The sequence below is a fragment of the Adiantum capillus-veneris genome, chromosome 8, assembly GCF_014529385.1.
Source record: "Adiantum capillus-veneris isolate H3 chromosome 8, ASM1452938v2, whole genome shotgun sequence".
Taxonomy (NCBI): domain Eukaryota; kingdom Viridiplantae; phylum Streptophyta; class Polypodiopsida; order Polypodiales; family Pteridaceae; genus Adiantum; species Adiantum capillus-veneris.
The window spans coordinates 95956398-96028486 of record NC_140938.1 but is presented as its reverse complement, the minus strand read 5'-3'; the positions used below and the strand labels follow the sequence as shown (position 1 = coordinate 96028486).

Sequence of the window (72089 nt, the reverse complement as noted above, 5' to 3'; positions counted from 1 at the left end):
CATAGGTACTTGACACTAGATGAGCAAGATCATTGAAAGAATCATGGAAGAGGGCTTATACTTTACTTAGCACATATAATCCTAGACCTAAGTACCAGAGGGGGTCTTAAAATGATTTGAGTCTCTGCCTACTGTCCAAAGCGATTTGAGCCTAGCACAAAAATGTAAGGAAAACTTGGGGGGGTCACTATATATATACTATGTATATTGCGTGCGTTCAAGGACTATTCAACTAAAACTCCTTATCTGTGAATTTTGTACAAATATAATACACCATGTTTCTATTCAATATGTAATTTTTTTCCCAATTCCATTCTAGATACCTTTTTATATGTGAAAATGTGAGAAAAAAATAAAATTTCATAACTCCTTCTTTTACTCTCATGTGATAGTCACATAATTATTAAGTGACCTCCACCCCGCCCCCCCCCCCCTCCCCCAAGAAGGAAAAGAAGAGGGAGCCCCACCATACACACACTCATCAAATCTTCGAAACAAGCACACATAATCTTGGAGATGAAGTTGTTGGCATGCATGGCAAGTGCCACAAGTGGAGTATGCATTGTATCATTCATATACAATTAATCTATTTCAAGAAACATGGCTGGAACAAGAGAGTCTCATATATACACACATTTTTTCATGTTAAAAAATGAGTGAACAAAGCATTATGAATTATATTCTAAGGCTTGGATAGTTGTGCAAGACCCACATAAGGATGTTGTACATATTGGCTGATTAGTCTCTTGAAGATTGATATCAAAACATGGACTCCCTTCCATGTTTCAGACTCCATTTCTTGGATGAGGGGTGGCTAGTATTGGCACAAATAGAGAGAGAAGCACATTATCTTTTTATGTCTTCCCCCATGCCATGGTGGGATGATGTAGCCAACAGCCACTACTATCCATGTACTACCTGATGCTTGTTTTGTGTGATATGGGTTGATGCCACCACTATTCGGTCAAAATGAGAGGACAAGGGTGTAAGAGCCTCAATTTTTTAGGTCTCTTTTGGAAATAAAATATATATCCAATGTCCATTTCTTGTATTTTTGGTTCTGATAGTGTTATGAGGTTTTAAAGTGAAAAGCAAGGTTGTTTTCATGTTGCAATAGGTGGGACAGACATTTGGTTCATATTTGAAAAGAATTGATATATTTAGCTTTTTCATATTTTGTGTGTGTTTTTTGGTGCTTTTTTGCAAAAAGCATGGTTGGATCCTTAATTCTATGAGTTTCAAAGAAGCTATGGTTGAATTTTATAAAAAAGATTGTTTTTTAAAGACTTTTTATGTTATTTATTGCTTTTCATGATTTTTGGTGCTTTTAGTGAAAAGCAAATCGGCTTTCTTATTCGAGTGGACAATGAAAACCCGTGGTTCAATTCTATGAATTTTTTTATTACTTTTTATGCTATTTTTAGTTTTTCATACTTTGAAATTTTTGAAGAGCAATGTGCTTTTTTAGGGTGATCCAGATCTAATAATATTATTTTTAATTACCATCGGTTATTAAAAAAACCATTCGGTGAAAAAATAAAATTAAACAATTTTTTTAGGGAAATTAGTTTTATAAAAAATGGCACTAAAAATATACCGAGGCCGTATGGAAAAGTCATATTATGTCGAGAAACCTCGATGGTTTAGCATAGTTCAATTACAGTCTCATTAGTTGTGGGGATGTGTACCTATCTGGATGTTTGACTATGTGACAAGCAGATTCATGCTAGAATGTTATAGAATATTGTTAGTGTAGTATCACCTCAATGTGTTAAGGGGTTTTGTAAAAGATAAACTAATAAAAGAAGAGAACTTACTGTGTTTTTCTTGCTGAATCTAGTCACAAATTATCTCACTTATTAGTAAAAGCAAGAATGAGCTTGTAAGATATATATACTTAGAATGATCAATAAACTAGCAAATATACATTTTTTTTGTTGATATACCTTGTTGTGTCTAGCTCTTTTATAGTATGCATTGTTTGAGCAGGAAAACAAGTTTTGATGATGATTGTGAGTTATTACTTTAACTCATGTGCTTAGGTATATATGGCAGTAAGCATCTCAATCTCCTTACAGTCTACACTCCATATATCTACATGGCATCCATATAAATTGTCTCATGTTATGAGTTTTGGTGCCATTCAAAAAATAGAATCTTTAATGGATTTGCAAGCATGAGTTATTGTGGCCTCATGAAATGCTTTGGACGCTCTGAAGTAAGCCAATTTCACAACTTCATCATCAAAATTAAAAGGCACGTTTCTAGCTTTGATGTCTCTGGCAACAATTCTATTCGTATGAAGATACTTGAAAGCACGAAGTAAAATTGTTGTTTAGACACGAACAAGAGGGTCACTAAATGGGCCAAGTCAAGTTCTAGTATGCTTTAAATAGATTCACCAAATATATACTGCAAAAAAAGTAAAGATATCCTATCTCTTCATCTTTTTCCATATTTATGTAACCAACAATATGTATGTTTGTGTCTTATATCTATTTTTGTAACGATATTTCTCTCTACATACAAGTCATGTAAAAAAAATATTCTTCAACATGTTTTATTGGCATAAGCTCTCCAATGGATTGTTTGAGGCCACAAAATAACAATCTCCAATTGTTGTAAGAACTTCAAGTATCAAGGAGGTCTTTGAATATCAATCCCATCATCACAAACATGAAAGCCACATTTGAGGATTTGATGTGCGCTTTGCACTTCTTGTGACACAATGGTCTCTTTTGATAGGCAACTGCCAATTGTTGGTGGTGGCAATTGAGGAGAGCCGCTTGAAGTTCCTAATGCATCAGTCATGTATCTCCTTTATGGAGTTCTTATTGCCGCTCTCAACAAATTATGCATGCTCAATATTGTTAATTTAAACATGCTCAGAGTCAAGAAGATGTTTATTTTATTTTATTTCGGCTCTAATCTTGGGGTTTCTTCCTGCTATGGATCCTAAACTATGTCGGCTTCTCCTTTAGCAAAAGATTTTGAGTTGATTTCTCTTGCTTTAGCTTGTTGTAGCTTCTCTGGATCATTCGTGTCATCATGTACGGGCTGAAGCATGTATAGGTGGTACCACTTTTTTGCACCTTCTAGTGGTACCACCAATAGCCCCTAGAAGGAGGGAGCTTTCATGTTGCATGCAAAGGTATTTTTTGAAAAGCATGCAAAATCTAGGTGTATCTGCATGCGGGTTATTATGACATGGCATGGGGTCCTCTTTTTTCAAAAACCTCATTAAGAATTGATGTACGCTCACCTAACACCTACGCATGAAGCTAGCATGCTCTCCTCTTCTCCACCCTTCTCACAAAAGCTATTCTGCTCTCCACCCTTCTCAACAAAAGCTTCTCTCCCTCTTCTCCACCCTACTCACAGAAGCTTCCCTGCTCTCCTCTTCTCCACCTTTCTCACAGAACCTACCCTGCTTTTCCATTGCTCAAAAAGAGATGAGCACTCCCACCCCCAAGAAGGGCAAGGACCTATTTCAAGATTCAGAGTCTGTTCAACAGACCCCATCACATGCACCTGAACCGGAGCATGCTGAAGCTTCTCGATCTAAATCAGGCTCCCTAGCTGCAAAGTCTCCTAAAAAATATGCTATGGTAGTCTTTTCTTATCCGATTAATGCATGCATCTCAGTATTGGCAACAAAACTAACTTATTAGCAGCATCGTCGGAGTATCCAAAACCGTTCCGATTTTGCTACTTAGCACAGCTTCTACACCAATGTTGGACATCCACATGCATACTTGGCCAAACATACCCAGCCAGCAAGATTTTTTTAATTGTTAGCTCGATCATGTGAAAAATTACCCCCACAAGCTTCTTCATGCAACCCTCCCAAGATTTCAAGAATTTCACTAGTGCATGGCACTCGATCGTCTACAAACAAGATCCTTAAGATTCCTCTAGCCATAGAAATAAGCTTGCCTTCTTGATGAGCCTCCTTCTTTGTGCTGTTGTGAAATCTTTAGGAAATTCTCCCTCCAAGATGTAGTTAACCATAGGTGCTAAGGACTCCATGATTTCATATTGTGGTCCCTTTATTGTTGCAGTTGCAATGATGACTTGCAGTTCATTTTGACCTGAGATTGCTTGTTGAGCTAGTAAGTTGTTGTATTTTTTTGGCTAAGCACATATTCAACCCACTGAGTAGAACATCGTACTCCGCTCCATTTTTGCTTGTCGATCCTTCTAGAACCACTTGCTCTTAATTGTTGGCTCTACCAAGGGTCTTCAAACTTTCATTACTAAGGTCTAACAAAGTGGTTGTGTGAACCACCTTCATTAACCAAAATTCCCAAAAGCATCCCCTAGGATCAAAGATCTTGAAAGTTCTTCTCCAAGGACACACATGCGATAAGGTATATCTTCCCAAATTTGGTTGAAAAAACCTGCAAGTTTTTATATTGTCCACCATCATTGCAACTTTGAAGATGATGTAAAAAAATGATTGCTCTTCCTCCTATTCAAGGTTGATGTATCCGATGCAATCTTCAAGAGCTTGTATGAGCTCATAAAACGCATTGAACCTGGGAACCTTCATCAAGTCAAAATCTCCACGATCTTCAAAATTTACGAGAGTTTGATCAATGGCTCTAGCTTACTAAAAGGTGTTGCAAAAAGCTCACCACATATGAACACAATAGACCAAGTTTCTCGTTGCTTCCAACACATAGTAAGTAAAGAGATTTTGGTAAGGACTTACACAAGATCCACATGTAGCAATACACAAGTTTTCTGTCTATGAAGAAGAAAAAAAGTATCATCGTGTAAGACCTCCATACAACAAAAAAAACAAATGTGGGAAGTTTGGGAACATCCGCCAATCACCAAGTGTTCATATTCTTCAAAACTTAAAGGAGTATGGTGCGCAAGATGAAAGAACATGTGAAGAGAAGAGAGATTTAACTTGAAGAAGTGAAACCCAATGTTAAGCTGATTAGAGCTTCAAAGGATTGGATTTTTCTACTAAGAGAGAGTCCCATGAATGAAACCCCACCCACCAATACACCAATGGAGAGAATGAAATTTTTTTTCTCTATGATCCTATTTATCCCATGTCTACCATCCACTTCTAAACACCCCCTTTGACAAGGTTGAAGATCCTCACATTTTCCCACCTCCAATGTTGGTTGGTTACTTTCTAAAACTATGAAATGTGTTGCTTCTCCTACACTAGGTTCTTTTGTGCTTTGCATACATGGGCCTTTCCAATTGTTTTAACAACCTCACAAAAGTTTTGAAGATCATCCTCACATGGATCTACTTCACACTCTTCTACTTTGTTTTGAATTAGACAATCCATGTCCACAATCATCTCTCTATGATCAATGTAGTCTATGAACTCCTCACCTATGATTTTGTTTTCCTCTGTTACCATATACATGTGGTAGTGATGTGTGTGAACACACTAGGACCACTGGGGCATTTTCTCCCTCTTTAGGAGGTTTTTTCCCCCGTGTATTGTATATACGCCCATCACTCTAGGGCTATCTATCTTTCCATTGCACACTAAGTAACACACTCTCTACTGTGTGCCTTGAGCTTCCTTCGTCTTCTCCAAGCTGTGTGTGTTTCTCTGCAGCCCTAATTCCAACAATTGGTATCAGAGCAGGTCACGTCCTCCCAGGCTTAGTCGCCAGCTGCTCTAGCACACGCCTGCTCACTTTCTTCGATTTCAGTGAGCTTTGGCAAGTGTTCGTAGGTCGACAAAAATTTTGGAAAGCTCGAGGAGCTGGGTCTGCTCAGAATTTTGACTTGGGCTCATTTCGGCCTCCGTTTCCACTACAGGCAGTACTGCACAGGCTATTTTGTCATTTTGTGCAAAATTTATGTTTCCTTTTTCAATGCAGTCACCAGTCAGAGCATGGTGATGGTAACCCCCCCAGTAGCCTGCACCCCCTCATCAGTTGGCTCCCTCAAAGCAGCCACACCCACCAGAGCAGGGACCGGAACCTCTTGTTCCTACACCCTCTCTTGTAGACATACACACTTTGGCAGCGGAGTTGTTTCGTGGGGTAGAGCACCTTCGCAGTCTTTCAGCCTGATGTGCCCAGAGTCCAGGTTAGCGACAGAGTCCTCAGAGTCTACCACGGTAGTGTTCGGTATAATGCACGACCCTAGTGTCTTCCAGGAGTGGGCACTCACACACCGTGTTAGGAGAGCAAGGTTGTCGTGGCATCAGGTGGAGGCCCTTCCTTCGATACGCTCACTCACTTTGCAACAGTTACGTCCATGGCCAGGAGACATAGTGGCACGAGCACCCTTTCCCATAGAGCACTGTCTACACCCTAGCATGAGAGAGAATGCCCTTCTACGTTACGTGACATACTACGGTGCCTTACCTCATCACTTGGAGGTGCCTACCTAATTTTCTTTCTAGCTCTGCACAGAGTTTGTCCTCGGGCTCGACGTGGACTACTTCGACAAACTCCGGGAGGGGGTCCCGGTTTTGGTAGACTAGGCCAGCAGCAGAGGCTCCCCGGGATGACCGAGTTCACAGGTCATCCAGCTCGATGACCTTGAGTAGAGCCGATGGTTCCTTGGAGCGTAGTCCAGGGCCTCAACACATTGCTTGGATGGGAGGTCTGTTCCATGGGTGACACACTCAACCACCTCATCAAGCGGTTTGCACAGCTAGGAGGCCCTTCTCAGGTACATTTTTGTAGTCTTCACCAACCAATATTTTTGTAAAAATTTAATAATAATCGTAATATTTTAAAATAATAAAATGTATAAAAATTAAAAGTAATTTTCTTTAAGTTGTCTTTTAATAATTATGATATATAATTTATTCATTAAAAAATTTATTAAAGATATAAATAAATGATGTGGCTATGAGGTGGCCATGCATGGATAACATGGCCAGTCTATGTGGCGATCAAATCCTCCTCAACTGCCATGTCATTATGTGACATGGCAAAATGGTGACATGGAATGTTTAGGTGGCAAAAAGGAGGATGGTGAGTTGGAGAGTTGATGATGTGTCATGCTTAGTGGATTGTGAGGTGGCGGGTGATGTGGCAAGCCATGTAAGCACCACAAACAAGTGTCACGTGAGGTGGTGGATGACATGGCATCTAATGTGAGGTGGCATGCAAGGTGGAAGTTGAGGTTGGTGGATGAGGTGGCATTTAGGATGATGTGGCACACCAAGTGTGAAGTCAAACTTTTGACTATGGTGATGTAGAAGGTGGCATGGGGTGATTACATGGACTTTTGGTGATGTGGCAGCCTCCTTGTATGGCATGGAACAGACAAGTAGGATTAGGAGAAAGAGACCAAACCATGAAATATGGACAAGTGTCAAAATTTCTAGGCTTGACACTTTACCAAACCTAAGGAGCCACACCTTAAGTTAATTGTGGAATTGAAAAAATTAAAATAGTAGAAAAGTACCTTTCTCTAACTCAAATTGACTCAATTTTTTTCTCGTGAGTACTTTATGATGAAAGTTATAAGATACATTGAAATCAAATTGAGTTGCAATATATATTATCTATTATACTTTTAGAAAAAAACTCCCTTAAGATCCTCTAAGCAGTCTTCACTATTTTTCGAGCTAGATCCAAACAAAATGAACCGTTAAAGATTCTCACTACAAGAGGTTGTCTGCTCTTGTGACGTTGTTAGCGACGGAAATACATTGGGTTTTTATAACCCCCGGTGTCGCTAAGACCGACACTAACAACGTCGATACGGGAACGCCGCTATAACAGTCGCTATATGCGTCGCTATAAACGTCGCTATATAGCAACGCCTATAGCGACGATTATAGCGACGTTTGTAGGCCATCTATAGCAACATTTATTGCGACACTGCAGAGCCTTATAATCGACGTTCATAGCGATGCCCGAGAGGAAAAAAATTTGGTGGCAGGGCATTGAATGCCCTACCACCCATCAACCATATTGAATGTTTCATTGATTGATTCACCTTTGAAAAAAAGTGCAAAGGTAGATATAGACCCAAAATAGTCACCCACAAGACAATATAGCCATTAACTCCATCATCCATAGTACGTATTGTTTGCAAAATAAAGATACACAACTGAAAAGCATGAATTGATGAAAGTAAATCAATGTCAATTGTACACATCATAGGCAAAATCACTTGATTGTTAAACTTTGCAAATGTAAACAACAAATAGAAAAGAGTAAACCCTAATACTAACCATGCCGCCGTGAGAACTCAGAATGTCTATCAGGGCGTTTAAGCCCTTCCTGCCTCCGTACTCACGCTCGCACGGTGTGGGATCACGTCCTGTCATCGACCACTGTCAAAACATACAAATAATCCATTATGTTAGAATTTAAAAACCCATAAACCTTAAAGTATCAAACATAAAGAGCAATAGGAAAACACTTACAAAATCAGCCTCAAATGATGCCCACTCGCCGCTCCCCAAGTGGTGCGAGCTCCTTGCCTCTACTCACGCTCTGGCTGCCTCCTTTTGTTGCTTCCACTTGTCGAGATTCTCGCGTGCTGCTTTCTTCACATTCTTCCAATCTGGTCTGTTCCACCTATGCTTGATTTCTTTTTGCACTTCGAAACGCTTGTGCTTGCAGTATTCGCGCATTCGAACCTTCATCAGGTCTTCATTGAAGCGCTCATCCCGTGTTGGAACGGGAAACTTGTCATGAAGCATGTTGATGACTCTGTCTTTTAAATCATTCGGTACTTCACCCCAGGTGTTTAGCATGTAGTGTCTAAACACCTAAGAGCAAAGACTGCGCATGCGCGAAATCACCTTCTTGCCTTCATCATCCAAGATGATGTCGCGTTGAAGTCGATGGAGTAAGCCAAGCCCTCTCACCGCTGACGCGTGAACCTGGGTGTCTCAACAGGGGTCTCTAGCAGCGTGTCGATGGGGGTACGGACGTCAGGTGTCTCCATTGGAGTCTGAGCCCCGAAGCAAGGAGTGTCCACTGGAGTGACTCCTGGAGGAGTAGCTAGTGGTGTGTAGCCGCTAGGAACGGCATTCAGTCGTGCAAAACCTGGTGTCGATGGCGATGTCGTGGCTAGTGTCGGGGCGGGCAAAGAAGGGGATGGTAAAGAGCCTCGTCGAACACGAGGCGGTGTCGAAGCATCGGCGACGGCATCCCCACAACAACCGCCACGCCACCACTAGAGCGCCGGTGCCTAGACGAGTGTGAATATTGTCTCGTCGACACGGAAGCTTTGGAGCGTGCTAAATGCTCTGAAACAGAGGGAGATGCGGCTGGAGTAGGAATGTGCGATGGTGCGCCAGAGCGATGACGCTCCACATACCACTATCTCTGCTGGGGTGACAAAGAAGAAAGAAACTCCTCATCATCCATACCTGCATTAAACACACGAACATTTAAACTTAATATTGAATGAATGGAGTAGAAAACATGGACAAGTAAATAGAGAGAGAGAGAGAGAGAGAGAGAGAGAGAGAGAGAGAGGAGGAGGAGGGATTCTTGTGTATAGAGTTTTCGTTGAATGAGGGTGAATTTATAAAAGCAGTGCGCTCCGGGTGCGATGGAGACTGAAGCTGCAATCGCGAAGGAAGTCCGTATCTGCTCATAGATGTTGCTTGCCCCACCACTAAATCTAGTTGATCGGGAGAAAGTGACGCTAAGAAGCAGTAGTAGTGCTTCTTAGCGTCTCTTTCACCACTAAATCTAGTTGATCGGTTGAAAGAGACACTAAGTAAGCAGTAGTAGTGCTTCTTAGCGTCTCTTTCACCCGATCAATTAGATCTAGCGGTGAGACAAGCTGCATCTATGAGCAGAGACAGATCACTCCCTTCGTGATTGCATCTTCAGTCTCCATCGCACCCGAAGCGCAGTGCTCGTTGTCCCTGCTTGTGAGAACATACCTAGAGCATACGTACCTGGAGTGGATGCAAAGACCATTAAATACAATGACGCAATGACACATATAAATAGAAATGGACAAAAAGCCACGTGAACACAATATATATTATAAAACGGAGAAAAATTGTTCAAAACGGAGAATCGTACAAGAATCCCAACTATCTCTTTCTTTTTTGACGTAGAACTTGAAGGTGCTTGTAGCTTTGGAATGTTCAAAGGCTAGCAGACAGAATGCGTTCTTCTTCTATTCAACTTGAGTGATGGAAGAGGCAAGTCGATAACTCAGAATTTTCAATCGAAAGAGAGAGAAAGAGAGAGAGAGAGAGAGAGAGAGAGAGAGAGAGAGAGAACGCGCACACAATCAAATCTTGCAGTCAAAAAACCAGGTGGTGGAGCTGCATGTGGCCATGGATTGCCCAGGATGTGAGAGAAAAATCAAAAGAGCGTTATACAACATGGAAGGTACTTAGAGAGCCAGAGTTTTTACGAAACGGAGCAAATTCAAATACAATATTTATGGCTTTAAGAGATCTCTCTCTCATCCTCGCATAGCTCAGCATAAATTCCTATCTCTATATAGAGCTCTCCGTTTAAACAGATGTCCTCGGTTTCATTTTGTAGATCCTCTGCATGCACCCCATAGACAGTAGCAGCTTGATGTTAGTCCGGGATAGTCATGCATAGTCCACATTAGAATGCCTCCGATCAAAGAATTCCGTCGACTTGTGTGTTGGCTCATATCCACCACTTCTATGCCAATCCACAATTGTTGTAGCTCTTCCAATAGTGGACGAAGATACACATCCATATTCTTCACTTTATATCGCCCCGGCACAATCAAGCTTAGCCATAGGTGCCCCTTCTTCGTAGTCAACCACAGGGGAATATTGTAGTTGACGATGACAACGGGCCATACACTGTAAGATATTGATCTTTGACCAAATGGATTTACGCCATCCATAGCCAGGCCTAAGTGCAAATTTCGAGCTTCCCTGGCAAAATCCGACCATGCTCCATCTATATGTTTCCAGGCTGCGCAATTTGCAGTCATCAAAGAAGAGGTGGTTTTTAGCTCCACGTCTTCATGGTTTTTCTTTGTCTTCTATTTACTAAACATCATAGAATCTACACGTGTAAGTGTTTCAAGTGTACTATTATTTTGTCGGTTGTTTGATTGATGTTTTGTGTGTGTATCCCTTGCCTCGAGTAAGGCATTGTAAGAGTGTTGAAAGGTGGAGAGATCTCTCTTGGCCTTAAGAAAATGCATGGGGTGGCTAGGTTTTGAGTGTGTATATTGTGTTGATGGGACCTACGATTTCTAACCGTTGTGGTGTCAATTTTTATTTAGCCTGTGTGTTGTGGTTTTCTTTAGTTGAGGTGCTCATATCACTCTTCCGTTTTTTGGAAGAATAGAGTATGCATGCTTGAATCTTCTCATGGGTGTTGGCTAAGAAACATGGTATCTCTCTCTCTCTCTCTCTCTCTCTCTCTCTCTCTCTCTCTCTCTCTCTCTCTCTCTCTCTGTGTGTGTGTGTGTGTGTGTGTGTGTGTGTGTGTGTGTGTGTGTGTGTGTGTGTGTGTGTGCTCACGTCCTAGTTTGTGATACAGAAGAACTAGATGGTGGTTTAGATTTTGTGTGTAATATTGAGATATGTTGTTGTGTTTGGGGATCTTTGTGTTGTTTTTGTGTTAGACCCTCAAATCCTATCATCAGCACGAGAGCCTTGACAGGTGTCTAGAGGCCTTTTCTTGTGCCGCTTGCCCGTACCACCTCATTTTTTGTTGCCCTCATTGAGTAGGGATTTCATGTAAATATGTTGCATGTTTTAAAGTTCAAGATTGTGTTATATTAATGCTAAAGGTTCATGTGGTTTGAGTGCTTAATTTCTAGCATGATTAAGTTGCTTGCATGAAGCACGAATTATTGTATGAGCGTGCCATTCTACTTGCAGAAGCACAAATTATTGTATGAGCGTGCCATTCTACTTGCAAACAAACCATCCATGTCATTGTGAGCACAAAATTGCAGTTCCAACATGTCATTCATGGAGTTTTTTGGTCCTCCTAGATTAGTCAAATGCATCAATAAATCCTTTCATTTTCCCTCTCATTAGATATGACCTTAACTTGTATGTATATATATTTATTTTATTTCATGCATTAGATTATGTGGTGCATCTGTGTACTATGGATGGCAAGTTAGGAATAGATTTTTATCCATTTCACTTTGCATCTCATATAAGGATCAACGTCACTATTAGTAGAAATATCCATTTTCAGCAGCACATGGTATTCTTATTTGGTGAATAAAAGGTTACAAAATTTAGTATCTCCTCAACTTTTTATTTTCCCTCTTAATGACTACCACACTTCATTTGATGTGCAAGTTTTCATCCTACTCTAAAACAAATTTTAGCTTGCAATATAGTTTGTGTGTGTGTGTGTGTGTGTGTGTGTGTGTGTGTGTGTGTGTGTGTGTGTGTGTGTGTGTGTGTGGTTTTGTTCAAAAGAGCTATAATTGATCTAGGATTTGGTTTGAATTATCATAACACAATCTTAAATATTTTCACCCAAAGAAGCTCACTAGAACCAAACATTGCCTTGTGAATAAGGGGACTAGCTTGGTGTCACTAATTTTATGTCATGAGAAAGAGTGATTGTTTGAAACTAGACCTCATGTGATTTCAATTCATTGGTAAACTATGATGCGCCATACCTTTGAAGATATCCCAATCTTATTTGGGGCTTTAGATGAGGATGTTGACAACTTTCTTGCAGATTTTAGAATGATATGCCATATTCTTGGCAAGAGAGATGATGTTGAGAAAGGAGAATTGTTAATGATATGTCTTAGAGGTGATGCAAAGAAATGGTTTTGGTATATGTCTTCTCAAATTGGAGAACTCTATGCCGAAATATCAAGAGCTTGGAGGATTGAATTCTCCAAAGTGCCAACAAAGGAGCAATCATGGGCTTCACTTAAGAAACTTCAACAAAATGGTGAATACTACTATGCACATGAGGAAGAGTTTGCTCGTCAATGGGGAAGACGTGGATTCCTTCAACTTTTCTAGATTATGTGAAGATGGATCAATTTATTGATGGTTTGTCTCCTTTTCTAAAGACAAATGTTACTTGTAGTGGACCCTCTACCTTTGAAGAAGCCACCTCTATTGCCCGGAGAAAGTTTCGTAAATACGTCTACAGCCAAAATGGAATTGCACATGATGCCAAGAAGACTTACCAATAGGAAGATGTTTCAATCAAAGATTTGTATCCTTTGCAATGGTTCTTTCCTTGTAGCCCAAAAACTAATGAAGACAAACTTTTTGACAAGCACAATGAATATATGCTAACTTATGATCCAAATATCCATGTGTGTGGTGAAGATTCTATATCATTCATGTATCCCAGCTTGACCACAACAAACCAACATTCAAAGGAGGATGCTACAAATGACATTGAGGATCATCCAATAGAGGAAAAGAAATTTGATCTTTTGGAGGACCAATCTCTAGTCAAAGCAAAGGAAGTTCTTGTGCAATGGAACTCTATAGAGAATCAAGACCTTAAAGGTAAATTTGACCCGGTGGAAAGTTTTAAGAGTGCTTCTTATTTGGAAGAAGAGAGTGAAGAAGAAAAGGAAATCGTAGGTGAGGAGTTCATAGACTACATTGATCATAGAGAGATGATTGTGGACATGGATTGTATAGTTCAAAACAAAGTAGAAGAGTGTGAAGTAGTTCCATGTGAGGATGATCTTCAAAACTTGTGTGAGGTTGTTCAAACAATTGGCACGGCCCATGTATGCAAAGCACAAAAGAACCTAGGGTAGGAGAAGCAATAGATTGTATAGTTTTAGAGAGTAACCAATCAACATTGGAGGTGGGAAAATGTGAGGAGTTTCAACCTTGTCAAAGGAGGTGTTTAGAAGTGGATGGTAGACATGGGATAAATAGGATCATAGAGAGAAAGAATTTCATTCTCTCCATTGGTGTATTGGTGGGTGGGGTTTCATTCATGGGACTCTTTCTTGGTAGGAAAATCCAAGCCTTTGAAGCTCTAATCAGCTTAACATTGGGTTTCACTTCTTCAAGTTCAATCTCTCTTCTCTTCACATATTCCTTTGATCTTGAGCAGCATACTCCTTTAAGTTTTGAAGAATATGAACACTTGGTGATTGGTGGATGTTCCCAAACTTCCCACTTTTTTTTTTTGGCGTATGGAGTTCTTACACTGTGATACCTTTTTTCTTCTTCATAGACGGGAAACTTGTGTATTGCTACATGTGGATCTTGTCTAAGTCCTTACCAAAATCTCTTTACTACTATGTGTTGGAAGGAACGAGAAACTTGGTCTATTGTGTTCATATGTGGTGATCTTTTTGCAACACCTTTTAGTAAGCTAGAGACATGGATCAAACTCTCATAAATTTTGAAGATCGTGGAGATTTTGACTTGATGAAGGTTCCCAGGTTCAATGAGTTTTATGAGCTAGAACTTAGAGATCTACTCATACAAGCTCTTGAAAATTGCATCGGATACATCAACCTTGAACAGGAGGAAGAGCAATCATTTTTTTACATCATGTTCAGAGTTGCAGTGATGGTGGACAATATAAAAAGTTGCAGGTTTTTTCAACTAGATTTGGTAAGATATACCTTATCGCATGTGCGTCCTTGGAGAAGAAATTTCAAGATCTTTGATCCTAGGGGATGCTTTTGGGATTTTTGGCTAATGAAGGTGTTTCACACAACCACTTTGTTAGACCTTAGCAATGAAAGTTTAAAGACCCTTGGTAGAGCCAACAATTTTTCAATTATAGGAGCCACAGGTAAAGCGGGGGGGGGGGGGCTTGTTTTAGTAAGCCCAGAAGGAGAAGTGGTGGTGAAAGAGCAAGTGGTTCTAGAAGGATCGACAAGCAAGAATGGAGCGGAGTACGATGTTTTACTCAGTGGTTTGAATATGTGCTTAGCCAAAAATCTTGCTAGCTGGGTATGTTTGGCCAATTATGCATGTGGATGTCCAACATTAGTGTAGAAGATGCCACTATTGCCAAATCAATGGCAACAAAAGGTTACTCTATGGACCTCAAAAACCAGTTGTCTTGTGGTCCTTTTGAAAAATGGGGAATTAATGCTATGGGTTCGTTGCCTAGAACAGCAAATGGTAAGTCTATATCCTTGTTTCTATCTACTATATGAGTAGATGGGTAGAAGCACAAAGTGTAGCACGAGTAAATGAAAAGACAGTGAGAAGATTTTTCTACACCCAAATCTATTGTAGGTTTGGTACACCTCTTCAAAATTGTCCATGATAATGGTCTAGGTTTCAGAAAGGACTTACTAACAAAAGTGTGTGATGAACTTAAAATTCACCATAGACATAGCACACCAAATTATTGTCAATCAAATGGTTTGGTAGAGAAAGCTAACGGGATCATTGTAGGAATCATAAGGAACAGGGTAAAAAGGAAGCCAAAGTTATGGGATGGTTTCTTAGATGGGGCATTATGGGCATTTAGGACAACTTACAAGGATGCTACACGGCTCACTTCATTCCACTTAGTGTACAGAATAGAATCTTTGCAACCAATTGAACTTCACATCCCTACTATAAAGCTTACAGGTAAGCATGACCAAAAGGGCGATGAAGAATGGATCAATAGGCTCCTCATTATGGTGGAGCTAGAGTGAAAAAGAGAGTTGGCATACAGGTGCTACGAGAAAAAAGCTTTGCAACTCAAGGACAAGCTTGACAATGGTCTCAAAGACAAAGGGACTAAAGAGAAGATCCTAGTCCCTCGCTATAACAATACGTTGGACAACAAGTTTGATGCTACGTTTGAAAATAGATGGCAGGGGCCTTAAATTGTTAAGAAATCTTATACATGTGGCTACTGTCAATTAATGGACCTAGATGGAAAGGACCACCCTAGGAATGTCAACGCCTACCGACTCAAGCCTTATCTAAGTTGCATCCTTCCAAGAGATTTGGAGATGGAACAAGCCAAAGAGAAAACAAGGGAGGTATGCTACTATTGTCGCACTTCTCACACATTGAAATCATGTGCAACTAGGTGCAGAACCTTTGAAGGCAAAGAAGCATCAAAATGGAGAAGACCCTTGGAGGACGCATTGCAAGATTACCCACAACTTTCATAACAATGTGAGTCACTTGATGGTACATGGATGAACCATCAAATAGGGGGGGACTAAATGATATTTGTTTTTTGGTCCAGCTATCATGAGAAAATAAATAGTAAAAACACCAAACATAGCCAAAATAAACCAAATATATGCATATATACATAATTCTAATGAGCTATCTATACATAGGTAAAATGGAGGGATAAATATCTGTCGTCAATCTTTCTCATGGGAACCCCACCTTTTTCTTTATATTGACTTTAGGTGTGCGTTATTTTAATAAGTGAGAGTTTGCATATGTATATTATAGTTGAGGATATATAAATAAATAAAAAAAAATATCTTCACATTTTACCTTTTTTTTTAAATCTTACCCATATAGCTTTCTATGCTACTCTTTGTATATATCCACAGAGTAATAAATGAGGTTGGTAATGTCTCCACATGGGAAGATAGCTTTGGGGGACTTTCTAAAGAGGACATGTACATTTCTAGGAAATCAAGGAGAAGAATGAAAAATACATGAGGTGTTGGCTTCATATTTGATTTCAAAGGAGAAGTTATGCATTTCAACAACCTACAAGCCTATACAAGAGAATAGACATATGTTTTTTGCAAAGTCATGGTGGACATGTGAACAAAGTCACAACTCCCTCATGAAGTGTCTTTTTGAAGTGTCATCTGCTTCATCACATTCACAAGTGAAAGATCTTCGTGACATTATAAGTTTCTTGCAACAAAAATGTGTTTTTAATGCAGCTAGTCTTCTTTTAAATATGCTCATAACTTAAGATTTACATAACAACATTGCATTTTATGCATAAAAGGGGTGTTGGGGCATCATTTCTAAGCACTAGGTTGCAGTCGGGGCCAAAAATACTTAGGTCAAATCTGTCCTGTAGATAATAATCGCAATTTTGACAAGTGTTGGAAAGCGGAATTTGAAGCCATATGTATATTAGAATTTGTTTGCTTAGTGAATCGACGATATTGCTTGCAAGTGTTGTAGTTAGTGTTTGCTTCCTGACATGCAGTTGAGTGTAGCTTTGAGTAGATAGAGATTGAGTGTGTTTTCAAAGAGCCTAAAACCCTCTTGTAGCATACATGCACTAGTCAAGTTGACTTCATCCTACGGTATGACATTTATGTATGTGGTCCTCATTGTCTCTATAATAAGATAGCAAGGCTTGGCAACCAGTGAGCTTACATTTTGGTGCCATTTCTAGTGCATATGTTGACTTTAAGGTAAAATAGTATTAAGGAGTGAGAAGGTGGAGAGGTGTTAGTCATCAATTGGTGACCACGTGCCTTTACCCCAATGCTTCCACCTCTATTCAATGATTATGATAGGTTCTTTACCTTCTCCTTGCTTCTTCATCCTGATGGTTAAGAGAATCTTTAAACCATTTGTAGAAAATGTTTCTCAAGCTTAAGAATGCCCCTCCCTACTACATGATTTTTTATATAGCCTAATAGCCCTTTAATGCCACCTCCTACAAACCTCATCAATGAAGAGAAGTTGAAGCAAGGCAATGTGATCTTGGTGATGGGGTCTGCGGGATACAATTTATCATTTGTCCTTAAATCAATGTGATTCTTTCTCTCTAATCTCATTGCTTGAATGAAAAAAGGAGTTGGGGTGCATATTCATCCTCGAGCTCAACATGAAGACGATAGATACATTTTCTAGTAGGATTCAAGGCTACAATAGCAAGTTCAAAGCTTGGATATGGGAAAGAAGATTATGGGAGTGGATATAGTAAAAAGGAGGTGGTGAAAGAAGTGAGTTAGGGAAATTGAAACTTGGGCCAAAAGACAACTGATTGTTTGAGGGAGAGAATTTTTGGAAGAGGGAACCATTTCCAGCAGATTTGAAAGTGACACTTCAAGTGGTTGCCGCTTCCAAGTGGGTCCTAAAAAGTGACATCCCATGCAAATGGTAAAAACATGGAGGTTTTACCTAAATTTTGGGATTTGAAAGTTGTTGCCTACATTTTTAAAATGAAAAGAATTTTCTCTCTCTACAATTTCTTATTAGAAAAAAAATAACCTCAAACTTTCCCTAATGGGTGTATTGTGATTGTGCTATTAGAAGTTGTGTTTGGTTGAACCATAAGTATAGTCATGATATAGTGTGTGCTAAAGATGATGTTTAATAACTCATGGATGGAAAATGAGCTCAAAGTTATAATGTGTGTGTGTGTGAGTGAGTGAGTGTGTGTGTGTGTGTGTGTGTGTGTGTGTGTGTGTGTACCTACATACATACATATATATTGTGCGCTCCTTGCCGCACTGTCGAAGCAAGGGACTTGTCGATACACCGCGTGCGAGCCACAAACGGCTCCAAGCACACAACAAGCCTAAACTAGCAAGCTCAAGAGAACAAAGGGTGTGTCACTCACCGCTCTACGCTCGCCTTCGTGGTGGATTCCTCGCCGCGATGAAGAAGAAGTTGTAGTCGTGCCGCGCTCAACCGCTTCGCCGCCGTCGTGCCTTCGTAATGCTCGATCGCACACACACTCTCCTCTCTCTCTCTCTCTCTCTCTCTCTCTCTCTCTCTCTCTCTCTCTCTCACACACACACACACACACACACACAAGGAGGTGAAGAAGAAGAAGATGGAGATGGAGCAAGAGCACTCTTCTATTGCACAAATGAGAGAATGAGTAAAAATTAGGTTTAGTTGGCTTTTATAGGAGCTCACCCCATTCACACTTGGGCGCCCATGCTTAACCAACTAATCCCTTGAATGTCCAAGTTAAAGTGCGCCTCTCATCGACGATCACTCTACCTTTCCCTATTGGACCGACAAGCCCGTTACCTGACTCTACCAAATACATAATACACGTCCGTCGTAGGTGATGGGGTGTCCGTGTGCCGTGAGGGTTAACATGCCCTCCTTCCTGATGTAATTCCGTCCTCGGAAGCTATTGAGTTGAAGCTGGTTCGTCGAGGTGGAAGAGCATTTGAGATGAATGTCCTTAGCCTTCTTCAGTCACTACAAAATCAAACAACATTGGCACAGTAATTGCATTCTCTTAAAAAGCATATGCAGTTTGAGGTAGACAAATTGATTGGTCAAAGAATTTCAAACAATTTGGTAGCAATGAACATTAAATTGCAATGTAATCAAATGCATAAACAGATGTAAAGGTAGAAAATTAAACAAGTCTGGGGTTGCTAATTTGACGGTCGAAAAGCACTAGAGATCGAATATTAATACCATGGGTAAGCTTCTCAATTTTCTCTGGTCAATTAAGTTGTTTAATCGCGAGAGCCAAGTATTCATGTTCGAGGGCTGACTAGAGGCTATATCTAGAAGACTTTGTAGTTAAGCTACCATAAAAGGAATTTCTCATGAAATCATCGCCTGACTGATTACTTTTTCTTTGACCCCCCAAAGTCTTTTCACAGTGATTCAATTATGATGTGTGTGCTTATTTTGTATGCCTTGGGTTTTTTGCTTTTCAAGGAAAAGCGCCCACACTGGGAACCTCTAGGGCTCTAGTACCATAGGCGATACATGTGAGTGAAGTACCAAATCAAGCTGAGATTTCTCTTCCAGCTTAAAATTTTACATTGTGGCACTTTGATTTTTTGTTTGTTCATTTTCAGCATTTTAATTTTGTAACTTTGGGGGGTCATATAACACTGTTACCCTCCCCAGGCTCATCACATTAGTAAACTCCCTTTATAATACTTAAGCTAAAGGTCAATAGGGTTAAGCCCACTAGAAAGCCCTAGTACATTTCACACAATGCTGCCTAAATCGGATTAAGAACCTAAGTAACCATTGCTTATTAGGAAGGCATTCCCCATGGTATTAAGAGAAGATCTCTAACACCTAACTTGGTCAAACTAGCTTAGTCGGACTGCTTGATTTTTAAACCTAGACAAGTGATTATGACAAAACATTACATTGAATTAAATGTTTGATACTAAGCAAATGCACTGAATATTATGCTACCAATCACAATCAAAGCGGACAATCATAGATGCAAAAAGATAACGGCAATGCTAATGGACAAGAAACACCTGTTTGTGTTGATGGTCGTGCTTGATTTGAAGGTTCCATGAAGGTCCAAATCCTATCAATAGCAACACGCTCCTGTACACACTAGGAAACAAAAGGAATACCTCCAGGAGGCACATCAGTGGGAAAAGAGAACTTCTCTAATCTCTCAACTCTAAAACAGAAACACTCCTATCGTACTAATCTTACCTACCCTCCATCACTCAAGTGATGAGGATCAAAGGTGTTTTATGGCATAGGTTTCTGTTTCACTGTACCAGATGTGACATGTGCAGGTCTGAGTCAATGTCTTGACTTTTAATGTGCATACTCGTTTGCTAATTGCTCTTGCTCTTTATTTTTTTTGTTTTTATTTTTGTGAGTATAAAGCTTTATATGTACATTCCCTAAGATTGGTGATTGAGAGGTCAGGGAAAAAGGTTGAGAGGGAAACAAATGAATGATGACTGTCAGCAAACACTCCCCCCTTCCTTGGGTAGATCATACCGTTTGAAATGAGCTTGTCACCCTTTGAAACCAATTGTTCCAGTTGGTAATAGGTGAGGATTTTTGCCATTAGTTTTCTATTACCCTAGGTGCCTCGTCAAGTTGCAAGGCTGGTAAGGTACTCTCCCAGGATCGAACTTGAAGTGGTTCATCAGGTGATTCTTGAACACTGGGAGGTGTGGATTCTTTTGTAGCTTCATTGAGGTCCACTACTATAGATGGAGGCGGTGTAGAAGCTTTTACCTCTATGGATGTATTACATGACGAGCTAGAATCTTCATGGGACTCCCCCCTTCCTGAGCTAGGTGGAACAAATCGTTCTTTCTTTGGTACCCAAACTAGCTCGGGAGCGGGTGTGTAGCATTCTGTGAGTTTTTTCTTTTCACGATCATTGATTCGTTTTGGAGCTACGGGATTGGGCTCACATGGGTCAGGTGTTAGGTAAGAGCACAATCTACGTTTTGGCACCCAGATTTGATCATTTCCTTGATAGTAGCCTTGGGCTTCCAATAGTCGTTTAGGGATCCATCGCAACATTTTCTTACTTTTCTTGGAGCGAGTGGTACGTTTCTTACAAGGCTTCTGTTTTTTAGCACTAGCTATGGTCACTAAAGAAGCTTTAGGGACCCACTTGTATGTTTTCTTCGTGACATTAGGATGAGTCTTGTCAGAAGCGATATGCATTGCTTGTAGCATATTTAAGGGTATAGGCATTTCATCCCCCTCAGGTGTTACCCAAGTCGTCCCCCTATTTCCCCAAGTGTCTATGGTTGATGCTAGGTGGACCCAATCCACATTGTCTGATTCCGTCATACCCGGTAACACATCCATATAAGGAGAATCTTGGCCAATGTCTGTATCCTTCTTACAAGTGTAACAATATTGTAGTGGGGCCGAGTGAACTGTGGTGTCAGAGCGATGATCAATAATGGTTTTACTCCCTAAGGGGTGTACCTTACCAGTCACCAAATCCACTCTAAGGACAGAGTCTTGGAATTGCAAATAGACATGATTTTTAGACCAATCGTGAACCATTTGTGCTTCCCTCATGAATGGTCGTCCTAAAATCATCTCATATGACATAAGGTGTTTAGAGAAATCCATTACAATGAACGTATGTCGTACCTTGTATCCTAGAACTTTGATCTTAAGATCCTTGAGCATCCCCATAGGTTTGGCTATGGTACCATTTGCCATCTTTACCACAATGTTAGTAACACTGAGGCGGGGTTTTCCCATGGATTCCCAACAATCTTTTGTAACGATGCTAACTCCCGCACCACCATCAAGAATTCCCTTTATAGTTAATCCCTTGGTAGTGATGGGTAGGGTCGCATTAGACTCGTCGCCTTCAAAATACTGCCCTAATTCGTTAATGGGTACCTCAATCACAGACTCGTGTCCATCTAAGTCAAGTGATTGCACATGATTTTCCTCATCAATCATAATCGAGTCAGGCCTATTTGGTTGCGCAAAATGCGGTAATCCCGTTCGTAGCTCTCCGTTAAGGAATGCTCGAAGTGCAAGGAATAACTCAGGATCTCCATACAGCTTTGCTATGATCGTGGTTCGGACCTCAGAAGACATGAAGTCCACTAGTTTGGCAACATTCATTGGCGTTTTGCAAGGTGTAGGTCCTTGACTAGGAACTGGTGAGGATGGAATCTCATATTCCTCAATGGGATCAGGTATTCCTTCGTTAAACATCCTTTCCAACAAAAAAGGTGTATGCTCACTTTCTGATGTCCTGTCCTCACTCCCTTCTTGGATGATACTAGATATGGCTAACGGTCTATGGTTCATGTGGGGTGGATGAACTTGCGTGGAAAACACTGTGTCATGAATTTTGACCTGCATGGGTTCTGGTTCTAGTTTCCTTTGAGTCTCCTCCACTAAACCTCTTAGATGTTTCACCTGCTTAATCTCGTCTACAGGGTTTGGGTACGTCCCAATCTTCTTTTTACGATTCTTCCCTTTTTGCCCCTGCGGTTTATCTTGGGGGTCTTGGATTGGATTTGGAAACACTTGTGGTGTTTTCAGAGGCTCTTTATGGTTTTCTCTTATTCGGTTTTCATTTGGTTCCATGTTACGGTTTTCTTTGTCGGTCTTTCCCTTTGTGGTATTGGTTCTAGTCTCCATTGTCTCGACTGAATCTGAATCATCCTCGAGGTCATTCATATACACGGGGTCATCTCCTATTCCTATGTTTGTTTTGGAACTTGGCTTTGAATTTTCCGTATTCTGCGACTTCTTCCTTCGTGTCTTCTTTTTCTTTGCTTGGATAACTGACGCGGTATCTCTCTCTTCGAGGATATGGCCTGGCCCTTGAAGCATGGACCGTGTAATCGCATAAGCGGGTGCGACGGGTGGTATTGGTGATGTCACACTAGCAATTTCGACCAAATTTAGGGGTGTGATTTTAGGCGCATTTGGGTTATAGGGGCATTGGGCAATCAAGTGATCTATGCCACAATGATTACATGTGAGTATTGGCATTGCAGACGTGCTCCCTTGATTCATTTGCATCTGTGCAGCATTCTTTTGCAGCCTAATAGGGCACTCCGCTACTCGATGTGGTCCACCACACTCGTAGCATTGAAGAGGTGGCCTCCTAGCTTGGGTGTTGATATTTTGACCTCTGGATGCGAGAGCAGCAGCTTGATAAACCGGCTTGACTTGCCCCCAACAATCTTCCATGTAGTATATAGGACACTCTTCCAATGTATCAAGTCCGTAGGCAATACTAGTGTCTATTTCCTCCTCACAGCCATCTGCATAAGCATTTGATGGCTCGCAACCCACTTGGTTCATAGGGGCGACTCTTGGATGCGGGGGCTGCGGTCCTAGCACAGGAGGTGGTAGCGGTGTAGCTTGTACAACATTTTGAGATCTAGGGACCATGTGTTGCGGTAGTTGCTCAACAGGTGGAGCGGGCATCAATACAGGAGCTCGAGGCGCATCCGTCCAGGCTATAGGTGGTCTATTTGCCATCATACGTTTGATCATTAAACAATCCTTAGCTTGGTGACCATACCTACCACATGCGTTGCAAGTTCCATTAAATTTTACTCTAAATGTAGGGCACTCACTAGTGCTATGTGGACCTAAGCAAATGGAACACCATTGTTGCTCCCTTCTTGGATACATGTGACTATTTTGAGGGGGTCGATTATCCTTAAGAGACTCTTGGATTGCCTTGGTGAGGTCTGTCAAGAATGTCTCAAATACCTTTGGCTCATTGGCAATGGGCTTTGCAGTCATGGGTTCATACTCAATGGCTTGTGAGCTAGTGGATCTCGTGTCAGTAGACACTCTCATGCCTGCTATCATCAAGTTGTCCTCTAATTGGATTGCATTGGCAGTGACATCTTCCCAGGTTGTGATACCTCTAATCACTAGTCCATTATAGATTCCTTCATTCCTCAACCCTCGAATGAATCAATCAAGCAGTTGGTTATTGTTGAAGCGCTCATTTACAGGGCAGCGAGAGTTTAAGTGCTTTAGAAGACTAATGAAGTCCCTTACTGACTCTCCTTCCTTACGTTCGGCCTTCTGTAGCTGAGATGCTACACCCCAAAGCACACCTTCTCGTATGTACTCCTTTAGAAACAACCTTCGAAGGGTAGGGTAGATTGTTTTCTCGTCCACCCTTAGGGTCCTATACCAATCTCCAGCCTTCCCACTTAATGTCAAGCTTAAGGCATTGCACTTATGTAGTTCGTTGCGTTCCCCTAAGGAATCACATACTTGTTCAAACACTTCAATGTGTTTCCTAGCATCTTCGTCCCCATTGAATTTTTGCGTGAGTTTGGCAATTTGTACTGCCTTACTTCTAGGCTCTCTATCAGATGCATGACGCATATTTTCCGCGATAGATCGACCTATGGTTTGAGCAAACGCTGCCAAGTCACCTATGTGAGGAGGTAGGGCCGGTGGAGGTACTCTTGGAATCATATGTGGGAGAGGGACGGGTACCGGTCTTGGCATATGTGTGGATGATGCAGGATATGGAACATAGCCGGGCATAGGTCCACTCGGATAAGAGCTAGGGAGCGGCACTCGAGGAGCATAAGCAAGTGGTACAATTGGAGGTGTGGGGGCCATGTGTGCATAAGGGGCTAGAGGCACATACGGTCGAGGCCCCATATTAGGTACTACAACACTAGGTAGTGGCACTGCGCTAACCGTAGATGTCATCGGTACATTCTCTGTTAGGCTTATCCCTGGAGTGAACACTGGGTTTTCCTTAATAGAGGGTTGAGCCAAGTTAGGGAAGCTAAAGTTGTCGCTCGGAGGCTCAGATTGCATAGAGACCCCAGGTGAAATGACGTAAGATGGGTCCATGGGGCTCATTAGAGGAGTCTCCATTTGTGATAGAGTAGGCTGTTGAGCCTTGCTCGTATCCAAAAATCTCATGGGGCCAGCTGAGAGTATATTTACCCCTCGGTTTTGCCTTTCTGATTGAATAATGCCATGGATAACATTACAGATCATTTTTTGTTGATCTTCGATGCTCGTGGCACTAGAGGTGGATTGTACAATCTCTATCCATCCTACATGGTAGGCGTGGCCAGAGTGTAGATCCGTCAACACCTCAGTGTGGAGGTCGTATGTCCAATGATCATTAATGAACCATCCTTCTAGAGTCGACGTGTTAACGGTTTCTTGTGAGGTAGAAGCAATGTTGCTCCCCGTGGTTTTACTTGTCACCAACGGTACTCTAGAGGGAACTTCTGAAGGAGGCAGCTCAACAGGGCCTTCTTGGTAAGAAGTTGGCAGGATATCCACATGGACACTCTTTGGGGGTGTGGGGTCCACGTGCGATGTGAAAGGAGAGTCCACTTCCCCACCCCCTTCGTGTGCTTCATTTGCATCAGGTTCCGAGCGAGTAGCTCTACCTAATGTTTCCATGAAACGGCTAAACATACTAGTACTAGGCTGTGGAGCTTCGGGAGGTGCATGGCCTTCTCTCTCAGTGTTTTGGGTAGGGTATGCTTCCATGATTTCTGAGTCGGAGGAGGAATCACTAGCGGCTATTTTAGGGTCTTGGGTGGTGCTACCTTGTGTCCCCGCTGAGGGTCTAGAGCTTATCGTGGATGGGTAATGGGTGTCCGTATGAACAGAGGCACCACCAATGTGATCGTGCTCTAACACTCGTCCAGAGCGTAAGTGCATGTGCTTTTGATACCCTAAGGTGTCAAAAAGCTGCTCTAGGAGGCCTTGTGACTAGTTTTTAGCGTGTTTTTTGTTTGTTTTTTTGCTAGATTTTTTATAGCGTGTCGTGGAATGGGCCGTGTGATAGCTCGAAACGAGCGTATCGGTCAGAGGGTCGTGCCGTGCTTTACAGCCCTCCGTTTGGTCACTCTATGCCCTCGGAATCCCTAAAACTATCAATTTCCAGTAGGGAACTAGGCCCAAACTAGAAAGTCTAAGGGTGCAAGTGAAAAGAGAAAGGAGGAGAGTGGAGGACTTGTCCCACATGCTCTCATTCTCTCTTGAGGGAGTAGGGTATATATATAAGAGTGAGTCTAGTATATATCATAAGACTCAGGACTGAGGCCTGGGCCTGGGCTTGGGATTGGGATCCCGATCCCGATCTACCTTTTATACAAATTGCAGAAATTGAAAACGCCGAACTTGAAAATGCAAAAATTGCAGAAATTGAAAAAACGCAGACAATAGCAGAAATTGAAACTTGAAAGAAAATGCAGAAAACGCAAAAAACAGAAATCTCCACACACTCGTTCCCTGCTTTTCCTATGATAGAAATTGCACCACAAGGAAGCGTAAAGTGCTAACCGAGCTTAGTGTAGGGCATATCCCCGGCAGCGGCGCCAAAAATGTGCGCTCCTTGCCGCACTGTCGAAGCAAGGGACTTGTCGATACACCGCGTGCGAGCCACAAACGGCTCCAAGCACACAACAAGCCTAAACTAGCAAGCTCAAGAGAACAAAGGGTGTGTCACTCACCGCTCTACGCTCGCCTTCGTGGTGGATTCCTCGCCGCGATGAAGAAGAAGCTGCAGTCGTGCCGCGCTCAACCGCTTCGCCGCCGTCGTGCCTTCGTAATGCTCGATCGCACACACACTCTCCCTCTCTCTCTCTCTCTCTCTCTCTCTCTCTCTCTCTCTCTCTCACACACACACACAAGGAGGTGAAGAAGAAGAAGATGGAGATGGAGCAAGAGCACTCTTCTATTGCACAAATGAGAGAATGAGTAAAAATTAGGTTTAGTTGGCTTTTATAGGAGCTCACCCCATTCACACTTGGGCGTCCATGCTTAACCAACTAATCCCTTGAATGTCCAAGTTAAAGTGCGCCTCTCATCGACGATCACTCTACCTTTCCCTATTGGACCGACAAGCCCGGTACCTGACTCTACCAAATACATAATACACGTCCGTCGTAGGTGATGGGGTGTCCGTGTGCCGTGAGGGTTAACATATATAAACACACACACACACACACACACACATATATATATGTATGTATATGTATATGTATATGTATATATGAAGAAGAAGATTAAGTTCAATTTTCTTTGGGGGCCAGGTTTGGAGTGATTTTGCTCGCTTTGGAATGCATGCATTAGAGTTTTTTGAGCTTACCAAAGTTTCAGACAATAGTACTTGAGAATTCAAGGTGTGCTTAGAGGCTTGTAATTCAAACTTATGTATGCACGAAGATATGTGCATTTGAAGTTGGCAATGATGAGAAACCTTGAAATTTCTTGATTTTGTGAGCTTGGTACAGGTGATCGGAGAGCTCGAAGTGTCTTAAAGCCCATGATGCAAGCTTCATGCCAGTCTTTATGGCTCGACATTTCACATCAAACTGTAAGTAGTGGAAGTTGTACGAGAAGAAAAAAATTATGGTGTTTAAAGTGTTTAAAGGGGGGTTTTTTTAGCAAAGCCTTGGAGGAGTGCCACGTTGTAAGTGCATAAATCCAATATGCACAACAAAGGGCCAAGAACTTGTGGTATATATGAAGGAGGCAAACCTCATATGGGAGAGTGAAAGAGCTCACCCGGCCTCCCTCCTCATGTGTGCATTGCATTGTGGCGTTTGTGACGTCCGTCGATGCTATGGTGGTAGTCGTTGGCGGTGATGCTCATTGCAATAGTTCCCTCCAATGGGTGTTCACATGTGGTTAGGCAAGAGCCCTTTCGCCCATTCGTGGACAATAAATGTTTAAAAGGCATACTCTAAAGAGCAAGTAAACTTCGACAAAAATAGGGAGTTGTGCATGTGTGCATGAGGCCGAGACTCAAGAAAATGAGATTCCGGCATGCTCTAAAGAGCAAGTAAACTTCGGCAAAAATAGGGAGTTGTGCATGTGTGCATGCGGCCAAGACTCTAAAAAAGCACGAAGGATGGAGAGAATAAGAATTCAAGTGGATTCGAAAGAAGGCTTATGGGTGTTTCTTACACAATTGTTGTTGGTGGAAGCATCTAAAGCAAAAAAAAAAAGGAATACCTCAAATACATATTACCAAGGAGTTCCACGAATTATTATGGGCAAGACATAGGGATGTTTGCACTACTTATACCAAAGTCAAGATCAATAGTGGTAGAAAGATATGCACAAGAATGTAGTGCAATTTGTTGAAATTTGTGCAGTGTCAAATGTATGAATTACATCCACGTATCCATTAGCTATGCATTTTAAGTTGGTTATCAATTTAATTACCATTCCTCCAAGTTCATGGGAGATGAGATACATTGTGCTTGCTAGATAGAATTCAACAAATTAGATTGAAGGGAGAGATTTGTGCAATATGCATCTTTTTGCTTGATGATGTGATATGCGAGTACACGTGTCAACGAGATTATTCCCAAAAGGGTAGAACTAAATGCCGATGAAACTAAAGACTTTTTCGCTTGTATGGGTATCAAACTAGCCCTCACTATTGCATACAATCCAAAAGGAAATGGTAAGAGAAAAAGAAGGCATCCTCTCATCATTAAAGCTTTGATTAAAGCATGCAAGGGTCGAATTGGGGATTGGCCTCAATTGTTGCCTTATGCTCTGTAGGCGGATCACACTCGCACTACACACACCATAGTTGTAGGTTTTATGCCTACAAAGGAAATATTGGTTACTTGGAGTATATTGCCTTGGGATTCAAGGTTGCATAGAGAACATCTTCTTGTTTTTAGCAATCTTTAGAGAAGAGAAGCGAGGATTTACAAGTGGCAAAGATAAAGTTAAAGAATGTTTGCAAGTGGCATAAAGTAAGGCCAAGTGGTTTTAGTGTATGACAGCAGTTTGAAGAACCAATACACTAGCATGCGAAAGATTGTTAAGCGCGACAGTTTGGTCCATATGTGGTTAAACATGTTTTTTCCAAAGCTACTTGCAAGTTGTTCGAATTGAACAGTAAAGAGTCTAAAGTTCCAATTGCAAGCAAATGTGTCAAATTATGAAGCAACAAAATACAAAGATTTAGATTGAAGATAAACGCTCAGAGGTACTTGGAGTGTGGATTTGGATGATGAGGATTAGTTTTCCAATGAAAACACCGCTTTAAATGACTTCTAAATTGGCACATGTTGGAGGATGTGCAAAATTGAAGGTGGTGAATGTCATGCTACTATCTAAGCAGAGTGTGAAAAACTAAGATTATGGGATTTTCTCAATTTATGGTTTATGCTAGGGTTCAATAAAAACAAAAAATTTGTTGAAATGCATGTTTAGCCAAGAATAAGGCCGGATGTAATTTCTATAGAAAATGTTGTCAAAGAATGAGACTGGATACAATTTCTATTGAATCAAGGCCGTTATTGTGGTCGTGCTAGATGTCTATGACTCCAATCAATTCCATGGCTCCAATCAGGTCTAGAACTCTAGGTTATGCATAAAAGTACGAATGAGAGCAAGGACGCAAACTTCTTTAATAACCTGTACACACCTTGCCTCCTTGGTGCAAGCATGGCCTTTGCTTGCTTTTTTCATCGTAACTTGTGATATATGCCTGCACCTGTGGAATTCTAAGAGTTGTAGATAGATTTCGACATTAATAAGCCAGAGTGAAACCAACTTGCTAAAATAAGGTCAGCTATAAAAAAGTGTTTTTTTATCCGACATTCCAATGATAAATTGGAGACCCTAGATAAGTTTGGCTCTAATCAGATAACTTAAGCTCTCCAGCACGAATGCAGTCGTTGGCGGACAGCCAACGCCGTGCTACACCTAGTCCAACGCACGAGACAGCCAGAACCGCCATAGCTCTACAAGCTCAAGCTCAAGCTACACCCTTGTGATGCAAAATGTTTATTCACCTATATAGAAGGCCTAAGATACCAATGATACCACATCATTGTCATTTCACCCAAATGGCAAAATACAAAAGACTAAAGTAACAAATACTAAATGAAACTAAATAAGCAAATAAGCACCCCACTTCTTCTTTTTTTTTGGGGGGGGGGAGATGAGAATATTTAGCAGGCCCAATGATTCAGTGAGGTCCAAAATACGAAGCCGTCACTACAAAGATCACTATTGTTTGGAACTTTTACAAAAATGCCAATGTCCAGTCATGCACTAGAATATGCGGGCATATCTACAGCTATTATGCCACCCTTTCTTATTACCAAAGTTCAGTACAGACAATAAGTGGATTGCTCTTTAGGCCCTTTTTCCTTTGAGGATCTTGTCCACAAATAAACTAAACCTTCATCCAGCTGTTGCTAGGAACTCCCCTCAAAGATCTATCCGACGAGTCTTGAACTCAAGACCTAATACTGCACAGGGAACTAGGATAATCAATCTACTACCCAAGTGGAAAATCTCAAAGAAGACCTGCTTTTCTTTTTTGTCGAATTTCAGTTGATGACATATCCACACGAAATGCTTCGGTAGGTATTGCTTTGAACATTCCTTCCAGCTCACCTGGTATGCTCAAGTCTGAAAGTGCCTGTAAGTGCATCATGACCACACACTATCAATCAAACAAAGTTGGGATTTTATTGATTCAAGTACTCCTGGCAAGACCAGTAAATTACCAGAAACTTCCCATCTACTACTCGTCCAGCTACAACAAAATCACATCCTAGATGCTTCATAGCAAGCAGAACTTCCAACATCCTTACGTGGCTTCCATCATAGTACTTGGGCTGCACAAGATCATGGAGTATAGATCAATCACTTAGTGCAGCAAAAATTTCATCATTTTTTACTTCAGATTTAGTGCTTAGATTTACATCAAAGACTCCAACCAGGTTCTTAAGGCAAGCCAACATTAGGCTCTTCCTTTGAACAAGCCTTTCATAGCAATGCAACCTTAGTTACCAAGAAACTCCGTCTCAGGTCTTGCCGTATCGAAAACTCCATTTCCAAAGTCGCCCATTTCTGGTTTCCTTCATGCCGTTTCTTAAGGAAGTCCTTAAAGAGTGCATACAAATTGTAAATAGTTTGTTTCCAAGAAGCTATTCTAATCTGTTCCCTTACAAAGATCGAGCCATTTCCGTTTTGAATAGTCTTGCCGGTCTCATTTCCATTTCCTGTTTCATGTAACTATGCCTGCGACTCTTAATCTGTAATGGTGGCTAAGAGTTCCGATTTGGTTTCCCAAGTTACATACAAACAAGCCTTTCATAACAATGAAACTGAAACATTGCTGACGCTCACGAATGAAAAGTCATACATTGCCATGACATCACAGTATGGGTAAACAAGAATACTTGTAAGCAAGTTCATATAATTGAAACAAATACTCTGGCAATACAATTTACATGTTAGAGACTCCGTTGTATGGAGCTTCCAAACGAGAGGCTAAATCTTATTCTAGTCATAAGTGTGGCACTATATGGAGTTTGCTTGAGCCAACTTCCAACTTCAACCATTCTATTTGGCTCCAAGGAATCCATTTCAAAGCCTGATAAAACAGTTTCTAAACCTACGTAGCATTAACAGCGAGAAAATTTACATTGATAAGTCGTACAGCCGTATCTGCACCAACGACAAACGTGCTGTTTGGTAGGAGTTCTGCCTTTTTGAAAAAAAATGGTTGATTGGTGAAGACAATAGTTTTACCTGCTCCAGCAACACAAAATCCATTAAAACATGTGACGTTGACTCAGTTTTGGATGAGGATCAGTGAAAGCTGTCAACGAAATAGCCTGTTTGCGTTGCGCTTAATTAGGTCAAATCTCAGGGAGCTCATGCAGAGTTGCTGCATTACCTGCCAGACACGATCCTTTCCTCACAAAAATAGCAACATGCACGAGCTAGTCCTACTTGTGGAGATAAGATAAAACATATAATTCATGAAAGCCTGGCCCATTCTTTTACTTCAAAGTTGACGTTCACTCCTACCGTGGCAAGCTATTAGTCACGGTACAACATGCTCAAAACATAAGGACTGCAACAAAGCTGTCAACATAAAAAACGAATTGAGTAGAGTGAACGCTACCTGCTTGCTTAAACTGGATTGCTCGTGATTTGATTTCATCCGGCGAGAGAGGTGGTTTGTCAGCATTTATGACTGAGATTTCAAACACTGGAACACCCGGAATCACACTGCAACAAGCAAATCAAGAGCTCACATGCTCTTCAATATAAAACTCTGCCAAGGGCTAAAAAAGCTGTCACATGGCAAGGATCAAGAAGGTACATCAGAAGGAATTCACATGAAAAATAAAGGTCATTTATTCTCGAGTTTCTTTTGATTTTTTGTTTTTTTTGGTTTAGAAGGGATCTTTTTTTTTTTTTTCGGGGGAGGGGGGGGGGTAGGAGCAAGTTGCTGACGTGAGGGTCAGAACAAGGCAGCTGGTTGATTGCACAGAGGAAAGCAAGGGAGGGTGAGATTGCTGGAGAAAGCTCAACAGAAGCGAGCCGCAGATAAAAATCGAAGCTGCTTTTTAGCAGAGATTGCTAGCTATTTTTGTGAAGACGACCAGCCCTCCAGATTATCCCACAGTTATTCTTTGTTACTAACTTTCAAGCAGAGCCTACAAAAGGCAAGGCCTGCAGACCTTATGGATGATCAAGCTTCAGTACATTACAAATCACATTCAAAGCTTAGAACCTGCATGAAACCCTGTAATGCTTTTGGAGCTCCCTGAATTAACAAAATTTCCAAGTCCTACAACAACACCAGACATAAGATGAGAAACTAAAGCAAGACCCAACATCGTTCAGACATTGATTGAAGCATTATACAACAAAACTCCAAGCTTAACAGTGTCAGCTTACTTCACCGGTTGTCCGAACAGAAGTGAAAGATCATCCACTACCCAAGAGAAGGTGAAGGTTCATACAAAGTTCGTTCCTGATTAGAACTCTCTCCACCACCGTATTAAGTTTCTGTCACACTCCAAAGGTGATGGGAAAACTCAAACTAAAAGGGAACATCTACTAAATGCACAAGCACAACAAGAGACTCGGAAAACAAATGGGTCGCACACTAATCATTTACATAGTGTTGTAGACATAGTGCTGTAGACATACTACACTAAGTACTTTTTTATAACGTCATGGCCACAACAGGCTCTTTCCCCATCAGCAAGAGCATTTCAAACAGAAGGCAGATTTACTGGCCACAATAGGCTCTTCTTCATGAGCAACAGCATTTCAAACAGCAGGCGGATTATCCCATAGCGGAGTAAGAATAGTCAGAACGTGGGATAAGAACGTTTCAACCTTTTTGGGTTGTTGCATAGGTAACATTCTAGTATTTTGACGGCTCCCAAGCCTCATTTTAGCTGTTCTTTGTCACCATATCCTAGAAGAACATACCGTCTCCATACTCCATACAGTGCACATGGGCCTCGGCTCAGGGAGGCTAGGACTAGAAAGCAAGAAATATGAAAGCTACCTGAATCTATATATCCACCTGTAGATACAAAAAGGTGGACAAATCCTTGTTGATTATGTGTTGTTGCCATGGAGTCTCTCTCAAACAATCCACGAAAGTGGAAGAATGCCTTTAGTTAGCATGACCACATTGTGGGCAACTCATGCAGCTCAGACCCGTGTAATGTTGGGCTCTCCCAATTAAGTTAAGCACAGAGAGAGCACTTGCACAGACTAGTCAAATTTGTGTGTCAGGAGCTTAACTTTTGGCTCAAAGGTTGATTACGTGTGATATATACAACGATATGATGATTGGGAAGTGAGACTTGGCTTTGTTCTCAGATGTAAACGTATCTGTGGTATGTGTTGAAATGCTGGGAATGTATGGGTGAAGAACCTATCTTTACTTGGAAGCAACAGCAAAGTGCTATTCTGACATATCTAGTTCATGAGAACCTCCCCTAACAAAAGAACATAACAGACCCACATGGGCATATTTGCAAGTTTCAAAAAAACCCACAAAACTCCCTAAGGACTACTTTGTTTTTTCCTTAGTCTTTAGCTCAAGCGGGTCACTACTTATGTAGGGTTATGAAAACAAACCGTTGAAACAACCTCACCTGCAGCACCACCTACTCCCCCCCGCCCCCTTCCGCCCCCCCCGCCAAAAAAACAAAGAAAGACAGAAAAATAAGCGTGCTTGATATCAACATTGACTCCAATCATCTGGTCAAACTAGCACACATTATACAAAAACCATTGAATGAAAGCGAAGAGCCAAAGGATAAGAAGGACGAGAATGAAACCGACAAAATTGAAAAGAAAACCCAAATGCCTGATATCAACATTGACTCAAAACATTGTGTCAAACTAGCCCATGTCCTACAAAAGCCATCGAATGAAAAAGCCAAAAGATAAGAAAGTCAAGAATCAATCCTTATTATGAATTAAAACCCACCTGCATGCTGTATTCATTAACTTCAAATGAAAATTAAAGAGCCAAAAGATGAGAAAGTCAAGAATGAATCCTTATTATGAATTAAAACCCACCTGCATGCTGCATCCATTAACTTCAAATGCCCTTCATGCAACGGGTTGAATGATCCTGATAATATCACTCTCCTGACGTCATCATTGTTTGTAGAACCTATCCTAGCTCGCAAGGAACAGAATGTCAAGAGAAGGAACTTGATTGATCCAAACTATTCATGTGCCATAGTCAGATGCTAGCAGATTACATTCTCCAGAAAACAGCAGTTACCTGTTCCATATGCATACGGCACCATGCAAATTTTGCCTTGCAGTAATTGTGTGATCTGGGCGTCCTCATCAAGATAGGTCTTGGATTCTATTAAGCTTTCCGTCCCTTGAATATCCAAAGGGAAGGTCATGCTGACACCACTTGAAGATGCTATAGCCTGTTAAAGTTGCAAAACTGGCAGCTTGAAAGTCTATCAGGTAAGTGTTAGCCTAAAGACACTTCCATACTTCAGAAGCTTCCCTTGCTTGAGATAAATGAAGTATACAAGACTCCAAACGTCTATAATTTTAACTGGCAGAAAGCAGCATCATCATGATCCAGCTAGCAAAAAGTGAACATTATGAGATACCCTCTAGGCAGCACCGGATATGCTGTGTAATATCAACTTCAGCCCTCTGCATACTATGTCAGATTTGGGATGCATATGGCATTTTTACCCAGGGTCCATGGATTTTAAGTTCAGTAATTTCTGGCCCTGACCTTTTATTATACTCGAAAACACATGTTCTCTTTAATGTGAAACACTTATACAAGCTGCATAAATCACATCACGTTTTTAAATTTTTAGAGTAAAATCGTCAGCAGATCTGACCGTTGCCTAGCTTTTGTCTCCATCCAGGATAAGCAAGGGACTGCAGATTGTATAAATGTATCCTCATCAAACTTGATGTAACGGTCTTAAAAACTAGACTTGCACTATCTATTTGGGCATGTCACCATTGCTTCCTCATACCTCCTATCAATGCAGGCACTCACCTCCTCATCACAAATAAAATATAGAAGTGTGCTACAGGCCACAATTACCTTCCTAACATGTTGCTCTATGCCTGCACTACCCTGCCCGGCAATGGATGTCTCCTTTGACACCACTAGGTTGGTGATACAACGTACTACCTCACGATGTAGAAATGAAGCAAAACTATCCAAAGCACAAAAAAGGCACTCATAGTGGCATGGTAGAAAACATAAGTAAACTTAATAACAAACTTCTAAGGTTTACAACCTTATTATACACAATGTAGAAACCAAGGTACTGCAACCCCACTCAGCTTGTCAATGACCAAGGATGCAGGTGATCAATAAGTGCAGTCCAATTTAAAGCATACCCTAGAGCATTGAGCCATTAGACTAAGTTTACATGTACTACACAATTCAGTACCAAACTTGATGTCATACATGCAACACTCATCAATAAGCTGGACAATCCTTCTTTTCAACATATTACCTTTATTAAAATTTGACTCGCAACAAAATCCTCTTTTTCGCGATTTCTAAGCCCCTGATTCAAAAGAAGTGCACATTGTAAAAACCACATTACTTCAGTCAAAACATGTTCATATGATTGTCCCTAAAAAAACATGTAGATTGGATAAAGATTACCTTGGTGAATGTGAATTGATATTTCCATACATGATCTGCCGTCCGTGCACAAACATGGCATCTGCAATATGCAAGATAGTCGTCAGAACCCAAATCGTCAGCACAACCATAAGCATTCTTGCAAATACCTATGATCTCCTCTTTTGGGATTGGCTGACGCTAGAGTCCCAGTGAAGCCTATTCCCACTACAGGTGTGCCTGCTCACACTTGGGCAAAAGCATGCACTTCAAAGACGGCATTTCTCACATATAAAGCGTTCAACATATACACCGATTCAAAAAAGGTTGCAATGCCCATTTCCATGCTAGATTCTTCCATATGTGCAACCCTAACACACCATGAGATATGTAAGTGCCAAGGATACCTGGGAGACACAACTTCAGTGAGCGGTTGTAGGCCACAGTAGCGATGTCTTCTGCAGTTTCTTTGCTCACAAATTTAAGCGGCACCTGTGATGCACCATTACAACTCACATCACTAACAAAGCAATGCCATCGAGAAAATCGTTACAAGAACATGTTGCAACGTAACCCAAGCCTCTTAAGTGATGAACTAACAATCAGGGAACTTGAGCAATAATTGATACTGCACCTACAATCAAAAAGTAGGAGTTGACAACCTTATCGCTATCTAGAGAGCCGGGCGGACCTCTCCAAGGATGAGGTCAAGTGAAGGACAGCATCGTACACAGCTGGGTCATAACTTGCAAACAAAAACAATCCTGCTATTTTTAATACAATAATATGATGATCACAGTCAGAGGATTTCTTTGTATCAACTACAGAAGAAACCTTCAGTTGACTGTAGATTGCATTTGAGCCCTTGCCAATAAGTCAGATTACACTTACTCTGAGAGCAGATCATTTACATTCAACTTAACCAGTATAATCGCACAATACCATCCTCGTTTATAGCTTGCAATCACTTTCATGAGGGGGTATAATAACCTGCTTAAGTAACCACCTCCTCCGGTAACTTGTCCTCCTGCTTAGCTTCAAGTATAGCATTGACTTAAGCACTAGGCTCGATAGTCACTGCTGCTGAAGTCGAGCTAAATTTTTGGACAAGTCTTCATGTGCCCTAAGATGTGTCAATAAAACACCTACCATCCTCCGTGTACTGTGTTAATTCATCCGTGGTTAGTCTACCTCACAGAAAGCTTTGCAAAATCTTCTCTTCTCGCGCAAGTCTAAGCTCGACTGAACTAGATGCTGTTAATTTTTTGCATCTCACACAAATGCCTAATAAGATCCTATTTATTTATTTTGTCATTTTAGATATTTACTTTACTAATTTCATGAGTCTGGGTGGGGCAAATCATGTGAGGGTACTTAAGGCCCCCTGTTGTAATAATCATCTAATTCATTGCCTTGGTTGGTTCGCAAAAACTCTCTTTGTCAGACCCACTAGAGACATGTACTTTCTTTATTGCCGAGAGGGTAAGGAAAGCCATTGATAGGATGAAGACGGGGAGAGCACATGATCATGATGGTTTGGTAGCAGAGCACTTCATCCATACGAGAGATATGCTTGCAGAGCTTCTTGCTATGATGTTTAATCGAGCCATGTATGAAGGCTTTCCTGAGACTTGGAGTATGTCTACGATTGTGCCTATTTTCAAGTCAGGAGATCCCATGATTTTCGGGAATTATCGCACCATCATGGTTGGTCACACATTGGCTAGGCTGTATGCATCCGTTCTTCAGCAGGAGCTGAGTAGATGGGCAGAGCAAGAGGGCATACGAGCACAGGGCAGGCAGGATTCAGGAGAGGTTTCTCCACTCTTGACCAGATTCCAGATTTTGACACTCAGAGCTATTATTGAGGAGGGTAGACACCATGGCAAGAGGATCTATTGTAGCTTTGTGGATTTCCGCAAAGCTTTTGACACAATGCCGAGAGCCAGACTTATACGCAGACTACAGGACATGGGTGTGCCTATTGAGCTGATATGGGGTATTTTGGCTTTATACAGGACAGTGATGGGGCTAGTACGCACTACTGAGGGAATGTCTGACATGGTCCACTCCACTATTGGAGTGAAGCAGGGATGCCCCTATCTCCGACTCTTTTTGGGATGTATGTGGATGAGTTTTCAGACTATGTAGAGCGACAGGGAGACAAAGGGGCTCAGCTAGCAAGGACATGGATTCCGTTGTGTCACAAACGGGAGCGCATAGCAATATAAAATATACTCGGATAAATAAAATTTATCACTTAATATTGAAGCCAGAGGATATAGAGAGAAATAGATAGAGAGAGAGAGAGATAAAGTGAGAAGATCGACACAGTACTGGGACCAGAAGATGGGCTGGTCCCCCCCCTTAAAGAGTATTCTTTATTAGGGAGAATCTTTTTACAAGCACAAGAACCGGAGAAACCCCTCCGTTCTAAATCTCTGACTCGATGGTCGTTCCTTCTCGTAAGGGAAATCTGAGAGACAAGCTCTCAATCCTTTTTCCGTCTGTACTCGGAGTTGAGACTCCGCAGACAACTTCCGAATTTCGTTTCCGAAATTCCCAAGCGTAGGCCGAAGCCTTCTCGCTTCTCCTTCGCGATGAAGTACCTGCAAACACACACGCATACACGCGACAACAATTCGTATGGCGAATCCACAATAGATACCTGTCGCTCTTGCGCGGGAAAAGCGACTTTCGTGCTTCATAGTCTCGCGATCTCTCGCGGCAGAGTCTTCTCTTGCTGACGCTGTGAGCGGGATGGAAACACACACAACGCCTCTATAATGACCCGACACACACTCTTGGGATGATACACACACACATTATGGGGCACCACTCGGCTTACACAACCAGCCTGGCCGAGACAGGAAACACACAGACGGAGTGAGAAGAGAGAGATTTCCCACTTGCCCACTCAACACTCACACATACACACTCACACACACACACTCAATTCAGCTCAAAGGAGGCAAATTGATGTTGTTTAGACTCAATGAAGCTCAGCCCAACACCAATGGGGCAAATAGTTTACACAGTATTGAGGAAATACACCAGATACAACCACAAAGTTAAGCAGAGGCTTCACTCACCAGAGAAGATTACACAGAAAAACAACAGAAAATCTGTGAGGAATTTGGCAAAATGGACAGCGCCATTGCGTCCAGAACGCCCAAAAACCCCACCCTACAATGTCACAGTGCTCAAATCCGACCTCGGATGAGCAGTTTAGGGCCAAAAAATGCTCAAAAAACAGCAAAAACACACTTGCGGCTGTTCCTCCTCTCTTCTCCACGTTTTTTCTGGTCTTCTCTCAGTTTTTTCGGTTCCCATACTTAGCTTTATTAGTTGGGCACCCGTGGCCTTTTAGATGACCTCAAACGGACCCCGAACAGGCCACAAACTGACCTCGCAGTGCATAGTTGTCACCTTTTTGCATCATCCGCACACCTGGCACTCAGTTTTTCCAAATAATGCATCCCGCAACCACGTGAAGTGGCCCCAAAAAGTGGTCCTCATGATGACCTTTCTGCATAAGTATCACAAGAAAACACCCACGTCGTGTCCATACTTCTCCGCGTGCAAGTATTGACCCCGTTCGACCTCCTGACGCCACTCGATGCCATCTGACGCACCTGCTTACCTCATGTCGTCGGCCCGCGGATAGCTTCCTCGAGAAGTTTTACACGCTACCAACTCCTCCTTATTGTAGAAAAAACACACTGGTACTGGTAATATTGAAAATCGATGCACTATGTACACCATGTCCTACCTGTACACATGTGGGCCCCACGTAACCACCTGGCTCTGAAAAATGGGCAATTCTTTATTTGATGCACCATGCATGTATATGTACATATGCGTAATCCCTTGCTCCAAAAAACTCCTGATATCATTTGCCCATCCCCTAGCCTGCTAGATCATTCATGATCAGCAGCAGCAAAGAGAGATATGAGACTCGCCGCATCACAGGTCTCCTCATCCCTCACCAACACTGCTTGATCCACAAACAGCTCATCTTGCTCCACCATTATCAATCTAGCATGATACAATTTAAGACGCAATCCATTTACCCTTGACTTATGTAGAACACCATCCAGGTTAGCCAGCTGATATGTGCCATTTGGAAAACACTCCACTACCTTGAAAGAACCTTCCCACTTAATTTGAAACTTCTTTTGGAAGGTGTTGTCCAGCTTACTGTTGTAGCGCAAAACCAAGTCATGTTTCTTGATACCCTTACTTTTGACCTTTTCATTTATCTTTGCCAAAGCCTTATCCTACATCTGCCCATAATGCTCCAATGCGCTCATCCTATCCAACTGGACCTCTTGTAACTGCAAGAGCCTCTCTTTGAATGCATCACTAGGCGGCCCAAGCAACTTCTCTAACATCTTGACCGCAGGCAACTCTACCTCCACAGGCAATAGTGCTTCCTTTCCATACACCAAATGAAATGGAGTAAACCCTGTACCTGTCTTCACCGAAGTACGGTAAGCCCATAATGCACTAGGCAATTCCAAATCCCAATTCTTTCCTTGGTGCTCTGTCACTTTAGAAAGAATTTGTACCAACTCACCATTGAATCTTTCATTTAAGCCATTACACTGCGGGTAATAAGGAGTGGTATGCTGGTGCCTAATCTTCATCTTTGTGCATAAGAAGTCTAGCAGTTTAGCTCTAAATCCTGGCCCCTTATCTGAAAGTAGCTCTAATGGCACCCCAAACTTGCAACATATTTCATCATACACAAATTTTGCCACATCCTTTGCAGTGATCTGTTTTACTGCTATAGCCTCTGCCCATCTAGAGAGATAGTCCACTGCCGTCAAGATATAGCTTTTGCCCCTGCTTGTGATAGGTAACGGACCTATTGCATCAATCCCCCACTTTTCAAACACATCAAACGCCATAATGGCTTTTCGTAGCTCTGGCTTCAACACTCTCTTCCCAAATGCTTGACACCTATTGCAAGACCTACACCAATGGTGAACATCCTTGTGCAAACTAAGCCATACATACCCCTCTTGCAAAATCTTATGCAAGGTGATCTTTAGAGCAAAATGGCCACTACATGCGCCTTCATGATTCTCTTCCAACACTCTGTAAAGCTCCTCCCGCCAAGGTACACGTCTCAACACGAGATCAGCCCCTTTCATATATAAGACATCACCAATCAATTTGTACCTGTATGCTCTACGCACAAAACCATACTTCTTAGACTTCTGAATCTCCTTTGGAATAATTCCTATTAGCAAAAACTCCTCTTCTTGAGCCAAACTTTCCCGGCCATGATAAAGAGGTAAAGTGGTCCTCAACACAAATAGCTCCCCAATCATGCCTTGAGCTGCTTCATGTGCCTCTCCATTTAGAGCACGTTCAATGTATCTGATGCTCCATGCTTCAAACTTTTTTAACAGGCCTTTAATTCTGAAGCACATTTCCTTCAATGAGGTGTTCTTGCTCTTCCACACAGCCAACACTTGCTTCACAACTAACAAGGCATCACCTTTTATGGTCAACCTTCTAACCCCATGCTTCAAACAAATGTGTAATCCAGCTTCCAACGTAGCATATTCAACCTCATTGTTACTATGCGCATCCAACTTGAACCCTCTCTTGCATACTAGCTTCCCCTCTGGATCATAAAGTGCTATACCCCCTGAAGCTGCATCATGGCTCTTTCTGTATGAACCATCAAAGAACAACACATGTGCATTGCTGATCTGTGGCACTTCTTCAACTACCTTTCTCACCACCTCTTCCTTAACAATAAGGGGATTCTCCTTGTAGGTCAACAAATCAGCTAGGATAGCCCTTGTACTGTCTTCCACTAGAAAAGAGAACTCAAACTCTTGCAGCTCAATTACCCATTTCTTCACCACATTTGACATGTTAGTACCATTAACTAACTGTGGCAAAAAGGCATAACTTGTCAAGAAAACAAAAGGTCGTGGTAGCAAGTAATGACGAAATCGTCGACAAGCAAATATTACACTGGCCATCACTAGCTCTACTTCCGAGAACTTTCTCTCCGCTACCAACTTCACTCGACTTGCACAATACACTAGCCTCATATAATGGCTGCCCTTCCACTTTTGCAATAGCATGGCTCCAATGGCATCATCCCCTACTGATGGATTTACATAAAAAACTTTCTCCCAATCAAGAGCCTGCATGGCTGACAACCCCCCTAACACCTCTTTCACCTCTTGAAACACTTCTTCACACTTGTCATCCCATTGCAATGGATCATGCTTTGCCACTTGCTGTAATGGATAAAGAAGCTGCGAAGACAATGGAATAAACCGTGCCATGTACTTCACTTTGTGTATAAAAGTTGCCAATTGCTTCGTACTCGTAGGTGATGGAAGAAGAATAATAGACTTAACCTTATCTGGATCAGCCTCAATGCCATTTTCTGACACCATATGGCCCAATAACTTCACCCTTGGCTGTGCTAGATGACATTTCTTTGGATTTAGTTGTCCTCCACATTCATCATATCGAGCCAATACCATCTGCAGCTTCTCATGGTGTTCAGCCCTACTGCTATAAACACAGAAGTCATCCATAAAAGCTTTAACACAACTACCAATGAATGGTTCCAACACCCAATTTGCTCTCTCTTGATAGAAGGAAGGTCCATTTGACAACCCAAATGGCAATACTGTGTAGCAATAGCAGCCCCATGGCGTAATAAAAGTGGTCTTTGTGCGGTCTTTAAGAGCAATCTTCAATTGAAAATAGCCTGAAAAACCATCACACACACTGTACCTCTCATAACCTGCCACTGAATCCAAGATCTGATCGATGAATGGAAGAGGATATGGGTTCTTCTTAGTGGCTGCGTTTAAGGGTTTAAAATCTACACAAATTCTCCACTTCCCATCCTTCTTTGGACTGACTACAACTGGACTCACCCATTCTGTGGTCTCCACAGGGACTATGAACCCTGCCTTCAACAACTTGTCCACCTCTTCTCGCAAGGCTTCCATTTGCTCTTGACCCATCCTTCTTAACCTTTGCCGCACTGGCTTAGCACCTTCTTTCAACTCTATATGCATCTCTTCGCCCTTGAACCCTCTGATCTCTTCATATGAAGTAATGAACAAATCAGGAAAACTAGCCAGCATGTGCAAATATATATCCTTCTCCATAGCTGAGAGGTCTCCACTGATCATTTGTGTCATCAATTCCTGCTTCTTTGACAACTCAACCTTGGTTTGCATCAACCCTTCAATCACTTCATAAGGCCCTTCACTTTCATCTTCAACCTCATTCGCAAATGCAACTAAACCAAACTCCTGGATTTCTTTGTCCTCAGCATCAGCATCCTCATCACTGCTGGTAGTGCTATCACTGTCCTCATCTGTCACCGTGGAAGAGTCTTCATCACTAGACTCATCCTCATCTTCATAAAGCTCCTCTAATCATTTCCTTGTGTCCATATTATAAAGCTTCTTAGTACCTGTCTTTCCATAGAGGCTAATCGTACCATGTCGCCAATCTTGAACAGCTCCCACTGCACGTAACCATGGTCTGCCCAGTATAATAGGATATGCTCCCAACCCTGCTGGCATCACATGAAAATCAACCACTGCCTTTGCATCATATGCCTCCACTTCTAAGCTCTTTACAACATCCAAGCATTTTACTTTTTGATGGTTTGCCAATCTGATCGGAAAACCTGACACCCTAGCCACTGTGAGACCCATCTTCTCAACGCATGAGTGTGTTATGACGCATATTTGGGCTCCGCCATCCACATAACCTTGTCCCAAATTTTTCCTTTTATGCCACACATCTACTATTGGACAAATGTCTGGTAGCTCATCCATTGCCAACACTTTACTGAACCTCTCTCTGGCTCTTTCTCCATTGGGTTAACCATCCTCTTCCACTGTCGCTTTAGCTTAGGCACCATCTCTATAAGCTGCCCAAAAGTAACATCTGCCTTCCTGCTCGTCAGATCCTCCTTCAAGTCATAGCTTAATTGCCCATCCCCTAGTGGAAAATCTGAAACATGAAACTTTCGACGAGCTCTCCTTTTCCTCTTGGCCTTGACATCCTCGCCTTCATGGCTCTTTCCTTTCTTCTTACTAGGACCAGGGGCACTTCTTCCTTCCTTATCCTCTGTGGTCCTCTTCCCAATAGGCATCACTAATGTATCCTCTAGCTTTGATGCCTTCTCCAAGGTGACTACACTTAGCACTTTTGTCTTTCCCTTTTTCTCCTGGGTCAGTCCACTGGTCTTTGAGCTTCTCGCTCGGCCTCCCTTTCTGCTTTTCGTTCATTTCGTTCATCGCGCTCGCGTTCGAAAGCAAGGCGATTTGTTTCTTGTTGTGCCAACGCAACTCGATTCGCTTCTTGTTGTTGTATTACATTTCTTTCATTGCGTTCCAAAGTAATTCGAGTTGCTTCTTGTTGTTGTATTGCATTTCTTTCATTGCGTTCCAAAGTAATGCGAGTCGCTTCTTGTTGTGCCAGCATCATGTCCATCATTGACTTGACTATCATCTCCATAGGAGTTGGTACAACTCGTGGCGTAGATGGCGAAGGGGGAGGGTCGGAAAAATCTCTTGGTGGGGAAAATCCTTCATTGCCTCTCTCATGCTCATCACCTGTATGCGAAGTATCCATTCCGCTTCGGGTGACGACCATGCACTAGGATCTTTGGTTCTTAAGTTCCCGAGGAACTTGGATTCTTGAGGGACTTGAGGTTCTTGAGGTTCTTGAGGGTCTTGAGGTTCTTGAGGTTTTCTTTTGCTTGCAAATCGCGTTTGAGAAGGATCTTCTCCTCACCCGAGTTCTACTCTTTTCCGCGGGCGCACCCCTTGGCGGCCTTGCACTCACACCAAGGTTGCTTTTTCCCACCTCACATCGATTGGCCGGCCGCTAAGTGCACGGTTCGCTCTCAATGAGTGAAAGAGACACAAGGGGAGGCTGGACAAACCCTTCTTTCTTGGGATTCCTGTCACTCTTCAAAAAAACACGATTAGGAATCGACACACCCAAGCGAACTTGGGTTCGTGCGACCGCAACAAGCAAAAAAATTTCTTGTGGTTCTTGTGGTTCTTTCCTTGAGTGATACAGAACACTTCCAAAGCTCTGATACCAATGTTAGGTGTAGCGGAATGAATGTTTGCGCTTTGCTCAGGGTGAGTGCTCGTCGGCGAGAGTGGTCTACTTATGATTGCACAATCTGGTACAAATGGAATGCATGGACTGATGCAAGTCTAGTCTATGTCGACGATGACGACGGTGATGACGAAGTCGACCTAAGGGCTGAAATCTGCAATCTTTCTACTGCTGTCCAAAAACGCTATGGGCTGATATCTGCTAATCTTCTATCTGCTGAATTCTGACTCTATGTTGGTGACGACGTCGTGACGACGATGCGACGACGACGCGCTGAAAACGCAGATGCTGAAATCTGCGTTTTCCGGGCTGAAACTGTAAACTTGCGGAAACTAACCGTGCGGCGAGGAACTGCTGCAGGAAGGTGAGATCTGCAAGGTTCGGGACTTTATCTGCGGGTGCTAACTGCTGAAAACTGAAAATGCTAATGTTCCTTGCTGTTCCGTCGCGGTAAAGCTGCAAAACGCCGGGGCCGATCTGCAAACCAAAAACGCTAGGGCTGAATTTCTGCTGCTGTCGCCAGTTGCTCTGCAAAATGCAAAACGCTAGGCTTCTCTGAGATTCTGCTATCGCCGGAATCTGCAAAAGCAAATCGTTGGCTGATCGGTGATGAAAACGCTAGGTGTTGGCTCTGCTCCAAACGCTAGGTCTCCTTTGGGGGGGGGGTTTTCTGCTGAGAAGTTGCTTGTTGAGCGTGGAGCTCCTGCTGCCTCTTCTGCCAAATAGTGCTAGCTCTAGTTTGCTTATATACAAACTTAGCAAAATTGCCCTACCTACTTTTGTTGGGAAGTCGCTTAAATTAATAAGTGAAAAATGTCAAAAAAAAGGAAAATAGGCTAAATGCACTTGAAAAATCTCCTAACTGATTCTAATGGATTCTGATGGGAATACTAATGATCATGCTGTGTGCAACCAGAGGATATGCATCTACACTAAGTGACCGGGCATGCACGGTCTACGAATAGACTCACAAGAGTGCCAGATCACTGCTAAATCTAGACTTGACTGGACTGACTGAACCCTGATCATGCTGTAGCTTGTCCACAGACACATAGGGTTGGATGTGTCATGTGACATCCCCTCCTTTTCAAAGTCAGGTACTGGTACCGAACTGTATGGCGTCGAGGGAGATCGCCAATAGCATCCGGAATCCTGGAAGGGACTCTTCGCCGGCCCACTCTGATGTGTGGGTCGTGCGGTACTTGAACTTCATAAAGGTCTGCAACGCTTGCTTCTTTGGGCCGCGCTGAAAGCAACACAAAGTCTTCTGTGGCTCCTTCGATGCTTCAACTTCGTCGAGAGTCATGCTTCTTTTTTCTTCAAGAATCCCCATGGCTGACAATTCTTGAAACCATTTCCAACACAAAACCATGAACATACCCATTCCATGTAAAGTGAGTGGAAAAAATCTTGTCTTCGCTAAAGACTGTGTATGCAATGTAGATGAACCTAGAGACGGAGTGACAACCCATTCATCAAACACATGCAAACAATGAGATCAAATCTTTCTCTTATGATCTAAAGCAATCAACTATGGCAATTCACAATGGAAATGCACACGCTTGGTACTCATACTGTCATGTGCTCGTTCGGAAACTGTCATGCCAAGGAAGAGACATGGAATATGACTTCTTGACATACATACGTTGCAGTTTTTCATGAAAAATCCGCATACATTCGTGCTCATCCATGAGAGAAACGTGCTCAACATACAATATGGCATGCCTAAGAAAAGGGATCACAGAAAGATGCTGACTAAAATACAGGAAACGATTACGAATGAAACATTCGAACAATGCGTGCGTATCATTCATGCGAACACATAATACTTCCTGTGAAGGTTCTTTAAGCATCCACTAATACATCATCCTTGTGAATAATCACATCTTCTTCATGCAACTCATCATGCTTGTGAGAAATCACATCTTGATAATGCAAATCATCATGCTTGTCTTTATCATCCAAATCATCATGTTGATCATTGTCAATCAAATCATCATGCTGCTCACAATCATGCAAATCTTGTGTCATGCTTTGGAGAAAAAGAGACAGAGAGAGTCTCCTTCTCATGAATCCGTTCAATCTTGTCCTGCATATTAGCAATGAGAGATGGAGAATGAACAATGTCCTCTCCATGAATGACAATGGGAGAATCACTTTTGGCATTGAGAGTGAAAGTATTAGCCTCCCAATCAATGAGAGGGTTAGTATCACGAAACCATCGAATGCCCAATATCATATCACATTCTGAGAGAGGAGAGACAACAAATCTTCTAGTGAAGGCAGCTTTTTGAATTGCAAACAACACATCAAGGCACTCCTCCGTGATGAGAGCGTCCATACCGGGAAGAAAGCCAAAGACCTCGATAGGAGATCTCTGACTAACTTCTAGGCGGGCTCTCTCAACAAGAGGGACTGATCACATCATGCATACTACCTAGGTCAAACAATATGACAAAACGTTGCCCAGACGTACGACCATAACATTTAATGAGAGAATCATCAATGGGAGGGTCATGAGAAACTTGGGGCACACTGGTATTATCATTAATTGTATTGACAGAGGAAGTGGGTTCTGTGGAGTCTTTAGATTCATTCGATTCAAGCTTAGGACATGTTCTTTTTATGTGACCCTTAATGTGACAATGAAAACAACGACCTTCCTTAGAATAAGTGCTTTGCTCTTCCGACGTGATGTATCCTCCTACAATTCCTTGTGCCTACTTTTCATCTGGAGTAAGCTTAGGTTTAGCAATTGTGTTAGCCTTACCCTTAGATTCATTGGAAGAATTCTTTTCTAAGAGACTGTTGGAAGATTGGTTAGAAGAGTTACCATTCTTACCGTTCTTACCATTCTGAGCGTTCTGAGAAGTCTGCGAGGTACTTGTGGGAGTCTTGTTCTCCTTAGGCTTTCCCTTGTTGTGCTTCATCTCCTGTGCGAGAGCAATCACTACCGCCTTGTTGAGGTCGATTGGGTCGAAGACTTCTACATCAAACTTGATATAATCGTCTAACCCAAAAAGGAAAGCCTCTTTGCGTTCATCATCCGACTTGCGTAATTGGGTACCTAGCTGCAAAACACGATTAGAAAAAGACATAACCGGCATACCATTTTGCTTGAGAGCGCGCCAATCATCCTTCAATCGTGCGAGGTACTGAGGTGGCATAAACCGCGCCTTGACCTTGTCTTGGAAATCAACCCAATTGAAAGAAAGGGGCGTGAATTCATCGGCTTCCTCTAGGTGCGTGGCTAGTTGTGCCTCTTGCTATGCGTGGTACCAATTGATGGCATCACCCGCAAGGTACATAGCTGCCATCAAAACTTTGCTATTTCCTGTTTTCTTAGTTGTCGCAAAATAAGCATTAAATTGATGCAACCAAGAATGAATAACCATAGCATCCATCTTATTGTCATACTTACTGAAAGTCAACTTCTCGGTGACTGCGTTGTTGGAATCCGCATCGTGGCTTGCACCACTTGAGGAACTCCCACGATCTTTGGTTGGTCCGGTCTTCGAGGCTAGCACTTGTCGAAGCAATTCTTGAGTGCGTAGCTCTCTTTGAGCTTCTCGCTCGGCCTCCCTTTCTGCTTTTCGTTCATTTCGTTCATCGCGCTCGCGTTCGAAAGCAAGGCGATTTGTTTCTTGTTGTGCCAACGCAACTCGATTCGCTTCTTGTTGTTGTATTGCATTTCTTTCATTGTGTTCCAAAGTAATGCGAGTCGCTTCTTGTTGTTGTATTGCATTTCTTTCATTGCGTTCCAAAGTAATACGAGTCGCTTCTTGTTGTGCCAGCATCATGTGACCATCATCTCCATAGGAGTTAGTACAACTCGTGGCGTAGATGGCGAAGGTGGAGGGTCGAAAAAATCTCTTGGCGGGGAAAATCCTTCGTTGCCTCTCTCATGCTCATCACCTATATGCGAAATATCCATTCCGCTTCGGGTGACGACCATGCACTAGGATCTTTGGTTCTTAGGTTCCTGAGGAACTTGGGTTCTTAAGGGTCTTGAGGTTCTTGAGGTTCTTGAGGTTTTCTTTTGCTTGCAAATCGCGTATGAGAAGGATCTTCTCTTCACCCGAGTTCTACTCTTTTCCGCGGGCGCACCCCTTGGCGGCCTTGCGCTCACACCAAGGTTGCTTTTTCCCACCTCACGTCGATTGGCCGTTCCCGTTCGGGACCCCTTGCCATTCCGTCGACAGGCCTCCCCGCGGAACGGGGGAACAGCAAGGGGCCCAGAACGGGAACGATGCGGAATGGGAGGCATTAAAACCACCCAACTAATGCATTTTTTAGCGTTATGTGTTTGAATACAAGTAGTATTAGAGTCCTTTGACTCTAATACTCACAAAAAACATGATTTGAAGACCATTCCACCTTATTATGGCTTGATTGCATCGTGTGGTGATGCGCGGTCATAGTACATTCACAACAGACAGAGTGCATACTTGAGATAGAGAGCTTGAGAGAGGCTTCACTTCTTGAGACCAAGGGAGAGAGAGCTTGAAGGCTTGAAAGTTGAGGGCAAGCCCGAGAGAGAGCTTGAGAGCTTGAGGATAGAGCTTGAGAGCTTGAGGCCCGAGCGCGAGGGTAGAGCTTGAGAGCAAGGAAGAGAGAGAGAGCCTTGAGGCTTGTTGCATTTGTGAAGGAAAGGGGTGAGGGGGGAGCAATTTATAAGGAAACACACACACCCAAAATCTGCCCCTTTATGCTTTCTTACCATTGCTGCCGTTCCGAGACGTTCCAGACCGTTCTGGCCCCGTTCCCCCCTGCCATTCCGGTGATGCCTGGTTTGTCGGAACGCCTTTCTGTTCCGGGCTGTTCCGCCGACCGGAACGCCGTTCCGGCATTCCAGGCCCTAGTAGGGGCGTTCCTCGGTAACTCTGTGCCGACGATGTCAACGATGATGAGGACGACGACGAAACGGGCTGAAATCTGAAAACACTAAGGGCTGAAATCTGCAATCTTGTATCTGCTGAATTCTGACTCTATGTCGGTGACGACGGCGATGATGACGATGCGACGACGACGCGCTGAAAACGCAGATGCTGAAATCTGCGAATAGTGGCTTGAAACTGCAAACGCTTACTGATCTGACCGTGCGATGAGAATCTGTTGTGGGAAGGTGAGATCTGCAAGGTTTGGGGCTGCTCTGCGGTGTCTAGATGCTGAAAACTGAAAACGCTGAAGCAAATATGGTACTTCTCGCCGAGGAACTGCAAAACGCTAGGCTGAATTGCTGTCCAGAAACGCTAGGGCTGATCTGATGTCTTGCTGCAAAAACACTATGGGATCTGCTGTGTCCTACTATCGCCTGGCTAATCTGCAAATGCAAACGCTGGGCTGATCTGCAATGCTGAAAAACGCTGGTCCTTGTTGCCTGAAAACGCTAAGTTGCCTGTCGGGGAGTCTTGCTAAGAAGGTGCATTGTAGGACGCATGGTCCCTGCTGCCTCTTCTGCCAGAAACTGCTAGCACTAGCTTTTCTTATATATTGCCTGAGTCAAATTGCCCTACCCAGTTTCCCAACAAAGTCACGTATTAATAATACGTGAAAAATGGTTAAAATAGGGAAAATAGGTTTTTTTGCATTGTAAAATGCTCCTGATGGATTTTGATGGTAATCTGATGATCATGCTGTGTGCAACCAAAGGATATGCATCTACTCTAAGTGCCTAGACATGCACGGTCTGCGAACAGACTCACGAAGGTGCCAGAACACTTCCTAAGCTAGGCTAACTAAACTGAACTAAACCCTAGTCATGAAGTAGCTTGTCCACGTACACATAGGGTTAGATGTGCACGTGGCATCGGCTATGGTACTTACAAAGTTGCCTGAGGAGTACGAGATGGTGGCAAGGGCATTACGCTTCTAATCATAAAGGATTACTAGATTGTGATGATCTCAACTCTTTTCTCATTGAGAAGGAAATTGTCTTAGTCTCCCAAGGTAAGATTCGAGCTTTGACAAGTGATGAATCGGCACATTGCAACCGGCTGGCCTATTGTCCAAGCGGTGCAGGACAAAAACACAGATCAAAAATTCAGCGCTTAGATAATGCAGATATAAGACATAATAATTAGGGGAAACAAAAAAGGGATCGAAAGAGATGGATAGACAGAGTTCCTCCCCTGCATGGTACTAGCCCCTAAATATGCGCCCTTATCGGTATTAGTTTTATTTAGATATATGTGTGACTACAAATTCATGAGAGAAGTAGCACCTTGCTTCTATGGGCGCATACCGAGAGAGAGAGAGAGAGAGAGAGAGAGAGAGAGAGAGAGAGAGAGAGAGAGAGAGAGAGAGAGAGAGAGAGAGAGAGAGGGGGGGGGGGGGGGGGGGGGGGGGGAGGGGGAGGCGGGGTTTTATAGAAGACTTGTACAACTGGCTTGTTAGCCTTTTAAATAGGTTTGTGTGAATGTGTGTTCTCAAATATGGCAGGTGTGCCATTTGTGCACATCTTCCTTTGTTAATTGAGCCTCTTATGGGTTGTTTTGGACAAGTGGCACTTCCTCATCTGTGTTGTGTGGTCGCCTTGGCTAACAATGACAGTTTTGGGGTTGCATTGTACCTGCCACGCAAGCTATGCCCCTCACTAGTAGGGTTGCCTGGTACGAGCCTAGTACCTGCAACACTTGAACTACCCCTCACATGGGCTGCCTGGTACTTGCCATGCTGGAACTACCACCTGCTATGCAAGCCTTGAACAAGTGTCCACCTGCTATGCAAGGGCCATCCAAGGGACACTGCCTTGCACGTGTCATGCATGGGCCTTCCAAGTGTCGACATGACCTGCATGCTCTACCATTTGCTGGGCACCGGTAGTCTTACCACTTTCTCTGCATTCTTTGCCAGTCTACGGGTCTTCACCCTACATGCTCTGGCAGTTTCCCTTCTCTGGGGCGCATTGCACAAGTCAAGCACCAAGAGCTTCACAAGCAGCACAATCTCCTGCAGCTTCTCAAGTGGTTCCTACAAAATTTCAACAAGCATATCAAATGCATTCATCACTTGCAGACATTCCTGGGGTTTCTCTTTTTGCCTAGTCGACCCAGCTTCTCTACCTATATAAGTCACTCATTGCATCAAGTAAAGTACCCATGGGCAGTAGTACCTTCCAAGCATCCTAGCATTCTAAGGACTTACAAGCACTTGGCGTTTTTGCATCCTCAAATTCAGCCCTTCAGTGTTTTTTTCCATCACCAGCAGCGTTTTCGATCAACATCCCTAGCGCTTGCACATCCATACTGCAGAAGCAGTCAGGCCCAGTGTTTTTGCCGATTTCAGCCTATGCACCATCGATTGCAGAATTCATCCATAGCCTCGTGTCAGTTTGCAATTCCAAAGCCAAATAAGCTCTAGCGTTTTCAATTTTCAGTCCTTAGCCTCGCAAATCCAAGAATCTACCGCAAGATCCCATCAGCATGTCAGCATCTAGATCCATTGTATAAGCATTTGTGCAATCTAAAGCAAATACCTCTCTAGCAATATGGTGTTAACTCTTCTCTCTCTCTGTATCACTCACAAAACCTTCACTCAGTATATCTCCTCTCTCTACTCTATCTATTGCACATCTCATGAAATAAAAGTAACCTTGTATACGTACTGAGCACTTATTCTGACTTATCACACCTATGGCTCTTAATTTCTCTTCCTCGATTGTCCACCTAGTTGTGACACTCAACAAGTTTACTATTTTGTGACAAAGCCCAAAAATTCTCTTGTAAAGTAGGTAAGAAACATGTCGCGAGATCTTTTTAAAGCTCGTCCCGTTTCTAAGTGACAGGGGTATCCCAAAAAGACGCTTCATGGGTTGCCTTATCTGCATCAGCCAACTTCTTGTCCATCCACTCCTCTATAATAGCACCATCCAAAAGAAAGGAGGATAGAAATGCTAGATACGATACGTAACGTACAAAAAAACAATGTGTAGTAATGAACCTTAGCTTTGAACGATAAAATACATTAAATATAAAACCATTAATATGTGTAACATGTGCGACTATGTGTGTATGTAATACATATTTGCTGAAGTAGATTCTCAAACACATGATACTATTGTCACACTTTTATAGCATGCAAAATCAAATTGAAAGGTCAAAATTGTAGGTGCCTACTCATTATAGATCCGTGAAAAAATTAACAATTTTGTCACTATGAGGAAATAATTGTCTGACCATAAGCGGGCTCCTTCCTCATGCATCAGGATCAATAAGCCTTGAAGGTTGGCTAGGTAATAGTCTTATCATAAAAAGATATCGAAGAACATGCAACATGAGCAGCCTTTTAAACATCACATATTTAAAAATAAAATCAAAGTGTGTGTGTGTGTGTGTGTGTGTGTGTGTGTGTGTGTTGAGGGAAGGGAAAAGGGGGCGGGGTTGTTGTGACCTTGCCGAGTAGCTGCATCATGGAGATGCGAGAGTAAGGCACAGATACTTCCAAAATAGTTTCCGAGGCTCGGGGTACGGAAAGGAGCCAACCCACTGCCTGCAATTAGATAAGTGAGTGAATGCAACGCCCGTGTGTGTGTGTGTGTGTGTGTGTGTGTGTGTGTGTGTGTGTAACTAAAAAAAAAAAGTGTGTGTGTTACCTGAGATGCACCTCCTGCAAGGTATACGACTGCACGAGTGGGTGCAGCATGAATAGCGGCAATAGCTGACTGCATCGCCATGTCCATTGAATACGCCAGTCTCAAAGCTCCCGCGTGCAGTCGCCCCCCATGCCTTACCAACGTGGTAGTCCAAGGAGCACGGTTCCACACTATAATCTCCAAGCGTCATTTGTTGGTCCCGTGTACGAGTGGAGCAATTTTTGAAAAGTACGCTTTATTTTTCTCCTTTATAATGTACTAGCTCCGCGTGATCCGTCGATCGACAGATCTCGTTCGTTCTTACCACCGATGCATGTGTGTGTGTGTCTATCTTTATACATATCCCCATGACACACACACACACGATGGACACTATCACCAATCTCCGTAGAGAGAGAGAGAGAGGTATATAGAGTGCCACCAGCCCCTTAGTCCTAAGAGCAGCTCCTCACACTATCAACCACCTTCAAGCCAATTTCTCATTGCTTGGTGTAGGTTTCATGTGCTGAGTGAGCTAGAGAGAAAAAACATAGTTGTGCTAAAAAGAGGTGAGTGTGTCCCCATTACTAGCAATTCAAGGACAAAAGAGGTCGGCACCTCTCTCTCTCTCTCTCTCTCTCTCTCTCTCTCTCTCTCTCTCTCTCTCTCTCTCTCTCTCTCTCACACACACACACACACACACACATTTTTGAAGAAAAGAGGCTACATTTTGTGTACATAAGAGACCTCTGGAGATGCTCAATTACTTATCACTTAGAGGAAGTACAAAAGCACAGTAACAATGGGTAGGCTATGTAAACATCAAGGTGCTATGTACGATGAGTGTAGAATGAACTAAATGGGGTGGCATATGCCACATGATGTGGCAATGATCTCCATGGAAAAGAATTGACAACCCACGTGCGCAGAAAGATGAATCGACGTTGCCTCGCTACCCTAGAGGAGCCAACTGAAGAATCCCACTGCCTACTACGAAGAGTATGCAGCAGCTCAATCCAATGGCTGTCAAAATGGTGGATGTAGGGGAGGACTATGACCCCAGAATGTGGGCACATCGAGCCTTCCACATGGTCATAATGGATGCAAGGAGATCTTGAGTTCAAGACCTGTTGGATAGCTCTCATAGAGTGGCCACTGACCGGATGGTGTTGCATGGCAGAGCCACTCGTTCTAGCCTTGTGTTGCATGGCTCTACTGCTACACTACTACTATCCATTGTAAGCCCATTTGCATTGCGCAAAAGGATGCATCGATGTTAATAAGATGGGAATTCAATTAATAAGATGGGAAGTTATTGATATTCACGTTCAAATTTAAATCTTAAAAGGTGAATAATAATAAATAATAGTGACAAGAGTTTTGTTAATAATAATAATAAAATTAATAAGAGTGGTCTCTACAATTTGTAGGTTTTCTCACATTCAAATCTAAAATTTTAATAAATAAATAAATTTTAATGGGAGAATTACTCTAAACCTTTCCATGGGACTTGTGGACCAAAAGCCAAGGCAAGATGGTTGAGAATCCTCTAGTGTGAATCAATCGTCAAAGTCCAAGGTCAGGGGGCGTGCACTCTCGACCGCCCATCTACTGTATATTAAAAATTGGAATCTTGTTGTCGAGCTTTGGATGCACGACATCTCAGCGGTCGTAATGTACAACGTTGAGCCAATCAATGGTATCCGAAGCTCGTCGCGCTTGTTTTCTTGCTTGGCTCACGACAGCTCTTTTTTCCCGACGTTTACTGCGCCTCGTTGTCTGTTGTTGGCGGTTGAAAGCAATGCACCACCCTCTATAGTTTATGCACCAACTGAGATGGAAATGCGAGGGTTTGCTGCATCAGTTCCTTTTGTCACAGAGAGAGAGAGAGAGAGAGAGAGAGAGAGAGAGAGAGAGAGAGAGAGAGAGCGAGAGAGATGCTCCTTGTTGGACGTTGCTATTGTTTGCCTTTGCCGTTAAATGGCATCAAGAACACGATGCCATGCCTACCCATTCAAGCGAGACGCAACATCCAAGACATGTGTGTGTGTGTGTGTGTGTGTGTGTGTGTGTGTGTGTGTGTGTGTGTGTGTGTGTGTGTGTGTGTTTCAATAACAATATAACATATACACCAAATAATCTTTTTGAATTACAAAAGACACTAGAAACTATTTCAATGAAAAGGTGGTATAATTCCCATTTATAGTACAGAACGGTCCTTATACACAACTGCTGAAATCGAGGGCCAAAAGATATAATAGTCCGTCATCTTCAAGCCAAGGAACTTTGAAAACCATAGTTGAGAAGGTAACCCTCACATGCACCCATGGAAACAACATAACATTTAGTTAGCATTGGTACCGTATGCAGGTGATGCATGGGTATCCCACATGTTATAGATGTCACCCAACTAGATTGCTCTCAAAGATAAATAATAAGAAAGGTCAAGCTAATCATATATTTAGAGATGAAATCATTTACAAGGGGGGGGGGGGGGGGGGGGGGGGGGGGGGGGGAACCTATGAACCCCCTTGTGCTTTACAAGCTCTCATAAGATAAAGTTCAGCAGAAGAAGTTATTCAAGTGCCTCTATCGGTATATTCATGAGGAATACTCACAACCATCAAACAGTTTGGATAGCAATCCATTTCAATGCCGAAAGTCACCTGAGATTGAGTTGGAGCAGCCAACTTCACAATAACCTACTTATCCTTGCCTTGTCATCCGACACTTAACACTTAGAATCCTCACAGTCCTACTGTACAGACACTTTTTCCAAATGTACACAACACCAATGTTAAGTGAGCATGTAAAGGTCACCTTTTTATAGGGTTCGGAACAAGTGACCACCTTCCTTCTTAGCCGTATGGCGGGCCCGTCTTCAAGAGGGGGATAGTGTAACAGCGCCGCCATATGTACACACACACACACACACACACACACACAGAGGCACTTAAGAGCGCAGTATTGCAGACCCGTCAAGAGGGAGCCACCTCGCTATTAAGGAGAAGACGACATTATTTACAGAGCCAAATAGCCCGCCCATAAACCCTTTAATAACTAAGGGTTATGCCCATTAAGGTATCACCTTTAAAAAAATATTTTTTAGTGAATTTAAGCCAATTATCCACCAAAGGTACCCCAGGCCAACAGTTCCAGCGAATTATACCAGGGAAATGCCAACACGTAAAAACCAACCATATGAGTGTGTGTGTGTGTGTGTGTACCATTACCAGTATAGTCCAGTAAGTACCAGTACTAGTACAAGTATAGCAATATAGTAGTATCAGTATCTGTAGTGTATAATGTCATTACTAGTACCAGTAGTACCAGTCAGTACCAAAGGTACCCCAAGCCAACAGTTCTATCGAATTATACCAGGGAAATGGAAACACGCAGTAACCAGCCATGTGTGTGTGTGTGTACCAGTATTAGTATATACAATACTAGTACAACCAATCAGTACTAGTACTAGTATAGCAGTATGGCAAGATTGGTATTAGTAATGTATTGTGCCATTACCAGTACCAGTATAGTCCAGTAGTACCAGTCATTACCAAAGGTACCCCAAGCCAACAGTTCCAGCAAAATTATACCAGGGAAATGGCAACAGGCAATAACCAGTCATGTGTGTATATTTAAGCGAGTTATTCACTAAAGGTACCTCATGCCAACAGTCCCCGCAAAAATATACCAGGGAAATAGCAACACGCTATAAATAGCCATATGTGTGTGTGTGTGCGCGCGCGCATACCAGTACCAGTACCAATACCAGTATAGTATAGTAGTACCAATAAGTACCAGTATATGCAGTACCTGGACAACTCCAGTATTACAAATACTAGTATAGTAGTATAGCAGTATCAGTACCAGTAGTATATAATGCGAATATCAGTACCGAAATAGTCTAGTAGTACCAGTACCAATATATACAGTACCAGTACAACACCAGTACTGGTAGTACAAGTATAGCAGTATCTGTACCAGTAGTGGTACCAATACCAGTACTACTAGTACGAGTACTGTGTGTGTGTGTGTGTGAGAGAGAGAGAGAGAGGCAGAGAGATGTGCAAGCTTCTTGCCCATTCAAGCAAGCAACGATGGGTGTGTGTGTGTGTGTGTGTGTGTGTGTGTGTGTGTGTGTGTGTGTGTGTGTGAGAGAGAGAGAGAGAGAGAGAGAGAGAGAGAGAGAGAGAGAGAGAGAGAGAGAGGCCCGTTGGTAGAGGAGAGTGCACTTGTCAAGGGGAGTGTCTACAGGAGAACCAAAACTCGAGGGGAGCAAGCGCTTGCAAGAGAAGGTCAAAGGCCTCAAAATTGCAGGCAGGGGCATTTGTAGCCATGTGGCATTAGTAATTTTTCTTTTTAAATAAGTACTAGTATGTGACCCGCACGTTGTTGCGGCCAAGAAAAGCATGGTTATTGGATCTCTCTCTCTCTCTCTCTCTCTCTCTCTCTCTCTCTCTCTCTCTCTCTCACGCACACACACACACACACACATACACACTCACCCACACACACACATGCCTTGGGAAAGATGTAAAACATCTACAGCTTCTCTAAGCATGTTAAGCTAAAGTACGCGGCGACAATGGCTCCTAGAAGCTAAAACAACATTGCTAGCCATAGAAAAATCCCAACAACTTTTTGCTTCAATTACTACATCACCATCATAACCTACAGATAAATATCTCTCAATACGCCAACCCCCACATTGCTTAATGTAAACGGAAGTGCCATCGTTGTTGATGGGGGGGTGAGAGAGAGCATGGAGAAGAATGCGTCCCCTAAGCTTGGACAATGGAATGGGCTCCTACATCTCTCTCTCTCTCTCTCTCTCTCTCTCTCTCTCACTCTCTCTCACACACACACACACACACACAGTCTGTTCGAGTTGTGGCTACAATTGCTCCCACCTAAGACATTAGCTCTTTACTCTCTTGCTACCATACCAAACTCTTAGTGGCTCAAGCAAACCCATGCACACCTATTGCCTTGAGCACCCATCTTCTACTACCAAGCACTCCCCACCAATGGACATTGCTTGTCCCATGTTCGCCTCTACATGATCATTAGTAGCTATCCTGATCAAGGTCTTGGTCTTGGTCCAGATGACCCACCTCACTCTTTCTCTGTCTCTGTCTACTTGCTAGTGGCAGAGTGCTCTCTCTCTCTCTCTCTCTCTCTCTCTCTCTCTCTCTCTCTCTCTCTCTCTCTCTCTCTCTCACTCACACACACACACACACACACACACACACATAGGCTGACAACAGATTGTCAGGCGTACAATTTGGACTATTGCATGTCATTGAAAAAACATTGAATCGCATAGAATCTGAACTACTTCACTCAATTTTCAAAGGCTCTCTTTAATGTGTCCATGGTAAGGAGGACGACCCAAACAACTCAATTTTGGTGTTGATCCAATAGACCATGCAAATCAACCAGAAAACAACGCGTGGAGGCTCTCTCCTTCCTTTAATTTTTCAAACTCCATTATAAAGAGTATAGATAATGGACTATAGAATAATAACAAAAATCTATTGTATACCCAGTGCTCAAGAAAAACCTATGCTTAGTATAATCCCACCTACAAATTTCCTCAACCATATCTAACGCACCTTGGAGGCCCTTGCCACATGACATAAGGAAAGGGCTTGGAGGGGGGGGGGGGGGGGGGGGGGAGACCAAGGCAAAGAAAGAAAGAGAGTGGATTGGGTGCCAAGAAAAGGGTCTCTCTCTCTCTCTCTCTCTCTCTCTCTCTCTCTCTCTCTCTCTCTCTCTCTACATCCATAGGAAGGGCCACACACTCGTAAGATTGTGAATGGCTTTTATCAAGCAGGAGGAAGCGTCTTGCCGAGAAGAAAAAGATAGGTCCTTGATAGAAATATAGTGTACTTGCAAAAATATTTGGGTATGTTTTGGGTCAGAGTGTCAATATGTTGTATTGGTTGGAGACCCTTGTGCAAAGGATATGCCAAGGTCTACATGTATTCTTTTTGAGTTAATTCAAATCAAGCTCTTAAGAGAATTAAAAAAAAAAGAAACTACAAAAGTTAGAGAACATAAATTAATGTTTAGAGAATCTATAAAGTGCACAGAAGTTTAGTGCAAAAACCTTCAAATATAGTAAATTTGCCTCTAAAATGTTTGAAAACAGGGTACAGTACAGTCAAACGCTTAAAAAATCCTCAATTTAGTGTAATCTCACTTGCAAATTTTAAAATTTATTTCTAAATTATAGATTTGAAGGTGAGGAAACCTACAAAGTATAGAGAAATTGAGTGTAAAAGCCTTCAAATATAATCAACTTGCCCCTAAAATTTCTCATATGCAAGTGTTCTAAGTTTTTAGGAGAAAGTACTATGCCTCAACTTGATTTAGTGTAACCCCCCTTACAAAATTTTGAGATTTGCGTCAAAAATTCTAATTTGCCTTTAAACGCTCGAGAAAACCTAGATTTAGTGCAATTTCACTTACAAATTTTGACATTCACCTTTGAATTCCAAGTCAACCCACCTCTCACCCTCTCTCTCTCTCTCTCTCTCTCTCTCATAGACACACACACACATCACTCACACAGGATGTAGTGAATGGTGCTCTCTCTCTCTCTCTCTCTCTCTCTCTCTCTCTCTCTCTCTCTCTCTCTCTCACTTACACATGCGTTCTCTCTCTCTCTCTCTCTCTCTCTCTCACACACACACACACATACACACACACATATAATGTGTGCATGACATCCATAACAAATCATTGGATTCCTATAGTTGAATTGTCGAGCTCAATGTACTTCATTAATTGCGATGCAAATGTGAAAACCCTTTGTGCAATGCGCCAAGCACCTCGGGGAATGGCACGTTGACTTTTTCTCTTATATTCACACACATAGAGAGAGTGGGACTCTCTCTCTCTCTCTCACACACACACACCCACACACGATGTTAAAAATTCTCTTCTTCTTTTCTCTCTCACACCCACACACACACACACGATGTTAAAAATTCTCTTCTTCTTTTCTCTCTCTCTCTCTCTCTCTCTCTCTCTCTCTCTCTCACACACACACACACACACACAAATACATGCATCTAGCTTTTGAACTTTGAAATCGAACTCAAAGATCATTTACAATGTAGAAGGTCCATGCAAACCTCCAGTTCATTGAGCAACACATGGAGAAAATTTCTTTATGGCCTTGAAAATATAAAGGAAAGCCACTCTTCAAATAATTTTCAAACATAAAAGTAATTAGTGGTCAGCCTTGAAATTGAGGGCTTCAGTGAAATGGCCTCCCAAAAACTATAAGCTTAAGTATTATAAATTTGGATAGAGTACTAAGGTCTTTTTGACTTTCCACTACCATGACTCCCTCAAGTCTTTTCATTTTCTACCATTGTAGTACGTACCCTTCACTTTTGCATTCTCAATTAAATGTTCTTTTAAGGTTCTTTTTGAAATGAAGTAGAATGTGACACATGGAGGGTCTCTCATTCCTTGAAAATTTTAAGCTGCTTCATATATAGTATTTTTCAATAAAATGTTTTTTAAAGGTTCTTTTTGTGACACATGGAGGGTCTCTCCTTTCTTGAAAATTTTAAGTTGCTTCATATATAGTATTTTTCAATTAAATGTTTTTTAAAGGTTCTTTTTGAAATGAAGCAGAATGTGACACATGGAGGGTCTCTCCTTCCTTGAAAATTTTAAGTTGCTTCATATATAGTATAGATATAAACGACATTAAGCTCCTTGAGCACTTTTTGTGCTTTATGAAGTGCATCACATTTGGCATGTTGACCAAGGCAGTGCTAATCAAGATGTTTTCTTTCAACAACCCAAGACTAACAATATCAACAAGAATTCTTTTGCCCATATCAGCGTGTTGTGTGATGTCACATGCCTTCAACGTGCAAGTGTACGTGATCTCTGCATGTCGCTGATCGTATATACTAGCCAAAAACTACCCAAAGCTTCTTGGCCCTGCCCAAATTGGGTAGATCCTGTAGACAACAACATTCTAGAAAGGAAGCTCCTTAAGGCCTTTTTGTGCTTTATGAGACGCACCACATTTGGCATACATGTTGACCAAGGCAGTACGAAGCACAACATTTTCTTTCAACAACACCTGCCCATATCAACGTCTTGTGTAATGCCACATGCCTTCAAGGTGCAAGTGTACATAGTTGCATTTGGGGAGATTCCCTCTCTTTGCATCTGTTGAAAATAGCCCATAGCTTCCTAACCCCCATCCTTGCTCATATGTGATTGCATTTGGAGAGACACCCTTGCTTCGCATCCAGCAACGGAGCTTCTTGGCCCTGCCCAAGTTTGGCATATCTCGCAATCAGTGCATTCCAAGAGATGACGAAATCCTGGACAGGAAGCTCCTCAAGGACTTTTTGTGCTTTATGAAGTGCTCCAGATTTGGCATACATGTCGACCAAGGCAGCACTTGCCAAGAACGACGCTTTAAATCAACAATCCCTGACTAACAATAACATCGTGAATTCTTTTGCCCATATCAGCATCTTATCTAATGCCACATGCCATCAGGGTGCAAGGTGCAACTCGATGCATGTGTGTGTCATGAATGGAGAGCTTGTGACGTGAGAGTGCATTAAATCCAAACCCAATGTGCTATCTTTTCAAATTTGTGCAGCCGGGTATGGCTAATAAGCTTATGTCACGGAACACGGTGCAAGCCACCACACATTGATTCTCACTCATCTTTGCATGCCGCTCATCATCTGTACCTCGGCATTTCGATCTCTAGTCGATGATCGCACATCCAAAATATTGTGTGCAATAGCGTTGCTCTTTGCTCCTTAGCCTACTCGCTGATGCCCTCTCTTACCGGCTCGGCCAAACGACACATAACAAAATTCTCTCTCTCTCTCTCTCTCTCTCTCACTCTCACTCTCTCTCTCTCTCTCTCTCTCTCTCTCTCTCTCTCTCTCTCTCTTTCACACACACACACACACACACAAAGTCCAGCTCATCATGTTGTGCCTCACTCAACAACAAATGCATCATAAAGCATCACCACCACTCTCATTAGCATTTCACAATATAAGAGTAACTCAAGCTGCTACATTAATGGAAAATTCACAGTGCTGCGTAGTGATTCAATGATGAGGAGTACTCACATAGTAGGTTGTCAGCATCCCCCGACACCAAATTTATCTGCATTACTATGAGGTGTCTATCTTTGGAGGCAAACCCCGTGTATGCACACAAGCTAATAAATATCAAATCAGCACCAAGTGCATTAATCATAAATGCCATTGATCCAGCTCATTCTAATTATTACTTGTGCTTGGTCGAGGATCAATTGCAAGGCTTTCCCGTTAGCGCCCCTAAGAATTTGACATTTTTGGGTGCCCAAGAGACTACAAAATTGCCATGGAAACTATTGAAGGTGCAATAGAAGTGGAGTTGAAAAGCAGTGATAGAGAGAGAATCCATGGCTCCATCAAGCTAAGTCTTACTGCAACAATTGAAGGGAAGAAGCTCCTTGATTGAGCTGTGTGTGTGTGTGTGTGTGTGTGTGTGTGTGTGTGTGTGTGTGAGAGAGAGAGAGAGAGAGAGAGAGAGAGAGACGGAAGCACATGTGTGTGTGGGGGGATTTGCGATGCTTGAAAAATCTCTATCTTATGCTACTAAAACACGACAAGGTTGATGGGATGGCATGTCAGCTACATTTAGCACACATAACAATAGTAGACGTACATGATTTGAAACCCCTTCTGCTCTCTTGAGTCCCGACCTTGTTCTCTCTCTCTCTCTCATGCACTCTCTCTTGAGTCCTGTGTCATCGGGCTGGGCTGTAGAGAACACTTGCCGGAGCAAGGAGAAATTGCCATGTGGCTGCCTGAATTCATGTCTCCTTCATGTGTAGTATATATAGTCTCTCTTCGTCTTTGTTTCTTCTCTCTCTCTCTCTCTCTCTCTCTCTCTCTCTCTCTCTCTCTCTCTCTCTCTCTCTCTCTCTCTCTCTCGTCCGAGGGAAGGCAATGCCAACGTTGGTCTCCAGACGCCTTGTTTTGAACGCTTTAGTAGCTGCATTTGAAGTGAGGTAAGTTATAGGACCAGAGGGAGAGGGTTTGAGTGCATACGAGTGATATATATGTGAAAATAGTAAAATTTGGATTGTGAAATTACTTATATTTTCATAAAAATAAGAAAGTTTAATGGAGTAATATCAAGAGGAGTGGACTTTGAGAAAGAGGATATATCATAAACTAATATGAATAGTGCCAACATATCATGTTCGATACATATTTGAATGTTATATAGGTAAGTGCTAGATAAATTCTATGTAGCTTCGTACGCATGTATGATTGGGAGGTCAAATATAGCAGGATATAAATCATACTATTGGTTGGAGATGGACGACGGGTGTTACATTTGAAGTGCACGTGCGAGAGCATGTGTGTGTGTGTGTGTGTGTGTGTGTGTGTGTGTGTGTGTGCAGCAATGGAGAAGAGAGGAGAAGAGATGAGACACAGGTTTGGCTGGACTCCAAACACAATAGTGTTAGGGTTATGAGTCCTTATTCTTTTATGTAGAATGAATGGTCAGTGTTAGTTCTCGGTTAGTCTCCGGCCGCCCAACACTTAGGCGCAACACATTGGGATTTACCACCCCAACAACCTCCCACTTAAAGGACAATGTGCCTTTAAGCTAGGGTGACAATGCATATATACATACAATATAGGTAGACAATGACCATGATCATCTGCCCAATGCCCATGAGTGCCCGACAATGTGTAAACCGCTCTGAAGGTAATCCCTTTGTTAGAAGATCGACAAGATTCTTAGTGGTGTGAATCTTGGCAAGCTGCAATCGCTTGTCCTCAAGCACCTCACGAATGAAGTGATACTTCACATCCACATGCTTTGTCTTTGCATGAAACACTAGATTCTTTGCCAATTGTATAGCTCTTTGGCTATCACAATGTAACACATGCATCTCAACATTGATTCCCAAGTCTCCTACCAGCCGACCAAGCCATATAGTTTCCTTGCAAGCTTCTAAAGCTGCAACAAATTCAGCCTCTGAGTAGTAGACAAGGTAACGCAATCTTGCAAACGAGATCGCCATGAAACTGCACCTCCAGTGAATTCAAAAACATAGCCTGAAGTGGACCTTCTCTTGTCCAAGTCTCTTCAATAATCTCCATCCGTGTAACCCATTACACATGCTTCCTTTCTTCCAAAGCAAATGCACATCTCTTTTGTACCATTCAAATATTGCATAACCCCTTTCACTGCCTCCCAATGTTTCTTGCCTAGATTTGACATATATCTACTAACAACTCCCACTGCAAAGCAATAGCAAGACGTGTAGTAATCATAGCATACATCAAACTCCCAACTATAGATGAATAAGGTACTTGTGCCATTTCAACCTTTTAGAAAGTTTCACATATGGAGGCAATGAAGTACTCAATGCCTTTCCCTTCTCCATATTGAACCGCTTGAGCACTTTAGCAATGTACTCAGATTGAGACAAATAGACCAATTTCTTGCATCTGTCTCGATTAATGCGCATGCCAAGGATATGGCTTGTTACCATATACATGTGGTAGTGATGTGTGTGAACACACTAGGACCGCTGGGGCATTTTTTCCCTCTTTAGGAGGTTTTTTCCCCTGTGCACTGTATATACGCCCATCACTCTAGGGCTATCTATCTTTCCATTGCACACTAAGTAACACACTCTCTATTGTGTGCCTTGAGCTCCCTTCGTCTTCTCCAAGCTGTGTGCATTTCTTTGCAACCCTAATTCCAACAATTGGTATCAGAGCAGGTCACGTCCTCCCGGGCTTAGTCGCCAGCTGCTCCAACACACGCCTGCTCACTTTCTCCGATTTTAGTGAGCTTTGGCGAGCGTTCGTAGGTCGACAAATATTTTGGGAGAACTCGTAGAGCTTGGTCTGCTCAGAATTTTGATTTGGGCTCATTTCGGCCTCCGTTTCCACTACAAGCAGTACTGCACATGCTATTTCGTCATTTTGTGCAGAATTTCAGTCAGCGCCGTTTTCTGCATAACAGGTGCCTTATAGTCTTCTACGGTTTGTGCTATATAGCACAAGTTGTTCCCGCTTCGTTTCTCCTATTTTCGGGCAGTTTTCACATCGGTGCAGCATTTACCAATGCTGACAACAACAACACAAATGTGTTCAAGATGTTTGTTGTTGAGGACAGGTTGGATGGGGACAACTACCCTATGTGGGCTTATATGATGCAGCATGTTCTTGTGTCAAAAGGCGTCTGGAACATTGTGCAAGGCATTGATGTACATCCTGGTTTGAGGATGTTGCAGGTCTTGCTGCAAGGATTGCAGCAGTTAGAGTTATTTTGCCTACGCAGAACAAGCTCGTTGGGATGTTAAGGATGCACAGGCTCATGCATTGATTGCGTTGTCTGTGAAGCGCACCATTGTTCCTCACATCCGTTCAGCAAAATCTGCAAAACAGGCTTGGGATATTCTAGCAGGTCTTTATGCAAGCCGCAATGAGGCTAAAATTGTTGTGCTGCGTAAAGAGCTGGAGTCGAAGATTATGCATGAGGAAGATGATATGGACACTTTCCTTGCTAGTGTCAAGGATATCAATGAGCAACTTATTTCTGTAGGTGAAGTTATTCCAGACAGTTCCCTTGTGCAGACTGTTCTAGATGCCTTACCAGATTCTTACCAGACTTTTGCTAGTACTTGGAGACTTATGACCCAAGGAAATCCAGAAGTTGTCAAGTTTGATGCATTATGCACATTGCTGTTGCAAGAGTCCATTTCCAGAAAAAACCGGACTAGACAACGTGCAACAACAATGCGGCCACTTCTTATGGTTCTGCTACGAGTGGAAAAAATTCTGTTCCTAATGCTTCTGCTGGCAGAAATTCGTCTGGAAATTCTGGTGATAAGGGCAAAAAGAAGATGCGTTTCCATTATTGTAAAGCCAATGATCACTTGATCAAGTCGTGTCCTAAGTTGAAGGCCAAAGAGGCTAAGAAGAAAGAGGGTGGTTCCACTGCAAATACTGGTTCCACTACAAATGCAGCCATTGTTGAGTCTTCTGTGAAAGGAGACTGTGTTGCTAATGTTGATGCAGAATGGGCTTTTAGCACAGAGTGCACTTACAATCCTTCTGTCCATGATGCATGCTTGTCAGTTGCTGCAGATTCACATGTGTGGTATTTCGACAGTGGTGCTACAAAGCACATTACCTCACATCGTGAATTGTTTACCTCTCTCGAGTTTGTCCCTCATGGGAATTTTGTCACTTGTGCCAACAACGCCTCTTATCCAATTCAGGGATTTGGAAAGATTGTGCTCACTGCTACTAATGGCAGTTCTTTCACACTTGTTGATGCACTTTATGTACCTGGGATCAAGAAGAATCTCTTGTCTGTATCCGCACTTGCTAGACTTGGACTTGTAGTCAAATTTGTCGATAACAGATGTACAGTTCATGATCTCAGTTTTGGTGATGAAAGTGTTGCATCTGGCCTTTTGTGCCGTGGGCTGTATAAGCTCACTTTGTATGACAAGTGTGGACAAAATTTTGCAAATGCTGTTGCAGATTCAAGGGCTATTTCAGATGCAAAACTTTGGCATGCACGTTTTGGTCATCTGAATTTTGCCAGTTTGCTGCATTTGCAGAAATTTGATATGGTTGCTTCTTTGCCGCCTCTTGAAGCACGTGTCAAACATGTTTGTGAAGGCTGTATTTTGGGTAAGATGCAGCGTTCTAAATTTCCAAAGGATGGTTCAGTTCGGGCCACATGCAGGTTGTAGCTTGTGCATAGTGATGTTTGTGGGCCCATGCAAACTCTGTCCTTGGGCAATTACCTGTACTTCGTGACTTTCATTGATGATTACTCCAGGCATGCATGGGTATTTCCGCTTAAAGCGAAGTCCAAAGTTTTTATGTGCTTCAAACAATTTATGGCTATGGCTGAAAATGTCTCGAAATGTAATATGGGTACCCTCCGTTCCGATCAAGGGGGGGAGTATATGTCTCATGAATTTAATGCATTTCTGGCTAGTCGTGGGATAAAACACCAATGTACAGTGCCTTATACACATCAACAAAATGGTGTTGCTGAGAGGAAAAATAGGTCACTGATGGAAATGGCACGATGTATGGTCAAAAGTCAAGCTTTATCGCATTCTTTTTGGCTTGAGGCCATCATGTGTGCCACTTATGTACTTAACAGGTGTCCTACGAAAGCTTTGCAGTCTATTACTCCATATGAATCATGGCATGATAGAAAGCCTTCTATTGAGCACATGCGTGTTTTTGGCTGTTTGGCATATGCTTTGGTGCCACAAGTGCAGCGCAGAAAATTGGATGATAAGGCTGTCAAATGTATTTTTGTTGGTTATAGTGCTGAAAGCAAAGGTTACAGGTTGTATCACCCGCAAACAAAACGTATTCTGGTTTCTCGGGATGTAGTGTTTGTGGAAGATTCTGTTCAGCCCTTGTTGTCATGTACTAGAGACAATAATGTAAGCTCACAGGACATTTATGACACTTTGTTGCCTCTTTTCAGTGGTGGAAATACGAATGTAAGTTCCAATGAGGAAAATGTACAGCCTATGGGGGTTTCTGAAAATGTTTTAGATCAGCCTATTACTGATGCAGATGTACATGATGTACTTGATGAGGAAAGGGCTAAAAATGAGCAGGATAGAGGTATGGCAAAATGGCTAGTGCACACTTTGCGTGACAGTAAATCGGATGCACCTTTGTCTAGTCGTACTTGTTCAGGCTCTCGCCATGCATCTTATGCATGAGATTGTTATGCTTTGGCTGTGTCTAGCTTACATGATGTTGAGGAGCCTCTATCTTTTGATGAAGCACATAATTCAAAAAATTGGATGGCTACCATGCAATCAGAATATGATGCACTTATAGAAAATGACACATGTACTTTATGTAATTTGCCTCCTGGCAAAAAGGCCATTGGTACGAAGTGGGTTTACAAGTTAAAACGCAAGCCGGATGGTGAGATCGATCGCCATAAGGCTCGACTTGTTGCAAAGGGTTATGCACAGCAAAAAGGCATTGATTATGAAGAGACTTTTGCTCCCACTTGTCGTATGACTACTGTGCGTTTTCTATGTGCATTGGCAACTCATTTTGGTTGGGATGTACATCAATCAGACATTGTTACGGCTTTCTTGAATGGTGACATATTTGAGGAAGTTTATGTAATGCAGCCTCGCGGTTTTGTCATAAAAGGACAAGAGGACAAAGCGTGCAGATGTAAGAAGGCTTTGTATGGGTTGAAGCAATCTCCTCGTGCTTGGTTTGAGAAAGCTGACACTCATTTGGTTAAAAGAGGCTTTCGTAACAGTCCAATAGCAAGCACATTGTATGTAAAGCGTGAGGATGATGTATTTCTCATTGTGGTTCTTTATGTCGATGATTTGCTGATCACTGGACCAAATGAGAGACATATTGCTGAATTTAAGGCTGATTTGAATGCTACTTTCAAGATGAAAGATTTGGGGCTGTTGCATCATTACTTGGGTATACAGTTTAAGCAGTGTGATGGTGGTATTTCTTTGTGTCAGAAAAGTTACATAGAAACATTGCTATGTAAGTTTGGACTTGAGGATTGAAAACCTATTGCCACTCCCATGGAAACAGGTTTGAAGTTGAGTCTATAGGATGTTGGCGATCCTGCTGATGTCGCTCTTTACCAAGCTGCTGTTGGCTGCCTCATTTATGTATACAACACGAGGCCAGATATTCATTTTGCAGTCTCATAGGTCAGCAGATTTATGCATAGCCCAAGTTCTAAGCATTGGAAGGTTGTCAAGAGGATTTTCCGCTACCTTAGTGGCACTTTACATCTTGGCTTGTTTTATCCCAAGGGGGGATCATTGCCGCCAGACTTACATGCTTTTTAGGACTCAGGTTGGGATGGTTGTTTTGATATGCAAGTGTCCACAAGTGGTTTTTGTTTCATGCTTGGCAGTTCATGTATATCATGGTTGAGCAAGAAGCAACCTACTATGGCCACTTCGAGTTGTGAGGCTGAGTACAGGGCAGTCTTCACAGCTACGGTTGAGTGTGTATGGTGCAAACGCCTTATGGCTGATTTGGGTGTTGGACAGGACACTACCAACACTATCTACACTGAAAGTCAGAGCGCATTGGCAGTTGCGAGGAACCCAGTTTTTCATGCTCGCACAAAGCACATTGAGGTGCATTACCACTATGTTAGGGAGAGGCTCTCAGTAGGAGAGATTAGCTTGGCTTATGTGCCAACACAGGACAACCTTGTAGATCTTTTCACAAAGGCATTGTCCCGTGAGAAGCTTGAAGCTTTCCGCAAAGCTTTGAGCTTACTCCCCTTTGTGGACTGATCATGTCCTCAGGGCAGGCACTTCCCTTTACTCATGTGCCAGCTCTCGTTCACCGCATCACTCCAGGGGGTATTTGTTACCATATACATGTGGTAGTGATGTCTGTGAACACACTAGGACCGCCGGGGCATTTTTTCCCTCTTTAGGAGGTTTTTTCCCCCGTGCTTTGTATATACGCCCATCACTCTAGGGCTATCTATCTTTCCATTGCACACTAAGTAACACACTCTCTATTGTGTGCCTTGAGCTTCCTTCGTCTTCTCCAAACTGTGTGCATTTCTCTGCAACCCTAATTCCAACATGGTTTGCTTCACCCATGTCCTTCATTTTAAAGTTTGCATGTAACTCTGACTTCAAGGCTGAAATCTCATCCCTGCATTTCTCGGCAATTAACATATCATCCATATAAAGGACCAAAAAATCAACAAACTACCATCTTTAGCTTGCTTAGTGTAGAGGCAATGGTCCATATCGCTACATTTGTAGCCTTGAGAGAGCATGAACGAGTAGAATTTATGATACCACTCCTTGATGACTATTGTAGACCATAAAGAGTCTTTCTAACTAACAGACCAAGTCTTAATTGCCCTTCTCAACAAAACCTTCTGGCTGCTGCATATAAATTTCTTCTTGAAGATCACTATCCAAGAACGCCATCTTGACATACATCTAGTCAAGTACCATGCCGTCTTTAGCGACCAACACAAGTACACACCACAGAGTAGTCATCTTGACAACCGGAGAAAAGATCTCATCAAAGTCAATACCCTGCTGTCTGCTGCTTAAATCCACTAGCAACAAGTCATGCCTTATAGTTGGGTTTATTATCATGAGGTGTAATTTTCTGCTTGTACACCCATTTGCATGGTAATTCCTTTTTACCTTCAAGCAAGCGAACCAACTTCCAAGTTTGATTCTTATGCAACAAGTCCATTTCTGATTGCATAGCTTTCTCCCACTTTGCCTTGTCATCCATTGACATGGATTCCTTATAGCAGGAAGGCTCTCCGCAAACTGTCAACATAATGTAGTCCAGTGGGTAAATCTATCAGGAGGCCTTGAAACTCTTGTAGACCTTCTAATAACTTCTTGAGCTGGTTGTCCCTCAGCAACACCTTGTACTACAGAAGGATTCTGTACTTGTTGTCTAACATTAGGCACTTCAGCCCTATTGTGGGACAATTCCATCTTCTTGGAAGATAACTCTCCTGACCTCCACTGTATGCGCATGCTTCTTATGCATCTTTTCTTCATTGAAGTATACGTCATTGCTGCGGACTATCTTTTTAGCTTCAGGATCCCATAACCGAAATCCCATCTCGTCAAGATTGCCATAGCCAAGAAATATGTATTTCTTTGACTTAAGAGCCAACTTGCTTTGAAACTCCTTTGGAACATGGCAATACGCTCACAGCCAAAGACTCTAAGATGCTTGTAAGAATGTGGCTTCCCAGACCAAAGCTCTTCAGGTACCTTCTCATCTAAATCCTTGTTAGGAGATCTATTAATAAGATGGACAATAGTTTCTAACACTTCCACCCAAAATCCATTAGGAATCCCTTCATTAGACAACATGCTATGTAACTTTTGTATGGTACAGTTCATCCTCTCAGTAACACCATTTTGTGGAGGGTTATATGGAGTAGTCAACTCTCTTTTGATGCCTTTGGAATCACAAAAAGTCTGAAAGTCTTCAGTGACATGCTCACCACCATTGTCTGACCTTAAGCACTTGACTTTCTTGCCAGAATGATTCTCCACTAATGCCACAAAATTCTACAATTTTGAAAGAACTTCATCCTTCTTCCTGAGAAGATATACCCACAATTTCCTTGAGAAGTCATCAATGAATGTAACAGAGTACAATGAACCTCCCATGGATACGTTAGGCATAGGTCCACACACATCACTATGCACTAACTCTAATGGCTCACTTTTCCAAGTGCTTCCCCTTTTGTGTTGTGATTGTGTTTGTTTACAATTCTCACAAACTAAAAAGTCTGAGAAATTGAATCCAGGAACATAACCAAAATGAGACAAGATTTTCATTCCCTTTTGAGACATATGTCCTAACCGGCGATGCCAC

General features: G+C 42.4%; 1 protein-coding gene across 2 annotated transcripts; it reads right to left on the bottom strand.

Annotated features, from left to right (window-relative positions):
* Positions 1 to 29875: 29875 nt before the first annotated feature.
* On the bottom strand, positions 29876 to 53821 carry LOC147452596 (uncharacterized). Of its 2 annotated transcripts, XM_086518230.1 has the most exons (12): positions 53650 to 53819; positions 53448 to 53546; positions 36323 to 36407; positions 36086 to 36155; positions 35958 to 36018; positions 35803 to 35856; positions 34578 to 34734; positions 34367 to 34463; positions 31935 to 32041; positions 31449 to 31555; positions 30526 to 30636; positions 29876 to 30437 (listed from the first exon to the last, which is right to left on the bottom strand). In XM_086518230.1, exons 1-12 carry the CDS (start codon positions 53734 to 53736, stop codon positions 30312 to 30314), a joined length of 1161 nt encoding a protein of 386 aa, XP_086374356.1. In that variant the 5' UTR covers positions 53737 to 53819; the 3' UTR covers positions 29876 to 30311. The 2 variants fall into 2 exon arrangements, with proteins under 2 accessions (XP_086374356.1, XP_086374357.1); XM_086518231.1 differs by lacking the exon at positions 53448 to 53546 and having other exon boundaries at positions 53650 to 53821.
* Positions 53822 to 72089: the final 18268 nt, after the last annotated feature.

Coding starts and splice junctions, on each gene's coding strand:
- LOC147452596 (XM_086518230.1), bottom strand. CDS start 53,736: ATGGACATGGCGATGCAGTCAGCTATTGCCGCTATTCATGCTGCACCC. Junction 53,547..53,649: donor TTGCAGGAGGTGCATCTCAG/GTAACACACACA, acceptor ATCTAATTGCAG/GCAGTGGGTTGGCTCCTTTC. Junction 30,637..31,448: donor CGGCTGTACGACTTATCAAT/GTAAATTTTCTC, acceptor GATCTTGTGCAG/CCCAAGTACTATGATGGAAG.